This window comes from Phyllobates terribilis, unplaced genomic scaffold (assembly GCF_046119375.1).
Source record: "Phyllobates terribilis strain yellow unplaced genomic scaffold, ASM4611937v1 Scaffold_65__1_contigs__length_7625178, whole genome shotgun sequence".
Taxonomy (NCBI): Eukaryota; Metazoa; Chordata; class Amphibia; order Anura; family Dendrobatidae; genus Phyllobates; species Phyllobates terribilis.
In genome coordinates, this window is record NW_027362825.1 from 510,377 (window position 1) to 582,465 (window position 72,089).

Below are 72,089 nucleotides of genomic sequence, written 5' to 3' on the forward strand. Positions count from 1 at the left end.
TGAGGAGTAATTTATAAAATGGGATCACTTTGGAGTGGTTTCTGCTGTTTTGGTACTTTTGGAACTTCGCAAATGTCACCCGCAAAATATTCTTGCAAAATCTGCGTTCCCAAAACCCAAATAGCGCTCTTATTTTCAAAGGCCTGCTGTGTGACCAAACAGTAGTTTCTGAAGACATATGGGGCATCACCGCATTTTAATGAAATTGTGCAACTTTAGATATTTTCACAAGAAAAACTAAATATATATTGACCTAAATTTACCATTAATATAAAGTACAATGTGTTACAAAATAACACTATCAGAATCAAGGGGATATGTTAAGCATTGCCACATAAAGTGATACATGTCAGATTTAAAAAACTGTGCTTGGTCATCAAGCTCAAAATTGGATGCAACTAGTGTTGAGCGAGCATGCTCGACACTGCTCGGTACTCGCCCGTGCATCACGCTACTCGGGATGTTCGGCGAGCACCGAGCATTTCTGGGTTACTCGGGCTGGAGCTCGGGTCTCTGCCCTGCATGTTTGGCTCTCTATACAGAGCCAATGAACATGCAGGGATTGCCAGCCAGTCACTGTAATGCCGCAGCCTTGTTGTTTGTGGGCATTACAGTGATTGGTTGGCTGCACAGCGTCACCTCGAGTATTTAAAACCGGGCGCCGCCATCTTGGACACAGACGCTCCAGATCAGACAGTGTAGGGACAGCGCTGCTGAGCTAGGGAGAGATTTTTCCTGTGAAATAGTTAGTGTAAAGGTCTGTAAAGGCTGCCAGAACAAACAAACAGTCCTTCTAAGGACTAATATCCATTTCAGATATCAGACAGGCAGGCAGGCAAGCTGTATAGGAGACGCAGTGGTAATACCAGCAAATGCTGCATTACAGTCCTGTGTGCTCCACTTTCTGAAATTGCTGGACTTAGCTGCAGGTCTCGGGGGCCAGTAAAAATCCTTTTTTTTCATCTAAATCCTCTTTTTTTTCCTCCTACACACTGTACAAACACCCGTTTAATTAACCTATTGGTGTCCCCTCCCCCTCCCCCAAAAATAAGTGTGTCTCTGATTTTTCAGACACAAATATATCTGTTGAAAATAGTCTGGTATAGGCCACTGAAACAGAAGTGTGGTTTTGCAGTTCCACGGGTAAAATCTCTGTAGTATCCAGTTTTGGGACTTTGGTATCTAAAAAAAAAACAAGTTGAGTGTGTTGCTCACTGTTCTGCCGCAAATCTATATATTTTAAAAACTGTGGTATACACCAGTAAATTAAAACTGTGGTTTTGCTGTTCCACGTTAAAAAATCTCTATTATCCCGCTTTTCGCATTTTTTGCAGTAAAAAAAAACAGTAGTGTCTCCTGAGTGTTCTGAGACAAGAATATATCTGTTGAAAATAGTCTGGTGTACGCCTGACAAATCCCAGTGTGGTTTTGCAGTTCTACGGGTAAAATCTACGTAGTATCCAGTTTTAGGCCTTTGGTATCTAAAAAAAACAGTTTGAGTGTGTCGCTCACTGTTCAGCCGCAAATCTATATATTTTAAAAGTGTGGTATACACCAGTAAACAATGACTGTGATGTTGCCATTCCACGGTAAAAAATCTCTATTATCCTGCTTTTCACATTTTTTGCAGCAAAAAAAACCAGTAGTGTCTACTGACTGTTCTGACACAAAAATATATCTGTTGAAAATAGTCTGGTGTACGCCTGACAAATCCCAGTGTGGTTTTGCAGTTCTACGGGTAAAATCTCTGTAGTATCCAGTTTTGGGCCTTTGGTATCTAAAAAAAACCAGTTTGAGTGTGTCGCTCACTGTTCAGCCGCAAATCTATATATTTTAAAAAGTGTGGTATACACCAGTAAATTAATACTGTGGTTTTGCTGTTCCACGTTGAAAAAGCTCTATTATCCTGCTTTTCGCATTTTTTGCAGTAAAAAAAAACAGTAGTGTCTCCTGACTGTTCTGACACAAAAATATATCTGATGAAAATATTCTGGTGTACGCCTGACAAATCCCAGTGTGGTTTTGCAGTTCTACGGGTAAAATCTCTGTAGTATCCAGTTTTGGGCCTTTGGTATCTAAAAAAAAACAGTTTGAGTGTGTCGCACATTGTTCAGCCGCAAATCTATATATTTTAAAAAGTGTGGTATACACCAGTAAATTAAAACTGTGGTTTTGCTGTTCCACGGTAAAAAATCTCTATTATCCTTCTTTTCGCATTTTTTGCAGTAAAAAAAACCAGCAGTGTCTCCTGAGTGTTCTGACACAAAAATATATCTGTTGAAAATAGTCTGGTGTACGCCTGACAAATCCCAGTGTGGTTTTGCAGTTCTACGGGTAAAATCTCTGTAGTATCCAGTTTTGGGCCTTTGGTATCTAAAAAAAACAGTTTGAGTGTGTCGCTCACTGTTCAGCCACAAATCTATATATTTTAAAAAGTGTGGTATACACCAGTAAACAATAACTGTGGTTTTGCCATTCCACGGTAAAAAATCTCTATTATCCTGCTTTTCGCATTTTTTGCAGTAAAAAAAAAAACAGTAGTGTCTCCTGAGTGTTTTGACACAAAAATATATCTGTTGTAAAATAGTCAGGTGTACGCCTGACAAATCCCAGTGTGGTTTTGCAGTTCTACGGGTAAAATCTCTGTAGTATCCAGTTTTGGGCCTTTGGTATCTAAAAAAAAACAGTTTGAGTGTGTCGCTCACTGTTCAGCCGCAAATCTATATATTTTAAAAAGTGTGGTATACACCAGTAAATTAATTCTGTGGTTTTGCTGTTCCACGTTGAAAAAGCTCTATTATCCTGCTTTTCGCATTTTTTGCAGTAAAAAAAAACAGCAGTGTCTCCTGAGTGTTCTGACACAAAAATATATCTGTTGAAAATAGTCTGGTGTACGCCTGACAAATCCCAGTGTGGTTTTGCAGTTCTACGGGTAAAATCTCTGTAGTATCCAGTTTTGGGCCTTTGGTATCTAAAAAAAAACAGTTTGAGTGTGTCACTCACTGTTCAGCTGCAAATCTATATATTTTAAAAAGTGTGGTATACACCAGTAAATTAAAACTGTGGTTTTGCCATTTCACGGTAAGAAATCTATATTATCCTGCTTTTCACATTTTTTGCAGTAAAAAAAAACAGTAGTGTCTCCTGAGTGTTCTGACTCAAAAATATATCTGTTGAAAATAGTCTGGTGTATGCCTGACAAATCCCAGTGTGGTTTTGCAGTTCTACGGGTAAAATCTCTGTAGTATCCAGTTTTGGGCCTTTGGTATCTAAAAAAAAAACAGTTTGAGTGTGTCGCTCACTGTTCAGCCGCAAATCTATATATTTTAAAAAGTGTGGTATACACCAGTAAACAATAACTGTGGTTTTGCCATTACACAGTAAAAAATCTCTATTATCCTGCTTTTCGCATTTTTTGCAGTAAAAGAAAACAGTAGCGTCTCCTGACTGTTCTGACACAAAAATATATCTGTTGAAAATAGTCTGGTGTACGCCTGACAAATCCCAGTGTGGTTTGCCATTCCACGGTAAAAAATCTCTCTTATTCAGGCTTTGGTATTTTTTCCATAAGGAGAAACAGTAATAGTTTCTCCATGATTGTTCTGATTGTTTAAAAGAGTCGGGTGTAGGTCAGAGAATTAGAACTGTGGTTTTCCTCTTCCACGGTTCTAATCTACTTTCTATTACTCTTTTTTTATTGATAGTGCGAGTGTAAGCTATTTTATTTCCTTTACAATGGGCAAGGCACGTGGCAAGGTACGTGGAACTGGACATTCTGGTGATGGTGCGTGCAGAGGACAGGGCCGTGGCCAAGGTGAAAATGTGCCACAACCAACAGCCACATCTTCTCGCTCCCACTTCTTGACCGAATTTCTAGGGAAGCACAGTTCTATGGGAAGAGAACGAAAGAATGTATGTTATGCAAGAAGTGATAATAACATGATTTCAAAGCGAGTAGACAAAATGGAGTTTCTCTAGCATGAGTATCAATATGTCCTTTGCATTCCCCCCTAAAAATTATGTTATTATCAACAATAGAGGTGCTATCCCAGGGTCATGCTCTGAGCCTGAGGGATATTGGTCTTCACTCAATTAGTGCCCTTGTTACCAATTGAGGCTGTCGCGGCATGTCTATTCCCCCTTGTTAGTTGATATAATCATAAGCTCAGATCTGAGGTTGGTCGGGGCAAGCGGGTAAAGTTCATCATTCCCTTGTCATCCATGTCCTCAATGCTGGTTACATCTGGGAGGTCCGTGTATAGTCCGTGTATAGTAGCATGGATGTTGGTTGGCAGCGCCCTCCTTGCTCTCTGATGACTGTCAGGCTTTCCTCATGTAAAATGGAATACAATAAAAGACTAGTTTTAGTAAAACATATTAAAAAGCAAGCAACAATATGCAACACTCTTTGGTCTTTAGTCCAGCACTAAAGTATGTTGATTAGCCACTATGATAAGCTGATTCTGCACCGCAACAGTAGTATTAATTACTTCCAATACACTCTAAATCTGGTCATCTAAGTAATTAGTAACCTCCACTAATTTGTCTCACATTTGTATTACCATAGGGTAGAGGAAGACAATACTGGCTATCTTATTGGGTATACGTATACTCATTTGTACTAAATGAGGTCTTCCTGATGGGCGTGGGGTGTTGTCTTTGGCACGTTTATAGATGGTATGAAGAGGGATGGTTCTCAACTCTACTTTACTATGGGGAATAAGATAAGTGGCTGAAGTTAGCCGGGCCAATGTGCAAGTCCCCCCTACTCCGACTGGGAGCCATTTATACGCATTATTCCCACAGACCCAATATGTGGCTGATGGTAAATCCCATAAAGCAGAGTGCTGTAATACTAATTTATGTACCAAATCAATAAAAATGGTGTTATTTGAAAACATACATCATGAAGGCATTTGTCCCAGGGGGTTACAATATCAATATCCAACATTTGGATTGCCACATGTTGGATTACTAGGCTTATATTCAGAAAATTCATTACAAGGGACGTTACCAGATATTTTATAACATGTCATTGGTGCCTTTTATAAACAGATTTGTATGTACCCATATCCAACAGTCACTGATCTGCTTGTTTTCTAATTGTCTTAATTCTTGTACCAAAATCTGATGGTGAGTAATGAACTTATTATTAAAGGGGTCAGTACTCTGTTGTAGGCTTTTCCAGGTATTGACTAGTTTAACCATACATATTATCATAAAACATCTCAGCTGTTGGGATTGTCAGGAGCACTTGGTATGGTCCGTCATACAATGGTTCTAGTCCATGTTTCCGAACATGCCTCTTCACATACACATAATCTCCAGGCCTGAGGGTAAGAAAACCTTCTGCATCAGCTGGATCTGGAATAGAAGATGATACTAACGCATGGGTGTTAGTTAAGGCTTTGGTAAGCTGAATCACATATTGCACAACATAATCTGTTTCTTCTGATAATTGTTGTGGGGTAAATCTAGCTATGGCTGGTTGTGACCCAAACAGTATCTCATAGGGTGACAGTTTGTGTTTCCCTATGGGTGTGGTGCATATGTGATATAGTGCAATGGGAAGGAGCTCAGGCCACTGGGCTGTAGACTCCTGCATCATTTTGGTTCACTGCCCTTTTAGTGTGCCATTCAATCTCTCCACCTTGCCACTTGACTGTGGATGGTAAGGAGTATGTATCGTCACTGTTGATCCGATCATGGTGAATATTTCTTGATATACGCATGAGGGAAAGGCTGGTCCTTGATCACTTTTGATAACTTCTGGGACTCCATACCGGCAAACAACTTCAGAGACCAGCTTCTTGGCGGTAGTCTTGGCAGTCATGTTTGGAACGGCGAATGCTTCTGGCCAACTGGAAAACATATCCACTACCACTAAGCAGTCCATGGGGCCAGTAGGCTGCAACGGCTGGATACAGGAGTCGAGGCAAACAGTACAGTTGTTTCTTCTTCCATAGCCCATCTATCATCTTAGCACCCGCCTCCTTCCACGACTGGCATTCTTATTTTGAGCATAGAGCGTGTGGAGCGACAGCCAACTGTCTTGGTAGTTTCACCGCTTCCATCAATTGTCTGACGCTTTCAGCATTTTTCACAGGAGAACCTGCAGTCAGAGCTTTGAGCTCTGCTTCCTGTGCTGACATACTGGGAGGTAAGACCGCGTCCTCTACCAATGTATCTTCAGTTGTGACAGCATATCCAGTATGAAACCTGCCAGAGGTGTCAGCATATCTGGATCATCCATCCGTATACAACGCAAGTTCTGGGTCATCCAAGGGTACTTCCCCCACTAGAGCAAGTGGAGTTGACTCCGCAGTAATTTGTTCCGGACAATCATGCAGTGGAGCCTCTTTCCCCTCTCCTTCAGGTGCTGGTAGCAGGGTGGCTGGGTTGATGGTGGTGAACCACGGGTGTAACTTCACATTTTCTGGCAAAATCAACGAAAATTGCAGCCACAGGTGTCTCTGTGTAGACAGATGTTTAGGTGGTTGCTGTGTGGCGTGAACCGCTCGTAGACAGCTGGGATTGTTGCAACAGTTCTTGGTGCTCCTTGTTGTTTACATCAGCCAGATTGTCTTCTCTTAATGCATCATACAGGGGCTGCATCAGACGTGAGGCGTCTGGGATCCATTGTCTTCAATGTGTACATAGTCCGAGAAACCGTTGCAGCTCTATGGAATCTTTTGGGAATGGTAGCAGGTAGATGGCCGTCTTCCTTTCTTCTGTGAGATGTCTGGCACCCTGAGTAAGGCAATGGCCTAAGAAGACCAGTTGACAAAGGCAAAACTGAAGCTTCGAGGCTGAGACTTGACAATTCAGATTTGCCAGATGCTTGAGGAGGCTAACACTGGCCCTGATGGACACTTGCTCTGTGTAAATGTAATATGTAAATGCAAACAGAAACTGACAGTCTTTGTGTAGTGGAATGCTAATAAAAAAACAAAACAAAAAAAAAAACAGACAACGTGTACGTGCATCTATTAGATGCTTAAGGATATATGACCATATAGAAAATTAATTTACATAAACACATATATTGCTCTGTCACACACTGATCATGATGATCTTTCTCATACACATTCTGGGATTCTGGGTGTAGTGTGTATTGCGGCCTGTATTTCGGGTGTGCTAAGATGGCTACCACCAGAAGGAAGCATACTACAGGAAGGGTGCACCAAGATGGCCACCGCCAAAGGGACATGTGGTCAGAGGCTGGAGGTGATGCAATGGGTGTAGCAACATGGCCGCTACAGGAAGTGTTGAACTTTGGGCGGACATAGGTATAACAGATGAGGATAGGAGAACTAGGAGTGACTTGGGTAGTGGCAAGGGGTGTGTCTCCTGGACGGGGCACGTGACATGCAACACAAGAATCTGCTGACAATGGATTCTGCTGGCCACAATTAGAACATTTCCACCAATTCATTACTCCGCCATTATCTGAGAGCAGTATCTTTGTAATACACATAACATAGCGTCTTTCCCTTATTGTCTGTATTTTCTTCCTCCATTCACCTTTTTTCCCTCTCTGCTCTATATGAAGCCAAGGCCGTTCTGCTATGCTAGCAGCTGTAACTGGGCGCTTATCTGGCAGCGCGCATATTTCAGTTAACCATTTAAGTTCCTCCACATATCTACATACTTTTTCCTTCGGTCAACAAACTCAGTGCAACCTTTCCTCACAAGTATTCACTACTTTCCAACATTTCAACATTTCATTGGTATCTGATATGTTACTCATAACCGTGGGTAGTGCCCGTAAGATGCAGACCTCCTCTATGTGTGCATCAGAGTTTGGATCTTTTAAAGTAAGGATCATCTGACCATTGTCCTGGAATTGGATTCTGGATTGGAATTTAGACAAGAGGTCTGCTCATAAAAGATTTACCTGGCAGATCGGGAATATGCCATTACTTCTGGAAATAGGCCAATTGGAATAGGTTTGGTGAAAGTGTGTTTGTTAGATCTGCCATCTACACCGATCAATATTAGATTATCGTTAGAAAATTGGACTGGGTCAGTTCAGTGGATTGATTTTAAAATGGAGTTGGCCGCCCCAGTGTCTACCATGAACTTTACCGGAAAGATTCCCTCATTCCCTCCCACTGGGAGAACTACAGATGAACAGAGCTCGGGGGTGATTACGGGCAGCATCACGATGGCAGTCTCTGGTTGGCCTTCCTTTCAGAACGGGCGGTCCTGGGGAACATTTTCTCATGGCAAGTCCCATGGGCCGGGTGTCCTATTTCTGAATACGGGGACTTGCGTGGTGCACTGACCAGCAGGGGTGTGACAGTCTCTTTGGAAGTGTCCTGCTCGGCCACACCTCCAGTACTGAAGGCATGAATTCACTATTGGTCTTCTCTCGGGATACATTACTTGCTGATCAGGTACCACCATGAGGTAATAGTGGGGCTGTAAGGGAGGAGGAGGATACCGGGGGAGCAAGGGGGGATACTGTGCTATGGGTACTGCGGGTGCAGCAATTACCATTGTACTGATTGTGGGGAGATCTTGGAGGTAGGGGAATACTGGAGGAGACCAGATTTCGGGTTTGATTGTGGGTTTGATTAATTGAGCAGCATAATCAACAAGATCCCTGTCGATGGCCAAGAGTCTTATCTCTCTCAATTTAGTTAGATGCATGGCAATACACTGCTTTATTGCTCCGACTATTATTTTGGCCGCAACCTCTTTTGGGCATCCAAAGATACCAGTGGAAATGAATGGCAGGGCTAGGGTTGGGGCCGCATGAAGCTGTGATGCGTATGCCAGGGTGTTTTGGATTGTTTCTTTAAGCAGGTGTTGTGACCTGGGTAAATCCAGGGGATCATATTTTGGTCCAACCGCATGTATAACAAACTGACATGATAGCTTTCCGGCTCTTGTAGCCACCACCTCTCCTTCTCTTAATGGTCCATGGTCACGGATGTAATCATTAGATGCAGCTTGTATTGTAGGTCCCCCAATATGACATATCTGTGCAGCTAGCCCCCACCCATGCTGCAGTTTCGCATTTGCTGCGTTTACAATGATCCCAACCTGCTGTTGTGGTATACTCCCGATGCCTATTCTCAGTATAGTGGAGAAATTTGAAGGACTATTCAGTAAAACAGATGCCACTTCCTGATACTCGTGTCCATGTTCTATTTCCCCAGTTTGGGAGAGGGTGAATAGGGAAGAGTTCAGAGGACCCTGGGTCTCTCTGAATGGAGTATGGACCATGGCAGGGGCAGGTGGGGGTGGTGGTTTATAATACCCCCCATCTTCGTTAAGTAATGGGCAGGTTGGTGCTATAACACCGGGTTTACGTGCTCCACAATTATAGCACGTCTTGCGCCATCCTGAATTAGTGACCGAACACACATTACAGAGCCAACCGTCTGGGTTATATGATGGTGGCTGACTCTCAGTGGGAAGTGCAGGGTATTTAATTTCATAAGGTATAAATTGCTCAGTTTCCGGATTCAGGGGCTGGGGTACTGCTACATTTGTGGGAGATGCTTCTTTAGGGGCTTTAGATTTGGATTGTGGACACATAATTTGGGAAGTGGGGGGGCCTACTTCCTCCTGTACTTTTTCAACATATCCTTCATCACAAATCTCATGTGCCACTTTCCTAAAGTTTTCAGCATCTTCCAACAATCCACAGTCAACTAATTTTCCTCTATTGTGGCGAATTCCTTTGTCCCACAACACAGGCTGAAGCCTCCCCTCCACAGGAAAATGTAACACTTTAAACACTTTTGGCGCGTGCTTAAATGATCTTTTCCCTTCTCTTCCTCCTGTCTCTCTCTCTCCTCCTGGAGAGACAAATTCTTTCTGCTCCACAGAAACATTGATTATTCACTACAACTGACAAAAAGATCCTTAATTTGTGCACAGCAAAGTCTGGCCAGAGCTCTCAGGTGTTCCACTATTAACAACTCACCCCTCCCATTGCGGGAATTCTTTCACAGCACAATGAAAGGAGAAGCGCCTTTTGCATCAGCTTTGCAGCTCTTAGCAACTTAGCAGCGCTCCGGACACTCGATATACATATATCTACTTGCGTGTCCTACCCAATCTTCGATCACCTGCCGCAACTGAAGCTAACAATGTTCAGTCTCTCCTAAGGATTTTTGTCAGAAGCTGAGAAAGATTTACACAATATTCACTTGTCAATCCGAGGTGATACTGATTTGAAGTTAAATAATATCAGGCTCCTAATGGGACTTCACCCCTTATAGTCTCACCTTTGACTACATCCAAAGAGGACATCCGGAGATACTGCAAACAACCACACACCACGTGGAAACCACGCCAAACGGTCAGTGTCACTAGTAATGAACTTGTGCACTTACCATGGCTTTTTGTGGGGGATGATCAGTCCCAATTCCAGTGGGGGAGGCTGAAGGCAGCTCTCTCTTTGTGGACGTCCAGAGGTGGAGGGGCGTCCCTGGTTAGGGATCTGAGTCACGGCACCAACTGTTAAGGGAGGGCAATAACCCTTCACGGTTGACCAAGTGTGTGTCAAATTATTAAATTATTATGTTGATTGCAATCCACAGAAAACCAAACGGAAACAATGTTCTGTATTGGGAGGTTTCAAAGAATCTCTGATCCCGTTTATTTTGCTAAGCATTTTATATTGTTTTGAGTATATCAAATAGCCAATCAACTCTACAGCCATACTACAATACTATAGGCTAACTGATGTGAGTACAATTATTACGGAAACACATATATGGTCATATTATCATTGTTAGTTTGAAGCACTATGGAAATTTTACAAGGTCAAACCTGGCCTAAACAAGTTAGATAACAGTGTCTGACAAAATGTTCTCTTGAGAAAAAGTTAGTGTGAGATAAGTTCTATGCGAAGAGAAAGAAAGAATGTATGTTATGCAAGAAGTGATAATAACATGATTTTAAAGCGAGTAGACAAAATGGAGTTTCTCTAGCTTGAGTATCAATATGTCCTTTACAAAAATAGTCTGGTGAACGCCTGACAAATCCCAGTGTGGTTTTGCAGTTCCACGGGTAAAATCTCTGTAGTATCCAGTTTTGGGCCTTTGGTATCTAAAAAAAAAAACAGTTTGAGTGTGTCACTCACTGTTCAGCCGCAAATCTATATATTTTAAAAAGTCTGGTAAACAATAACTGTGGTTTTGCCATTCCACGGTAAAAAATCTCTATTATTCAGGTTTTGGTATTTTTTCCGTAAGGAAAAACAGTAATAGTTTCTCCCTGATTGTTCTGATTATTTAAAAGAGTCGGGTGTAGGCCAGAGAAATAGAACTGTGGTTTTCCTCTTCCACGGTTCTAATCTACTTTTTATTACCCTTTTTCCATTGATAGTGCAAGTGTAAGCTATTTTATTTCCTTTACAATGGGCAAGGCGCGTGGCAAGGCTCGTGGAACTGGACATTCTGGTGATGGTGCGTGCAGAGGACGGGGCCGTGGCTAAGGTGAAAATGTGCCACAACCAACAGCCACATCTTCTCGCTCCCACTTCTTGACCGAATTACTAGGTAAGCACAGAACAACACCAGTATTGCGAACTGATCAGTGTGAACAGGTTATTAATTGGATAGCAGATAATACTTCCAGTTACCTGGGCACCACCACCTCCGGTCTGTCTTCCACACGGTCAACTCTTAGTAGCTGTGAGTCTCGACCGCATACTCCTCCTCACCCTGATGCTCCTTCCTCCCATCATGCCGAGTGTCGTCAGCCAGCAATTGATCCCACACTTGGACACTCTGAAGAGCTGTACACTGGTCCATTTCCATATTTGTGCCCCTCGCCTGCTACGCTTGAAGTGGTGGAAGAGGAGATCCCATGTAGTGATGCCCAAATATTTGAACAGCCACAGCCACAGGAAGTTGACGCTGGCAATTTGTCACAAGAGGTGGACGATGACGAGACACAATTGCCAGGAAGTGAGGAGGAGCATCGTGGTGAGCAAGTGGAAGTGGAGGAGGTGGTGGATGATCTAGTAACTGACCCAATGTGGCAGGAGGTCATGCAGAGTGAGGCCAGCAGCACACAGGGGGAGGGAGGCAGTGTACCCCAACAGGCAGGAAGAAGCAGTGTGGTGGCCGCAGACAGAAGGCAGGCAGCCGTTCCCTATAACACCAACACGAGGGATGTTGCCAGTACAAGCGGTAGGTCTTCCAGAGTCAGGAATTTTTTTAAAGACTCTGCTGATAACCCCAAAAAGGCCATTTGTACCACCTGCCATGCCAGCATCAGCAGGGGTGACAAAACTACCCGCCTGACCACCACAAGCATGATCAGGCACATGGCAGCAAAGCACCACGACCAGTGTCAGCGGGTGTCACCACTGCTTCTTCCGCTGTTGTGCATGCAATAGAACCCCCTGTTGTGTGTGCAAGGCAATCCCCTGTCCATACTGCATGTAAAGATGCCCCCTCCTCTCAGTCTTCACTTGTTATGACAGTTTCTCAAGAAAAAGCATCAACGTCCACGTCCATGTCCCACCGCAGCATTCAATTGTCCATATCCCAGACCTTTGAACGAAAGCGGAAATTTGCAGCTAATGCCCCACAGGCCACAGTCCTAAATTCGCACATTTCAAGACTGCTTGAATTGGAAATGCTGCCTTTTAGGCTGGTGGAGACGGAATCCTTCCGCAACCTTATGGCGGTGGCCGTCCCTCGGTACTCGGTCCCCAGCCGACACTATTTGGCCCGGTGTGCCATCCCCACACTACACAAGCATGTGTCACAAAACATCTGCGTTGCCCTCAACAACGCAGTTACTGGGAGAGTCCACCTGACAACGGACACGTGGACAAGTGCTTGTGGCCAGGGACGGTACATCTCCCTGACGGCACACTGGGTAAACATAGTGGAAGCCAGGACCCAGTCGGACCTTGGGACGGAACACATCCTCCCCACACCGAGGATTGCGGGCCCTATGTCAGTCAGAGTTGCCCCCACAGTGTACAGCTCCTGCGCATAATCCTCCTCCTCATGTTCAGCCTCCATCTCAGATATCACAACATCAGTTACAAGCTGGAAGCACTGCAGTACTGCCTCCGCCAAGCGGCAACAGGCTGTGCTGAAACTCATAAGCTTAGGTGATAAACCTCACACTGCTTGTGAGTAGTTTTGAGCCACCCCGGTAGTGTTCGAGTTCGGTTCGGTTCGTCGAACACCCGTATGTTCGCCGAACTGTTCGTCGAACTGTTCATCGAACTGTTCATCGAACACCTTCGAACACCGTTAAAACCAATAGCAGGCAAACAAAAACACATAGAAACACATAGAAAACACATAGAAAACACTTCAAAGGTGTCCAAAAGCCGACAAACTGCTCAGATGACACAACTAACAAATGGAAAAGTGACAAGTACATATAGTCATGCGAAAAGAAAAGAGGTGGAGGAGTAAAAGGAGGGGGAGACACAGATATAGGCATGTCATGCCATTCTAAAACCAAAAAAGTGCGAAGCCGACACGGCCAGTCCGTTCCTGCCCATGCCACCTCCGTGTCGCCGGGTTTGTGCCAGAGCTGCGGTGGACCCTGACGGCCAGCCCCCCTCTCCCAATACTGGTGCCTGTCCGCTGGTGGGTCGAGCGAGCCCCCCTGCGGTGGAGGCAGGTCTAATCTTTTTAATTTAAATTGTCTCTCTAATTTGAATGAGTACACTTTAAATCCTTTTACAAGGATCTATTCGAGGGCAAGTCTCATGCCAGCAGCCGTGGTAATTCCAGCTCCAGTAGCGTCCACTAAAGCTGCTGCAGTTAAAAAGCTTTTATAAGGATCGAGCTTGGCGGACCACCGCAAGGTGTCCTACCGCCAGTCCCAGCCCCTGTGCCTTGGGGTGCCTCCCCGATGCTCTTCACTGAGTGTCCCGGGGGCCAGAACCATTTCCTTTGAAAAAATTAAGTGTCCAAGCTACAGGTGGTGTAGCTTGCTTAACAGCTGGGTTAATCCGCTGACTAGCAGACACTGCTACTAGGCACAAAGTATTGCTTGGGCTACATGCAGTTAAAAATTTGTAATTAGATACTCTCATTGGATGCTGAGAAAGCATTCCATAGAGTCTCCTGGCACGCCATATATTATTCTCTTAAAAAGCTTGGGGTAGGGGACCCTGTTATAGCCAAAATCATGGCCCTGTATCGCAATCCGTCAGCTAGGCTGAAGATAAATGGAACATTTTCATCACCTTTCATAATCACCAATGGGACAAGGCAGGGATGTCCTCTGTCCCCTCTCTTATACATCCTAGTGATGGAGCACCTGCTCTCATCAATTCACGATAACCCCAATATTAGGGGGATTGAGGTGGGATGCACCAAGTACAAGTGCTCTGCATTTGCTTATGGTGTCCTAGTATATATCACTCAACCACATATATCCATCACTGCTGTTATGGCTGAAATAGATCACTTTGGTACATGGTCAAATTTTAAAATCAATGCAGCGAAGTCTGAGGCCCTCGATGTCTCCCTCCCCAAATCCATACAGGATTCCATCAATCCAACTTTCCCTTTGCCTGGCCCTCACAGGGTATCAAATACTTAGGGATTCGTATTCATAGAGACCTCTGCCGTCTATTTTATCTTAATTTTGGGCCCTTTATTGAACAACTCCATAGAGATCTTACTTCTTGAACATTGAAGGATTTTTCCTCGTTTGGCAGAATAAATATACTAAAAATGAACGTCCTACCTAAACTCTTATACCTCTTCCAAACCATTCCCATGGCAATTCCCTCAAATTTTTGGAAAAGACTACGCAGTAGCTTTTGCAGATTTATCTGGGCAAGTGGGCGTCCACGCATTCGGGGGGACGTTCTGATCAGACACAAACAAAAGGGGGGCCTTAGCCTTCTGGATTGTAGAAGGTATTACATGGCAGCAGTAAGTAAGAAGTAGAATCCTGGACTTCTTCCATCATTCGGAGGGGAAATTGTGCTTCAAAATAGCTCAATCCATTTGTCCTAAAGCTCTTACCACTCTCCCATGGTGCGCCCATTTAATTGTCCCCTCTCTTGGTCTCATGTCATATATTACTTATGCCACTGCTTTGGCTTTGAGATTCCAAAAAAAAAGCTTATCCTCAATCGACCCCCAGGGCCCCTTGCTCCCGATTTCAGATAATCCAGATTTCCCACCAGGACTATCTGCAAATAGATTTCTCGGTTCCAATAAATCCCATCCGATATTATTTTCTCATGTCATCTCCAATACTTCGCTGCTCCCCCTCAATGACTTGTTACAGGGAAGAGCCACTTCCCCGAAGGCTAATTTTGAATATAGCCAGTTACAACACTTCTATTCAACTGTGAAGAAGCGCACACATCTTCATAGAGATCTCACAAACTTTGAAAAATTGAGCCTATCATTGTCACCCCCTACACACTCCATCTCCCTACTGTATAATCTCCTCATTGCCCAGGTAACTGACAATAGGCCAGGACTGCGGTGCATGGGAAAGGGAACTGGGGAAGTCCTTCTCTGACTCACAATGGGATAAATGTTTATTCCTAAAACATAAAACCTCAAAAGGGTCTAAAGCTCAGGAAACCTCCTTCAAAATTATCTCTAGATGGTACCGGGTACCAGCAGTCCTTCATAGATGGTATCCATTGGTCTCAGATAGATGTTGGAGATGTGGGGAGGGGGAAGGGACAATGTCACACATATGGTGGGCATGTCCTATAATAAATGCATTTTGGGCAAAGGTGGTTCCCATGATTGGGAAAATAACTGGTTTGACTATCCCTAATACGCCAGAAGTCCTCCTTTTCTCAATGTTACCAATAAGTAAATGTAGTTATCAAAGGTCATCAATAGGCTACCTAATACAGGCGGCTAAGAATGTCATTCCACGACACTGGAAAAGCAGAGACCCACCCACTGTGGGCTGATGTTGATAGATACTGTGTGATTTGGAGGGATTGGATTGATTTGCAAAACTCTGACGCCTACCATCTAGCCCCCAACTAAAGTTATCCATGATTTCGGCACAACAATGATCATAATCACACTCTATTGATTGGTGGTCTGCCGTGCTCCGCTCCCTCTCTCTCTATCTTTCATATGGAAAAATACATGATTGATCTGGATATTGATGGAAAACCCTCCCTGTACCCCCCAATGTACTGTCGTTATGCATAGATTTATAGTTATACTACCCATTTTACTATGTATATTGTATTTTCTTGTACTTTTTCAACACAAAAATAAAAAAAATAATTAATTTGAAAAAAAAATTGTAATTAGATCTACAGGCGGTGGCTACTCCGCTGACTAGCAGACACTGAAGCTTTGGAGCAGACCTCTGATTCCCAGGCTACAGTATGAGTAAACAGCTCTTCAGACTCAACCATCTGTGTTACCCCAAGCCATAGTGTATGTAGTTTCTTGCGGTTAAAAGGGGGAGGGAGACCCAACCCACATGGAATTGACGATGGCAACGTCATGTAAAACACAGCAAGGGGACTCCAAAAAGAGTTTCCATTTTTTCCCAAAATTGTGGCACAGACACCACTTAAGTGGCATCAATTGTCCCAGAGTTGCTTAAAATGGTTGGTGAGGTCATTTTCCAAAATCCTCAAGCTTTTAGTCTCCCCAGAATGACACAGGTGGGGCAGATGGTGGTTGTCCCAGGCCGCTAGGCCGCATTGTAGCACAGTGAGCTTCGCACTGCAACTTATGCTTCATATCCATGTGACGGTTCATGCATGAAGTACTCAAACTATGGATTTTCTTCTTTTCTTTTTCTTTTGGATTATTTACATTTATATGCATTGTTTCTATGCAATATGATTTTAACATGGTATGTATGTTTACATTTCTGATTAACTCAGCCTTGAACAGGTGCATAGCAGGACATGACATATATATACCACTTCCTTGCTGTTTTTTTGCAATGCAATGATTAAGAACCTTTAGTTCGAAATGCGTTTGCTGTTCTTCTCCAAGGTGGACTTTTAAAACATTTTTTGTATGACCCAATAAAAAGTGGATTTTAGAAGATTTGTTCAGCCGGATCTTCCTAGTTCCTCATGTTCGTCTTGTAGCACTCCTGGCTCCGTGCTGTTGATCTTCTAGGTGGGTGAGCTGATTTTTTCCTTTCTTTTCTACCATGTGGCGATTGGTCATCCACTTTCGCTGCCCCTTACTCAACGAATTCACAAACATCTCCTGTCGGTTTGGAGTCCCATTATGCCCAACCAAAAACATAGGCCCCACAACTAAAAAAATTTGTTCTTAGGCATCGAAATCGACACCACAGCAAGGTTGTTCCGCCTCCCATGGGAAAAAATACCAAAACATTACACCTGATCTAGGTTTTTTGCGCAGTATGGAAAGTAACACTACAGCAGATGCAAGTATTACTAGGTCTCCTCGTGTTTGCGAGCCGGGTGATGCCAGTCGGAAGGGAATTTTCTCTTCATTTATCGCCCGCAACAAAAGGGGCATCTAAACCGAGTCATACAATCAGAATCAGCAGGCAGCTACGGGCGGACTTAGAGGTGTGGAAAACCTTCTTATAATCATTCAACGGTCACACGTTATTTATGTCAGCAGAACAGTCTAACATTCAACTAAGATTATTCACCGGGGCGGCAGAATCAGGCGGATACGCAGCGATACTAAGTAACCAATGGTGCACAAGCTTATGGCCTCCGTATTGGGCAGAACAAGTGCTGACAAAAAATCAGACAGTCCTGCAACTGTTTCCTATAGTGGTAGCAATAGAAATATGGGATGCGCGCCTGGCTAACAAAAATATACTCTTCATAACAAAAAACACCAGCCTAGCGCACTGCATTAATAATATGGCATCATCGTCTCTCCCAGTGCTAGGCCTACTACGCCCGCTAGCATTCCTGTGCCTAAAACACAATGTATGGGTCTGCGCTAGCCACGATGCTGAGTGGTCTAACGCTGCTGCTAACGCTTTATCAAAATTCAATTGGCAGATTTTCACAGAGCTCCTCCCCAACAATAACCCATCGGGCAACAGTTGCCCAGCCTCCCTATGGGATCTAGTGGAGAATAGTTGATGCCATTAATCAGAGCGTCAGTTGCCCCGTCAATGTGGCAAGCATACAGTAAGGCATGGGAACAGTGGACACGATTAGTAGCAGGCAGACGGGTTGACCAATTTGAACAAGCCAGATTACAAGTCACCATAGAATTTCTCCACCAGCTAATGATGAGGGGCATATCAGGGGCGTCAGCGCAGCGGTGGCTGACCAGAGTAGCATTTCACTTCCAACTACTGAATTGGGGATATGTGACAAAGAGATTCATCATCAGACAATCCATAAAAGGGTGGAAAAAGGGTCAGCCAAGTCAGGAGTGTAGCCGTCCCATCCCGTGTCACTAAAACTGATTTCTCACGTCATATCCCTAACACCATTAACATGATACTCACAATTCGAAGCAACACTACTGTCTACTGTATTTGCAATCACCTTCTTTGGGGCGCTATGCATAAGCGAATTAGTCCCTCAATCCAAAATTAACACCAGTGGAGGCTTATTACACCAGGATGTAGTCATAGCCAATAATGCAATACGTCTACACATACGCCAATTGAAAACCGTTCCAGCGGGCAGGGGCACTTTGGTACTTCTACAACCCACAAATGGTACGCTGAATCTGGTAACAATAGTAAAAACATATATAACCATCAGATCACAAAGTAATTTCTTCATATCACACATTGATGGAACGCCATTATCAAGATAACAGTTCCAAGCTATATTTAATAAATGCATAACATCGGCAGGGAACCACCCCAAAGATTATGGGACACACTCATTCCGCATAGGCGCGGCCACGGAAGCAGCAAGAGCAGGACTGTCAGAAACGGAAGTTCAGAGGATAGGGAGATGGCGATCCACGTGTTTGGCGAGATACATAACACCGGACTTGTTATCCTAACGTTGTTTGTTTCATTTACAAGTGACGCTAAGCCAACAGTGTGGGTGATAGGCCACTCGTATATATATTGTGCAGAAAAAAGGGCGAAAATCTGCCCAGGAGGGAGGAAATTTGAGTTTCATAACACATATTTGAACAGGAGAGGTATTAGAGGCCTGCAATGGCCACATGTACTAATGGAGGTACTAAAGGTAGGGAGAGAGGCAAGAGGTCCGGTCATCTTAGTTATACCGGCCGGGGGAAACGACCTAGGTCATCACAAGAGCGCATAACTAATGGCAATAATGAAACTAGACACTAAGCGCTTCAGAGAATTTTTCACAAAAATAGTCAGAGATTGTGCCGAGCGCGGTATGGCAAGGTGCCCGAGACATCACGGCCATCGAACGGACAAGGCGGCTAATAAATATTTGGATGCCAAAATTTATAAGAGACAGAGGCGGACAACTGGAAGGAGATAAAGTAGGCCTCATACTGCCCGACTGTGTTCACTTAATGGATATTGGACTGGACATATTCCTGTCAGGACTCCAGGACGGAGTGGAACAAGCGTTAAGAGTGATGGATGGGGGTCAGAGTCCTGCATACGAGTATGCAGGATCCTCCGTGGCCTGTAAATAGAAAGGACATGTTGGAGAGTTACACTTGTTGGCCAACTTGCCGTTGTGGAGGCTGGAGACACAGGGCATGCTGCAACAAGCTGAATAATTTTAGAAATAAAATGTCTTTCTAATGTAATGAGTATAAACAGTTAATAAAGCTGTGACCGATCCTCACCCATCCAGTTGTAAGAGTTACATGATTGTATTGTCAATGAAAGGGGGGCGGTAGGGGGCTGAGCATCTGGGTTTGGTTGGGGGTCACCACAGTCTGCCTAGGCTAGATGCAGTTAAAAATCATTATTAGATACACAGGCGGTGCAGCTTGCTTCGCAGCTGGGTTACTATGCTGACTAGCAGACACTGAAGCTTTGGAGCAGACCTCTGAGTAAACAGCTCTTCAGACTCAACCATCTGTGTTACCCCAAGCCAGAGTGTATGTAGTTTCTTACGGTTAAAAAGGGGGGGGGGAACCAACCCACCTGTAATTGTCGATGCCAACATCACGTAAAACTCAGCAAGGGGACTCCAAAAAGAGTCTCCATTTTTTCCCAAAATTGTGGCACAGACACCACTTAAGTGGCAACAATTGTCCCAGAGTTGCTTAAAATGGTTGGTGAGGTGATTTTACCAAATCCTCAAGCTTTTATTCTCCCCAGGATGACACAAGGGTAGAAAAGTCCTTGCGAATCCTTGATTTGTTCATCTTTATCAACGTGAGTCTGTCTACATTGTCAGTGGACAGCCGCGTGCGCTTATCTGTCAGCACACCACCAGCAGCGCTGAACACACGTTCAGAGAGAACAAAAATTATTATTAATTTGAAAGCTGGTGGAGCTTAGTATAGATGGCCTAATAGAATGAGTACCACACACTGCTACTATGCCCAAAATTATTTTCCAGGCAAGATGCAGCTAAAAATTATTAGTAATTTGAAAGCTGGTGGAGCTTAGTATAAATGGCATTACAGAATGAGTACCACACACTGATACAGGCCCAAAATTATTTTCCAGGTTAGATGCAGCTAAAACTTATTATTAATTTCAAAGCTTAAAATGGTTGGTGAGGTGATTTTAACCAACCCTCAATCATTTACTCTCCCCAGGATGACACAGGGGTAGAAAAGTCCTTGCGGATCCATGATTTGTTCATCTTTATGAAAGTGAGTCTGTCTACATTGTCAGTGGACAGCCACGTGCGCATATTTGTTAGCAAACCACCAGCAGCGCTGAACACATATTCAGAGAGAACGCTGGCTGCGGGTCATGACAAGATCTCAAACGCGTGAGTGGCGAGCTCCGGCCATTTATCCAGATTGGAAGCCCAAAAAGAGCAAGGGTCCAGTGACACAGTCAAGGCTTCGATGTTCACTTGGAGATACTCCTGTACCATTGTCTCTAGGCGTTGACTATGTGTCTGACTTCTTGTCTCCTGTGGGCTTGCAAAGGATGGGCTAAAAAAGTGGTGAAAGGATTCCGCAAAATTGCTGTTACCAGCAGATACTGTGTTTCTGTTACGGTTTGAGTGCTGAAGACTCGACAGTCTCACGGTTGGCAAGTTAGAACTGTGAGATTCACTACGTGCACCACTGGTATTTTGTGGAAAAGCACATGTAAGATTCTGCAACAGTCTCTGCTGATACTCCTGCATGCGTGAATCCCTTTCTATGGCAGGAATTATTTTGGCAAATTTGCTTTTGTACCGGGGATCTAAGAGTGTGGCAACCCAGTAGTCAGGATTATTTCGAATTTTGACAATTCGAGGGTCATGTTGCAGGTAGTGCAGCAAGAAGGCACTCATGTGTCTTGCGCATCCAGGAGCACCAAGTCCCTGTTGTGTTGGTGGCGGGGTAAGAATGATGCTTCCTTCCTCTGCCCTCTCCCCCCAACCTCGCACAACAGAAATGTGATCAAGGTCTCCCTCATCTGATGAGTCTTCCATGCCCATCGCCAGTTCGTCCTCCACTTCTTCCTGGGTTCCTGCACCTTCCTCACTAGTTTGGCTGCTACCTTGCGCCCTGGTTAATCCCTCTCCCCCACCATACCATGCCTGCTGCCTTGGTGCTGCCGACCGTCTGGACCTTGCAGATGTTAGCCTTTCCGCATACAACTCCTTCTCCTCTACTTCCTCCACCTCCTCTTGTCCCACCACCTGACTCCGAATTCTGTTTAACATGAGCAGCTAAAAATTATTAGTAATTTGAAAGCTGGTGGAGCTTAGTATAGATGGCCTAATAGAATGAGTACCACACACTGCTACTATGCCCAAAATTATTTTCCAGGTAAGATGCAGCTAAAAATTATTATTAATTTCAAAGCTGGTGGAGCTTGGTATAGATGGCCTAATACAATGAGTACCACACACTGCTACTATGCCCAAAATTATTTTCCGGGCTAGATGCAGCTAAAAATTATTAGTAATTTGAAAGCAGGTGGAGCTTAGTATAGATGGCCTAATAGAATGACTACCACACACTGCTTTTATGCCCAAAATAATTTTCCAGTCAAGGTGCAGCTAAAAATTATTAGTAATTTGAAAGCTGGTGGAGCTTAGTATAGATGGCCTAATAGAATAACTACCACACACTGCTCATATGCCCAAAATTATTTTACAGGCAAGATACAGCTAAAAATTATTATTAATTTCAAAGCTGGTGGAGCTTGGTATAGATGGCCTAAAACAATGAGTACCACACACTGCTACTATGACCAAAATTATTTTCCGGGCTACATGCTGCTAAAAATTATTATTAATTTCAAAGCTGGGGGAGCTTGGTATAGATGGCCTAATACAATGAGTACCACACACTGCTACTAAGCCCAAAATTATTTTCCGGGCTAGATGAAGCTAAAAATTATTAGTGGTTTGAAAGCTGGTGGAGCTTAGTATAGATGGCCTTATACAATGAGTACTACACACTGCTACTATGCCCAAAATTATTTTACAGGCAAGATGCAGCTAAAAATTATTATTAATTTCAAAGCTGGTGCAGCTTAGTATAGATGGCCTAATAGAATGAGTACCACACACTGCTAATATGCCCAAAAGGTTTTACTTGGCTAAGTGCAGTAAAAAAATTGTATTACATACACAGGTGGTGTAGCTTGCAACACAGATAGGCTACTCCACTGACTAACACACACTGCAAGAGGCCCAGAAGGATTTGATTAGCTAGATTTAGCCAAATGCTGTGAAAAACACTTGCACAGCACTTAAACAGACCTGCCTGGCAAAAAAGTGATAGGAACTGATGTAACCTAGCCCTCAAAAGGGCTGCAATTACAACTAGTCACTACTCCCAACCTATCTGTCTATTTAAGAGCACAGACCTGCCTGCTAAAAGTCGTAGGAAATGCTGGAACCTAGCCCTCAAAAGGACTGCAATTAGAACTAGTTCCTACTCCCTAAACCTATCTGTCTATTTAAGAGCAAATTCGCTTGCAATTCACACAGTTACAAAATATAGCACCCACAGCAGCAGCGGTGCCGTCTAACACTCAGCTGCAGCAGTGAGAAAATGGTGGCGATGGGGAAAATGGCTGGGTCTTATAGGGCAAGGACATGTGACATACACAGCCAATGACACATGCCCTTGCTTGTGTGAAAAAAAGCACTGATAGGCTGACAGACTGCAGCTCCCCACTGTAAATGCGGGAAAGAAAAAAAAAATGAAGATCTTCATTATTTCTGCAGAGATCCATCCCATGCCCCTCCCTCCGCACCGCTGTACGCTCAAACTGTGTATTAACATTTATTATCAGCATTACTGTGAAAAAATCCAGTTACGATTTTGGTGCACTAACAGTTATCGAACATAACCTCGAACAGCCTGATTTTTTTCCAAATCGTTCGGGTTCGTCGAACGGCTCGAATACCGCCCAAAACAACTCGAATTTGAGATTGGCAAACAGTTCGATTCGAACACCGCTCATCTCTTCTTGTGAGTTGTGGACAGCTGTGAAAGAGCAGGCAGATCTGTGGCTGAGACCGCTGAACCTACATCCAGGCATGGTCGTGTGTGACAATGGCCGTAACCAGGTGGCGGCTCTGAGGCGAGGCGAGATCACACACGTACCATACCTGGCTCATGTGCTTAACCTCCTCGTTCAGCGGTTTCTTAAATCGTACCCTGAGTTGCCAGATCTGCTCGTCAAAGTACGCCGCCTGTCAGCTCATTTTCACAAATCGACTACAGCTTCCGCCGCCCTTGCTGTGTTGCAGCAGAGTTTGCAGCTTCCGGCACACCGACTGGTGTGTGATGTCCCCACACAATGGAACTCTACCCTCCACATGTTGCAAAGGATTTGTGAGCAGAAGAGAGCAGTTGTGGAGTACCAGCTGCAACAAGGCCGTCGATATTCAGGTCAGACTCCACACATAAGACCTCATGAGTGGACCTGGATGTCTGACATATGTACCATCCTGACAAACTTTGAGGAGGCCACCAAGATGGTGAGTGGCGATGATGCCATCATTAGTGTCAGCATCCCACTTGTCTGTCTTTTGCAACGCTCTCTGCAGAGAATTAAAGAGGAGGCATTGCAGCCAGAGTATGATGAGATGGATCAAGAAGCCATAGTGGGCGATTACACACAGCCCAGCCTCTTCTCATCCCAATGTGCATTGGGGGACAATGAGGGAGAGGAGGAGAGAGAACAGGAGCAGTTATCATGCGCAGTAGACGGTAGTACCTGTACAAGTATCATACTGTCGGTTCAGCGTGGGTGGCCTGAGGACAGGGGGGAGGAGGAGGAGGAGGAGGAGGAGAGCATGGTCAGTCGTCATCTTGGTGAGGACACGGAAATCTTGCCCGTTACCAGTTTGGCATGCATAGCTGACTTTATGTTACGCTGCCTTAACCGTGACCCTCGCGTCGTCAAAATGTTGGGTGACATTTATTACTGGTTGGTGACACTTGTAGACCCCCGCTACAAGGAGAACTTTCACTCTCTTATTCCTGAGGTGGAGAGGTCTACAAAAATGAGCCAGTACCAGAAGGGCCTTGCTGCAGAACTGTTAAAAAAATTCCCATCTGAACACGCTAGCGGCAGAGGTCACAGTTTGTTGACCAACCAAAGCGTACAAGCGAGAGAGAGGCAACTCCAATCCAGCAGAGGCAGTGGAACACTGTCAATGTTCTGGGACAGTTTTCTCAGACCCTCCCTTCGGACAGACCCTGAGGCGCTGGGTACTCTCACATAGAGTGGAAAGTTTCAAAAGATGGTTAAGGAGTACCTTGCCAACCGTACCAGCGTCCTCCGTGATTCCTCTGTGCCTTTTAATTATTGGGAATCCAAGCTGGACACTTGGAATGAACTCGCTCTGTACGTCTTGGAGGTCCTGCCCTGCTGCTAGCGTGTTATCGGAGCGTGTTTTTAGTGCCGCTGGGGGAATTATAACTGATAAGCGCACTCACCTGTCAACTGACAATGCTGACAAGCTGACCCTTATCAAAATGAACAAGGGCTGGATTGGGCCAGACTTCTCATCACCACCAAATGACAACAGAGTAACATAAAGTCAAATCCACTCTGTTATTTCGGGAGGTGTATTCATATGCACCGCTTCACACCCACACATGGGTATAGGCTTCCTCATTTCGGCTGTTTTATGTTCTTCTCCTTATCCTCAGCCTCCACCACCACTATACCACCAGGGTGACCGTGGTCCATGTTGCCATTATTGAAAGTTCCTCCGTCCTTATTTTTGTCAGCTTTTGCTTGAAAGGCATAAGCAAAGAATGTGGGAGACCCACTCCCCAATAATGGGAATAATATTTTTAAGATGCTGTACTGTGTGACTCTTGTAAGGGGCATTAAAACCGTCTTGTTATACGCCTCTGACCTCCACGTCTCTTCTGAGGGGCATTAAAACCGTCTTGTTATACCACTCTGACCTCCACGTCTCTTGTAAAGGGCATTAAAAGCGTCTTGTTAAACCACTCTGACCTCCACGTCTCTTCTGAGGGGCATTAAAACCGTCTTGTTATACCACTCTGACCTCCACGTCTCTTCTGAGGGGCATTAAAAGCATCTTGTTATACTACTCTGACCTCCACGTCTCTTTTAATGGGCATTAAAAGCATCTTGTTATACCACTGTGACCTCCACATCTCTTGTAAGGGGCATTAAAAGCGTCTTGCTATACCACTCTGACCTCCACGTCTCTTGTAAGGGGCATTAAAAGCATCTTGTTATACCACTCTGACCTCCACGTCTTTTCTGAGGGGCATTAAAACCGTCTTGTTATACCACTCTGACCTCCACGTCTCTTCTGAGGGGCATTAAAAGCGTCTTGTTATACCACTCTGACCTCCACGTCTCTTCTGAGGGGCATTAAAACCATCTTGTTATACCACTCTGACCTCCACGTCTCTTGTAAGGGGCATTAAAAGCGTCTTGTTATACCACTCTGACCTCCACGTCTCTTGTAATGGGCATTAAAAGCGTCTTGTTATACCACTCTGACCTCCACGTCTCTTGTAAGGGGCATTAAAAGCTTCATGCTATACCACTCTGACCTCCACGTCTCTTGTAATGGGCATTAAAAGTGTCTTGTTATACCACTCTCACCTCCACGTCTCTTGTAAGGGGCATTAAAAGCTTCTTGATATACCACTCTGACCCCCACGTCTCTTCTGAGGGGCATTAAAAGCATCTTGTTATACCACTCTGACCTCCATGTCTCTTCTGAGGGGCATTAAAAGCGTCTTGTTATACCACTCTGACCTCCACGTCTCTTGTAAGGGGCATTAAAACCGTCTTGTTAAGCTACTGGGACCTCCACGAGTCTTCGAACGGGCATTGCATTTCCTCCTAATTTTTTGAAGCTTTTGCTTGGAAGGCATAAGCAAATACTATGGGAGACCCACTCCCCAATAATGGGACTTATGTTTTTAATATGCTGTACTGCATGGCTCTTGTAAGGGGCATTGCAAGTTGCTCCGTCTTAATTTTTGGAAGCTTTTGCTTGGAAGGCATAAGCAAATACTATGGGAGACCCACTCCAGAATAATGGGACTTATGTTTGTAATATGCTGTACTGCATGGCTTTTGTAAGGGGCATTGCAAGTTGCTCCGTCTTAATTTTTGGAATCTTTTGCTTGGAAGGCATAAGCAAATACTATGGGAGACCCACTCCCAAATAATGGGACTTATGTTTGTAATATGCTGTACTGCATGGCTCTTGTAAGGGGCATTGCAAGTTGCTCCGTCCTAATTTTTGGAAGCTTTTGCTTGGAAGGCATAAGCAAAAACTATGTGAGACACACTCCCCAATAATGGGAATAATGTTTGTAATATGCTGTACTACATGGCTCTTGTAAGGTGCATTGCAAGTTGCTCCGTCCTAATTTTTGGTAGCTTTTGCTTGGAAGGCATAAGCAAATACAATGGAAGACCCACTCCCCAATAATGGGACTTATTTTTGTAATATGCTCTACTGCATGGCTCTTGTAAGGGGCATTTCAAGTTGCTCCGTCCTAATTTTTGGAAGCTTTTGCTTGGAAGGCATGAGCAAATACTATGGGAGACCCACTCCCCAATAATGGGAATAATATTTTTAAGATGCTGTACTGTATGGCTCTTGTAAGGGGCATTATAAGTGTCTTGTTAAGCTACTGTGACCTCCACGTCTATTCCAAGGGGCATTCAAACCATCTTGTTAAGCTACTGGGACCTCCACGTCTTTTCCGAGCGGCATTAAAACCCTCTTGTTAAGCTACTGCGACCTCCACCACTTTTCCGAGGGGCATTAAAACCGTCTTGTTAAGCTTCTGTGACCTCCACGTCTCTTCCAAGGGGCATTCAAACCATCTTGTTAAGATACTGGGACCTCCACGTCTTTTCCGAGGGGCATTAAAACCGTCTTGTTAAGCTACTGTGACCTCCACGTCTCTTCAAAGGGGCATTAAAATCATCTTATTAAGCCACTCTGAACTCCACAGCTCTTCCAAGGGCCATTGAAATGTTGTTTTTAATTACCTCTAACGTCCACGACTCTTCCAACGGGCATTGCATTTCCTCCTAATTTTAGTCAGTTTTTGCTTTTCAATGCAAAGGCGAAAACTAAGGGAGACCCACTCCCCAATAATGGGTAGAAGGTTTTTAGTAAGCTGTAATCCACGTCTGTTTCATGGGGCATTGCAGTTCCTCATAATTTTTGGAAAGCCTTCCATTCACTGCTTAGGCCAACAGTGTACAGGACATCCAGTTGCTATAAATGGAAAAAATGGTTTAGTTAGGGCTCTCTGACCTCCATGTCATTTCCAAGGGGCATTGGAGTGTCTCAAAATTTTTTCTAGGCATTGCACTCACTGTATGCCCTATAACTGTATAGCCGAACTGCTCCTTTTGTTACTGAAACATATCCTACAAGACATATGTGGTTGACTGGCCTGATATTGATATGAATGGTCCCTGTTTCTCCTCCTCTTTCTCCTTTGCCACTACCTCATCCATCATTTATCACCTGAAGCTTTGTTTTTAAAGGGAGTCATAGAACTGGAATAGTAGCAGGAAAACATCCAGCAATCCTCAGAGGAGGTAGGATATGCACCAAAACGCTGACCACCTCAGGCCTAGCCGCTACTACATACATGCGCTTGCATTCCAAGAAAACAAAGCAGATGCTAACTTGTGTCATCATCATCATGGTCCTCACCTTGGCACTCTCAACTCCCCTGATGGAGAAGCCAGGGCCCACCGGAGTAGTCTGGTTCTCTGATGGGCTTGTCCAATGCTGCCCTAAAGCTGGCCGGGCTAAGAAAAGTGTGTGGGGGGATGTTCCAAGGAGAAATAATGGCGGCTGGGGACCGTTTATGGACACCCGGCTGCCCCCAGGTGGCTGGGGATCGTGTGTGGACAACCGGCTGCAGGGCGGCTGGGGACCGAGTGTGGACACCCGGGGATAGTTGCAAGTCTGCATCTTCTGATGCGGCAAGGATGACTTCTGATGGGCACACTTTTAGGCAGTGACCTGGGTGTAAGAGATGCTTACAGGGGTCTTCCCCATGCTGTTCCCATGTCTTTTCAGCACTGTATGCATGTGTCACACAGTACATGGCCAGATAAGGTTGTAAAATGTTAAAATTACATTTCCCGGTGAATGCATTTGCCCAAGGTGTGGAGGAGTATTTTTTGGGGGGGGGTTATTTATTTTACCTTATACACAAGTTTTTACAGTGGAAAGGAAGTTCCTTAACATATTTCACAGGAAAGCAGTTTCAGTTTCGTTTTTGAACGTTTTATTGTGAGCCCTTAAAAGTGGCTTACTACCTCTGACCACGTTGTTGAGAGCAGTGACCTGGGCATCAGAAATGCTTCCTGGGGCGATCCCCATGCTGTGCCCATGTCATTTGAGCACTGTCACTATTGTTTTGGGCACTTGTTAGGCTTTTAAAAGACTGCCGGGGGTGTGACACCAAAAATGCTCGGGTCTCCCTTAGACTAACATTGGGCTCATTGCTCGGGTCGAGCACCCGAGTATCACGGCGAGCTCGGCCCAAGCTTCGAGCACCCGAGCATTTTAGTGATCGATCAACACTAGCTGTAACTAATAGGTTACGAATCAATATTAAAATAAAAGAAATCATGGCATATCTCCTTTCATCACAAGTAATGTTCATCTTTCTACTGCTTAGCTTAGAAAGAGTTAAATTACAAAAGCCAGAAGAAGTCAGGAGGGCCGAGTGGTCTAAGGCGCTGCATTCAGGTCACAGTCTCTTCTGGAGGCGTGGGTTCGAATCCCACTTCTGACATTAGAATTTTCTTTCAAGAAATTGTACAGCTTCACTCCTGTTACTTATTAGTTTGAGGTTTGCTCTATTGGTGGCAATCTCAAATCGAAAACTAAAAGTGATGGGGCTTAGCAAAACCAATTCTCAATGTTGGCACTTTGGCAGTATTCCTTGGGGTCCTTGAGGCAAATCTTAAATGTGCTGAATTTGTGCTTTCACAAAAGACTTCTGGGAACATCAAATAGTTTCTTTGTGCATATGTTAGTTGTTGCTTTGGCATCGGAAAAATACTGTGGATAGGAAAATGGGAGGGACTATTTCATCTCTATGTGTTCTCTGTCCCTATTAGGGCAGAGAGTGAACCTCCTAAGGTGCTGTCGTGGAAGATTCCTAGAAACCGAATTACCAGTAAGTCTAATTTCAGATTTTTTTACCTCAGGCATCAATAGACTATATATATACTTAATAAACAAAAGCTAAAAGAGCAGATGAACATAGTTTAACAAGTCTGAAATGCGCATGTGATACTGACATCAAAGTTTCACCACATTTTGGGACAAATGTTTTCACTTTCAACATTAACAATCAGTAGAATATTTTCTCTAAATCTGCATCTCCTATCTTCACTCCAATTGTTTGCACCTAAGAAAAAAATAAAGCTTGATGCAACATTATGCTTACAAATTGTGTTTTATGCTCAATCATCACCTGTCCTACAGAGACACAGTCAGAATTACCCTGGCGAATTGAGTAAATTTGAAAATGTAAAAAAAATGCAGAATTGCTGTTTTTTTCTATTCATTCACAAAGAATTAATGTAAGTTCTTAAAATGTACGCAAAATAGCGGGACTTTCAAATATAGATAATCTTGCAAAAACAAGTCAAAGTAAAAATAAATACATCCAGTTGTGACATCTACAGTGTGTTGAACATTCCTGAATCTAAATGTGTCCTGCCGAAATAGCTCAGTTGGGAGAGTGTTAGACTGAAGATCTAAAGGTTCCTGGTTCAATCCCGGGTTTCGGCAAAAGTTTTTTTCTTCACCCATTAAATTTTAAGCAGAAAATAAACAAAGAATATGGACTGACTGTTTACAGAGAATGTAAAAATCCTAATCATTATAACTATCTACAGGAAATAAAATGATAGAAACTTGAGAACTGAACACTTTTAACTTTTGAGGAAAATAATATTTTTTGTAATTTTTCCTTCAATCTGGACGTCATCACTTTGTTTTATTTTAGTTTGACTTAGCTGTATGAGGATTTAAAGGAAACCTGATAGCTAATACTGGCAGGATGTATCAGACACTAGCTGAATGATTTCAGCCATTTATGTTTGACTATGAATCGCTGTGGCATTACTGAGACAAATATGCTTCAAAAATATGCCAGGAACAAAGCTGTTTGGGGAAAAAAGCCAGGAAGGCAAAAAACACAAGCCCCAACTCAGGACCGTCATCTTTCATTCTAAAAATAGGGGTTTCTACGTTAATGGTAAGACAAAGAATCCACAGATTTGGCATTTCTCTAGCGAGGAGAGCCCACTTAAAATGTATGGGGTGCTTGTCTCCATAAGCGCAAGCTGGGCACTAAACTGGCTTATTTGCAATTCTGGATGTTGCAGAGTGAAAACACCTGTTGAACAATAATAGTAATTGCCGGTGTTGATGAATTCATTGTGAGGAGTAATTTATAAAATGGGATCACTTTGGAGGGGTTTCTGCTGTTTTGGTACTTTTGGAACTCCGCAAATGTCACCCTCAAAATATTCTTGCAAAATCTGCATTCCCAAAACCCAAATAGCGCTCTTACTTTCAAAGCCCTGCTGTGTGACCAAACAGTAGTTTCTGAAGACATATGGGGCATCACCGCATTTCAATGAATTTGTGCAACTTTAGATATTTTCACAAGAAAAACTAAATATATATTGACCTAAATTTACCATTAATATAAAGTACAATGTGTTACAAAATAACACTATCAGAATCACGGGGATTTGTTAAGCATTCCAGTGTTATTGCCACATAAATTGATACATGTCAGATTTAAAAAAACGGTGCTTGGTCATGAAGCTCAAAATTGGCTGTAACTAATAGGTTACAAGTCAATATTAAAATAAAAGAAATCCTGGTATATTTCCTTTTATCACAAGTAATGCTCATCTTTCTACTGCTTAGCTTTGAAAGAGTTAAATTACAAAAGCCAGAAGAAGTCAGGATGGCTGAGCGGTCAAAGGCACTGCGTTCAGGTCGCAGTCTCTCCTGGAGGCGTGGGTTCAAATCCCACTTCTGACATTAGAATTTTCTTTCAAGAAATTGTACAGCTTCACTCATTTTACTGATTAGTTGGGGGTCCGCTCTATTGGTGGCAATCTCAAATCGATAACTAAAAGTGATGGGGCTTAGCAAAACCAATTCTCAACGTTGGCACTTTGGCAATATTTCTTGGGGTCCTTGAGGCAAATCTTAAATGTCCTGAATTTGTGCTTTCACAAAAGACTTCAGGGAAAATCAAATAGTTTCTTTGTGCATATGTTAGTTGTTGCTTTGGCATCGGAAAAATACTGTGGATAGGAAAATGGGAGGGACTATTTCATCTCTATGTGTTCTCTGTCCCTATTAGGGCAGAGAGTGAACCTCCTAAGGTGCTGTCGTGGAAGATTCCTAGAAACCGAATTACCAGTAAGTAGAGATGAGCGTTGTTCTACTCTAACTGTTCGCCAGTCTCAAATTCAAGCTGTTTTGGGCGGTGTTCGAGCCGTTCGACGAACACGAACGATTTGAGAAAAATTCGGCTGTTCGAGGTTATGTTCAATAACTGTTCGTGCACCAAAATCATAACTGGATTTTTTCTCAGTAATGATGAAAATTAATGTTAATACGCAGTTTGAGTGTACAGCGGGGTGGGGGGAGGGGAAGGGGATGGATCTCTGCAGGAACAATGAAGATCTCCATTTTTTTTTCTCTTTCCCGCATTTACAGTGGGGAGGTGCAATCTGTCAGCCTATCAGCAGCGCACACACGGAGCGAAGTGCTTTTTTTCACACAAGCAAGGGCATGTGTCATTGGCAGAGTATGTCACATTTCCTTGCCCTATAAGACCAAGCCATTTTCCCCGTCGTCACCATTTTCTCACTGCTGCAGCTGCGTGTTAGACGGCACCGCTGTTGCTGTGTGCGCTATACCTTGTTAATTTCAAGCCAATTTTCGCACAAATCTACAGATAGCTTGGGAGTAGGGAATAGTTGTGATTGCAGTCCTTTTAAGGACTAGGTTACAGCATTTCCTACGACTTTTATCAGGCAGGTCTGTGCTATTAAATAGATAGATTGTGGGAGTAAAGACTAATTGTAATTGCAGTCCTTTTCAGGACTAGGTTACATCAGTTCCTATCAGTTTTTGCCAGGCAGGTCTGTGCCAGTGCTGTGCAAGTTTTTTTCACAGCATTTGGCTGAATCTAGCAAAGCTAATCCTTTTTGGTCTATTGCAGAGTGTGTTAGTCAGTGGAGTAGCCTATCTGTGTTGCAAGATATACCACCTGTGTATAGAATACCAATTTTTTACTGCACCTAGTGAAGTAAAATCTTTTGCGCATAGCATCATTCTATTAGTCCATCTATACTGACCTCCATCAGGTTGCAAATTGAATATAATTTTTTTCTGCATCTAGCTCTGAAAAAATATTTGGGCTTCTAGCAGTGTGTGGGACTTGTTCTATTAGTCCATCTATACTGACCTCCATCAGGTTGCAAACTGAATATAGTTTTTTTCTGCATCTAGCTCTGAAAAAATATTTGGCCTTCTAGCAGTGTGTGGGACTTTCTCTATTAATGCATCTATACTGACCTCCATCAGGTTGCAAATTAAAAATAATTTATAACTGCATCTAGCTCTGAAAAAATATTTGGCCTTCTAGCAGTGTGTGGGACTTTCTCTATTAGTCCATCTATACTGACCTCCATCAGGTTGCAAATTAAAAATAATTTTTAGTCTGCATCTAGCTCTGAAAAAATATTTGGACTTCTAGCAGTGTGTGGGACTTTCTCTATTAGTCCATCTATACTGACCTCCATCAGGTTGCAAACTGAATAAAAATTTTTTCTGCATCTACCTCTGAAAAAATATTGGGCTTCTAGCTGTGTGTGGGACTTGTTCTATTAATCCATCTCTACAGACCTCCATCAGGTTGCAAACTGAATATAATTTTTTTCTGCATCTACCTCTGAAAAAATATTTGGGCTTTAAGCTGTGTGTGGGACTTGTTCTATTAGTCCATCTATACTGACCTCCATCAGGTTGCAAACTGAATATAATTTTTTTTCTGCATCTAGCTCTGAAAAAATATTTGGCCTTCTAGCAGTGTGTGGGACTTTCTCTATTAGTCCATCTATACTGACCTCCATCAGGTTGCAAATTAAAAATAATTTATAACTGCATCTAGCTCTGAAAAAATATTTGGCCTTCTAGCAGTGTGTGGGACTTTCTCTATTAGTCCATCTATACTGACCTCCATCAGGTTGCAAATTAAAAATAATTTTTAGTCTGCATCTAGCTCTGAGAAAATATTTGGCCTTCTAGCAGTGTGTGGGACTTTCTCTATTAGTCCATCTATACTGACCTCCATCAGGTTGCAAACTGAATATAATTTTTTTCTGCATCTACCTCTGAAAAAATATTTGGGCTTCTAGCTGTGTGTGGGACTTGTTCTATTAATCCATCTCTACAGACCTCCATCAGGTTGCAAACTGAATATAATTTTTTTCTGCATCTACCTCTGAAAAAATATTTGGGCTTCTAGCTGTGTGTGGGACTTGTTCTATTAGTCCATCTATACTGACCTCCATCAGGTTGCAAACTGAATATAATTTTTTTTCTGCATCTAGCTCTGAAAAAATATTTGGCATTCTAGCAGTGTGTGGGACTTTCTCTATTAGTCCATCTATACTGACCTCCATCAGGCTGCAAATTAAAAATAATTTTTATTTGCAACTAGCTCTGAAAAAATATTTGGCCTTCTAGCAGTGTGTGGGACTTTATTAGTCCATCTATACTGACCTCCATCAGGTTGCAAATTAAAAATATTTTTTTGTCTGCATCTATCTCTGAAAAAATATTTGGCCTTCTAGCAGTGTGTGGGAGTTTCTCTAATAGTCCATCTATACTGACCTCCATCAGGTTGCAAATTCAAAATAATTTTTTGTCTGCATCTAGCTCTGAAAAAATATTTGGCCTTCTAGCAGTGTGTGGGACTTTCTCTATTAGTCCATCTATACTGACCTCCATCAGGTTACAAATTAAAAATAATTTTTTGTCTGCATCTAGCTCTGAAAAAATATTTGGCCTTCTAGCAGTGTGTGGGACTTTCTCTATTAGTCCATCTATACTGACCTCCATCAGGTTGCAAACTGAATATATTTTTTTTCTGCATCTACCTCTGAAAAAATATTGGGCTTCTAGCTGTGTGTGGTACTTGTTCTATTAATCCATCTATACAGACCTCCATCAGGTTGCAAACTGAATATACATTTTTTCTGCATCTACCTCTGAAAAAATATTTGGGCTTCTAGCTGTGTGTGGGACTTGTTCTATTAGTCCACCTATACTGACCTCCATCAGGTTGCAAACTGAATATAATTTTTTTCTGCATCTAGCTCTGAAAAAATATTTGGCCTTCTAGCAGTGTGTGATACTTTCTCTATTAGTCCATCTATACTGACCTCCATCAGGTTGCAAATTAAAAATAATTTTTTGTCTGCATCTAGCTCTGAAAAAATATTTGGCCTTCTAGCAGTGTGTGGGACTTTCTCTATTAGTCCATCTATACTGACCTCCATCAGGTTGCAAATTCAAAATAATTTTTTGTCTGCATCTAGCTCTGAAAAAATATTTGGCCTTCTAGCAGTGTGTGGGACTTTCTCTATTAGTCCATCTATACTGACCTCGATCAGGTTGCAAATTCAAAATTATTTTTTGTCTGCATCTAGCTCTGAAAAAATATTGGGCTTCTAGCTGTGTGTGGGACTTGTTCTATTAGTCCATCTATACTGACCTCCATCAGGTTGCAAACTGAATATAATTTTATTCTGCATCTAGCTCTGAAAAAATATTTGGCCTTCTAGCAGTGTGTGGGACTTTCTCTATTAGTCCATCTATACTGACCTCCATCAGGCTGCAAATTAAAAATAATTTTTATTTGCAACTAGCTCTGAAAAAATATTTGGCCTTCTAGCAGTGTGTGGGACTTTCTCTATTAGTCCATCTATACTGACCTCCATCAGGTTGCAAATTAAAAATAATTTTTTGTCTGCATCTAGCTCTGAAAAAATATTTGGCCTTCTAGCAGTGTGTGGGACTTTCTCTATTAGTACATCTATACTGACCTCGATCAGGTTGCAAATTCAAAATTATTTTTTGTCTGCATCTAGCTCTGAAAAAATATTTGGCCTTCTAGCAGTGTGTGGGACTTTCTCTATTAGTCCATCTATACTGACCTCCATCAGGCTGCAAATTAAAAATAATTTTTTTCTGCATCTACCTCTGAAAAAATATTTGGGCTGCTAGCTGTGTGTAGGACTTGTTCTATTAGTCCATCTATACTGACCTCCATCAGGTTGCAAATTAAAACGAATTTTTATCTGCATCTACAGTACCTCTGAAAAAATATTTGGGCTTCTACCTGTGTGTGGGACTTGTTGTATTAGTCCATCTATACTGACCTCCATTAGGTTGCAAACTGAATATATTTTTTTCCTGCATCTACCTCTGAAAAAATATTGGGCTTCTAGCTGTGTGTGGGTCTTGTTCTATTAATCCATCTATACTGACCTCCATCAGGTTGCAAACTGAATATAATTTTTTTCTGCATCTAGCTCTGAAAAAATATTTGGCCTTCTAGTAGTGTGTCGGACTTTCTCTATTAGTCCATCTATACTGACCTCCATCAGGTTGCAAACTGAATATAATTTTTTTCTGCATCTAGCTCTGAAAAAATATTTGGCCTTCTAGTAGTGTGTCGGACTTTCTCTATTAGTCCATCTATACTGACCTCCATCAGGTTGCAAATTAAAACTAATTTTTATCTGCATCTACAGTACCTCTGAAAAAATATTTGGGCTTCTAGCTGTGTGTGGGACTTGTTGTATTAGTCCATCTATACTGACCTCCATCAGGTTGCAAACTGAATATATTTTTTTCTGCATCTACCTCTGAAAAAATATTGGGCTTCCAGCTGTGTGTGGGACTTGTTGTATTAGTCCATCTATACTGACCTCCATCAGGTTGCAAACTGAATATATTTTTTTCTGCATCTACCTCTGAAAAAATATTGGGCTTCTAGCTGTGTGTGGGTCTTGTTCTATTAATCCATCTATACTGACCTCCATCAGGTTGCAAACTGAATATAATTTTTTTCTGCATCTAGCTCTGAAAAAATATTTGGCCTTCTAGTAGTGTGTCGGACTTTCTCTATTAGTCCATCTATACTGACCTCCATCAGGTTGCAAACTGAATATATTTATTTCTGCATCTACCTCTGAAAAAATATTGGGCTTCTAGCTGTGTGTGGGACTTGTTGTATTATTCCATCTATACTGACCTCCATCAGGTTGCAAACTGAATATATTTTTTTCTGCATCTACCTCTGAAAAAATATTGGGCTTCTAGCTTTGTGTGGGTCTTGTTCTATTAATCCATCTATACTGACCTCCATCAGGTTGCAAACTGAATATATTTTTTTCTGCATCTACCTCTGAAAAAATATTGGGCTTCTAGCTGTGTGTGGGTCTTGTTCTATTAATCCATCTATACTGACCTCCATCAGGTTGCAAACTGAATATAATTTTTTTCTGTATCTAGCTCTGAAAAAATATTTGGCCTTCTAGCAGTGTGTCGGACTTTCTCTATTAGTCCATCTATACTGACCTCCATCAGGTTGCAAACTGAATATATTTTTTTCTGCATCTACCTCTGAAAAAATATTTGGCCTTCTAGTAGTGTGTCGGACTTTCTCTATTAGTCCATCTATACTGACCTCCATCAGGTTGCAAATTAAAACTAATTTTTATCTGCATCTACAGTACCTCTGAAAAAATATTTGGGCTTCTAGCTGTGTGTGGGACTTGTTGTATTAGTCCATCTATACTGACCTCCATCAGGTTGCAAACTGAATATATTTTTTTCTGCATCTACCTCTGAAAAAATATTGGGCTTCTAGCTGTGTGTGGGTCTTGTTCTATTAATCCATCTATACTGACCTCCATCAGGTTGCAAACTGAATATCATTTTTTTCTGCATCTAGCTCTGAAAAAATATTTGGCCTTCTAGTAGTGTGTCGGACTTTCTCTATTAGTCCATCTATACTGACCTCCATCAGGTTGCAAACAGAATATATTTTTTTCTGCATCTATCTCTGAAAAAATATTTGGCCTTCTAGTAGTGTGTCGGACTTTCTCTATTAGTCCATCTATACTGACCTCCATCAGGTTGCAAATTAAAACTAATTTTTATCTGCATCTACAGTACCTCTGAAAAAATATTTGGGCTTCTAGCTGTGTGTGGGACTTGTTGTATTAGTCCATCTATACTGACCTCCATCAGGTTGCAAACTGAATATATTTTTTTCTGCATCTACCTCTGAAAAAATATTGGGCTTCTAGCTGTGTGTGGGTCTTGTTCTATTAATCCATCTATACTGACCTCCATCAGGTTGCAAACTGAATATAATATTTTTCTGCATCGAGCTCTGAAAAAATATTTGGCCTTCCAGTAGTGTGTCGGACTTTCTCTATTAGTCCATCTATACTGACCTCCATCAGGTTGCAAACTGAATATATTTTTTTCTGCATCTACCTCTGAAAAAATATTTGGCCTTCTAGTAGTGTGTCGGACTTTCTCTATTAGTCCATCTATACTGACCTCCATCAGGTTGCAAATTAAAACTAATTTTTATCTGCATCTACAGTACCTCTGAAAAAATATTTGGGCTTCTAGCTGTTTGTGGGACTTGTTGTATTAGTCCATCTATACTGACCTCCATCAGGTTGCAAACTGAATATATTTTTTTCCTGCATCTACCTCTGAAAAAATATTGGGCTTCTAGCTGTGTGTGGGTCTTGTTCTATTAATCCATCTATACTGACCTCCATCAGGTTGCAAACTGAATATAATTTTTTTCTGCATCTAGCTCTGAAAAAATATTTGGCCTTCTAGTAGTGTGTCGGACTTTCTCTATTAGTCCATCTATACTGACCTCCATCAGGTTGCAAACTGAATATAATTTTTTGTCTGCATCTAGCTCTGAAAAAATATTTGGCCTTCTAGTAGTGTGTCGGACTTTCTCTATTAGTCCATCTATACTGACCTCCATCAGGTTGCAAATTAAAACTAATTTTTATCTGCATCTGCAGTACCTCTGAAAAAATATTTGGGCTTCTAGCTTTGTGTGGGACTTGTTGTTTTAGTCCATCTATACTGACCTCCATCAGGTTGCAAATTCAAAATAATTTTTTTCTGCATCTAACCCAGCCAATAGTTTTGGCCTAATACCACAGTTTGGCCACTCAGCTCTGCTCGGTTACCATCCATTGTTTTTTTGTGCAAACAACTCCAGAGTTGTGAATTAGTTAACCACCAATATGAGTGGAAAAAGGCCTGCTGCTGGTGGAAAGGGGAATAGGCGTGTTGGGAAGGGGAAAAAAGGTTGTGTCCGTGGGTAGGTGTTAAAGCAACAGTAACATCTGCAGAAGAAAGACCATCTTCCAGCCAAACTAAAATGTCTACTTCTTTTAGCGGACAATGTGATAAGATCCCTTTCTTACGGCCACGCCAATCGCTACAAATTCCAGATGAGGCACAAAAACAGCAGGTGCTTCAACGGATATCAAGTGCTCCTTTAAGTGGGCTCTCCTCCACATCAACTTCAATATCACAAATACTCCAGTCCTCAAAGGTGTCACCCAAATCGCACTTGCTTCCTCACAGCTCCCAAATCTCCAGCTGCCCGTCTGAGTATGAGGTAGAACAGATGGTTGAGTCTGCAGAGCTGTTTACTCATACTATAGCCTGGGAATCAGAGGTCGACTCCAGCGCTTCTGTGAATCCAGACGAGGAAATGATCTGCACTGATGCCCAGAATCTTTATGAGTCGGATCCAGGACCAGACGCAGAAGGTTCTGACCATAATGTAGACCCTCATTCCCAAACTGTAACTCCTGTTGGTGGAGACAATGAGGAAGACGATGATAAGACTCAAATACCTGATTGGAGCGACAACTTTAGTTTTTTGTCAGGGCAGGAACAGGTTGGCTCTGAGGACGACGGGTGTGATAACGCACAGGGTGATGATGATGAGGTCGGAGATCCCACTTACTGTCAACCCACAGTCAGCCAAGAGATGAGGTCAGCAGAGGAGGTGGAGGAAGATGCTAGTGACGACGAGGTCAGGTTGCGCCTTCCTGGACAGAGACGTAGTACTGGAAGCACGTCAACAACTGCATCCTCAAACACAACTCTGCCTCTCACCACAAGTCGTGGTGGCTCTTCAGGTCGCATGGGTGCTAAGCCTTGCATAGCCTGGGCATTTTTTCAGATCGATAAAGATGACCCAACTCGTGTTATCTGTAACATTTGTCAGCAAAAGCTAAGTAGAGGCCAAAAAATACATAGTTTGAGTACTTCATGCATGAACCGGCACATGGACATGAAGCATAAGTTGCAGTGGGAAGCTCAGTGTGCTACAATGCGGCCTAGCCGGCCGGGCCAACCACCGTCTGCCATATCTTGTGCATCCGCGGCCTCTTCATCCTCTGTGACTGGGGGGACAGCAGTCACACCTGTTTTGGGGCGCAGACCTGCCACCTCTTTACCCGCAACAGCCAGCGTGATTGGCAGGTCATCATTTTCTTTGGAGGTGGTAACACCAGCTGGTGTTGAGCGCTGTCCGACATCGATAGCACCACCTTTGGATCAAGGCAACCTAACATGTCCGCCTGCATCTTCCTCACAGACCGGCAGTTTGCCGGGGACACCCTTATCAACCCCGTCTAAGCACAATAGCCAGCCCTCGGTCCCTCAGATGTGGACAAGTAAAAGACCATTTCCTCCTAGCCATGAGAAAGCTAAGAGGTTGAATTTCACCATCTGCAAGCTCTTTGCTACAGAAATGCTGCCTTTCCGCCTGGTGGACACAGAGGATTTTCGAGACCTTATGTCCGTCGCAGTGCCCCAGTACCAGATGCCCAGTCGGCAATACTTCTCAAAGAAAGGTGTGCCTGCGCTCCACCAGCATGTCGCACATAACATCACCGCTTCTTTGAGAAACTCTGTGTGTGACAGGGTGCATTTCACCACAGACACTTGGACGAGTAGGCATGGACAGGGGCGTTACATGTCGCTGACTGGGCACTGGGTAACTATGGTGACAGCAGGACAAGGGGCTGCTGTCCAAGTCTTGCCGTCCCCACGAGTTGTGCGTCAATCCTCTTTATGTCAAAGTTCCTCCACTGCTTCTGCCTCCTCAACCTCCTCTCGGTCTTCCACCTGCACCCAAAGCCTGTCTGGTCATGCCACAAGCTTTCTAACTGCGCAGAAGGGATCCTGCACACCTCCTTACTATGCTGGCAGTAGGGCTCAACGTCATCAGGCGGTTTTTACATTGAAATGTCTGGGAAATGTGAGTCACACAGCTGAGGAGTTGTGGTCAGCTCTGGAGAACCAATTTCATGAATGGTTGTCTCCACTGGACCTGAAACCAGGGAAGGCCGTGTGCGACAATGCTGTAAACCTGGGTGCGGCCCTTCGCCGGGGCAATGTCACACACGTGCCTTGTATGGCTCACGTGTTGAACCTGGTTGTCCAGCAATTTTTAGCCCACTATCCCAGACTAGATGGCCTTCTGCAGAGGGCACGGTCGCTGTGTGCTCACTTCCGCCGTTCGCATCCCGCAGCTCAGCGACTTACATCTCTACAGAAGTCGTTGGGCCTGCCACTTCACCGGCTAAAATGCGATGTGCCTACCCAGTGGAATTCAACTCTGCACATGTTGCAGCGACTGTGGCAGCACCGACAAGCCCTGGTGCAATACGTTCTGACGTATAGCCTGGGCCAACGAGATTCAGGGGTGGGGCAAATCACGCTGGAGGAGTGGTCTCAGATCAGGGACCTATGCACCCTTCTGCACAGTTTTGAAATGGCGACGAAGATGTTTAGTGCTGACGATGCCATTATCAGCATGACTATTCCGGTGATTTACATGCTGGAGCACATGTTAAACAGAATTTGGAGTCAGGTGGAGGCACAAGAGGAGGTGGAGGAAGTAGAGGAGGAGGAGTTGTATGCGGAAGGGCTAACATCTGCAAGGTCCAGACGGTCGGCAGCACCAAGGCGGCAGGCATGTGAGGGTGGGGGAGATGGTTTTACCAGGGCGCATGGTAGCAGCCAAACTAGTGAGGAAGGTGCAGGAGCCCAGGAAGAAGTGGAGGACGAACTGATGGAAGACTCATCAGATGAGGGAGACCTTGATCACATTTATGTTGTGCGAGGTTGGGGGGAGAGGACAGAGGAAGGAAGCATGATTGTTACCTCGCCACCAACACAGCAGGGACTTGGTGCTCCTGGATGCGCAACACACATGAGTGCCTTCTTGCTGCACTACCTGCAACATGACCCTCGAATTGTGAGAATTAGAAATAATCCTGACTACTGGGTTGCCACACTGTTAGATCCCCGGTACAAAAGTAAATTTGCAGAAATTATTCCTGCCATAGAAAGGGATGCACGCATGCAGGAGTATCAGCAGTGACTGTTGCAGAATCTTACATGTGCTTTTCCACAAAATACGAGTGGTGCACGTAGTGAATCTCACAGTTCCAACTTGCCAACCGTGGGACCGTCAAGTGTTCAGCACTCAAACCGTAACAGAACCACAGTATCTGCTGGTAACATCAATTTTGCGGAATCATTTCACCACTTTTTTAGCCCATCTTTTGCAAGGCCACAGGAGACAAGAAGTCTGACACATAGTCAACGCCTAGAGACGATGGTACAGGAGTATCTCCAAGTAAACATTGAAGCCACGACTGTGTCACTGGACCCTTGCTCTTTTTGGGCTTCCAATCTGGATAAATGGCCGGAGCTAGCCACTTACGCCTTGGAGATCTTGTCATGCCCCGCAGCCAGCGTTCTGTCTGAACGTGTGTTCAGCGCTGCTGGTGGTGTGCTGACAGATAAGCGCACGCGGCTCTCCACTGATAATGTAGACAGACTCACGTTCATAAAGATGAACAAATCATGGATCCGAAACGTCTTTTCTACCCCTGTGTCATCCTGGGGAGAGTAAAAGCTTGATGATTGGTAAAAATCACCCTACCAACCGTTTTAAGCTTTCAAATTACTAATCATGTTTATCTGTATCTTGACTGGAAAATAATTTGGGCTTTGTAGCAGTGTGCAGCACTGATCCTATTAGGCCATCTATACTAAAGCTTCACCAGATTTAAAATTAAAAATAATTTTTAGCTGCATCTAGCCCGGAAAATAATTTTGGGGCTCCGAGATGCGCAAGGCACATAAGTGCCTTCTTGCTGCACTACCTGCAGCATGACCCTCATATTGTCAGAATTCGAAGTAATCATGACTACTGGGTTGCCACACTCTTAGATCCCCCAAACTTTTCGATCAACCTTTTCATTTTAATAAAGACCAAAAAAATGGTCATTTTTGAAATTATAAGCATTAGCAGGTTGTTAGAAACTGAAATCAAACAGTTTTCAACTCAAAACTTTATTCTAGGTGATGTTACATTTTCACATAGGACCCCTTGTTCGAAAGGAGCTTCTGAACTCTCTCGTCCATTGAATTTGTCAGGTTTTGGATGGTTTCTGCTTCAATTGTTTTGCATGAGGACAGAATACCCTCCCAGAGCTGTTGCTTAGTTGTGAACTGCCTCCCGCCATCATAGACACTCCTTTTAATGATGCTCCAAAGGTTCTGAATGGGGTAGAGGTCAGGGGAGCATGGGGGTCACACCATAAGTTTGTCCCCTTTTATGCCCATATCAGCCAGAGATGCAGATGTTTTATGTGCAGCAAGAGATGGTGCATTATCATGCAGAAAAATGATCTTGCTGTGAAATACACGGTTCTTCTTCTTGAACCATGGCAGGAAGTGCTGTTTGAGAAAATCCAGATACATTATGGAGTTCATCTTTAGCGCCTTCAGGGATCCTAAAGGGGCCGACAATCTCTCTCCCCATGATTCCAGCCCAAAACATTACTCCACCTCCTCCTTGTTGGCGCTGTAGCCGTGTTTGCGTGGGGTGTCCATCAACCAGCCATCCTCCACTCCATCCATCTGGACCATCGAGCGCTGCACGGCACTCATCCATGAACAAAACAGTTTTGAAATCAGTCTTCATGTAATGTTTGGCCCACTGGAGCCGTTTCTGCTTGTGTGAAGTGGATAGAGGAGGTCGACAGGATGGCGCATGCACAGCTGCAAACCTCTGAAGGACCCTGCATCTTGTTGTTCGGGGGACGTTGGAGGCACAAGCAGCTTCAAAAACTTGTCTGCTGCTATGACAAGGCTTTTTTGCCGCTGCTCTTTCAACCTGACGTAATTGCCTGTAGGAAAGAGTCCTCAATTTTCCCTTATCAGCACGCACACGTGTGTACTGTGAATCAGCTACATACTTCTTGATTGCCAAGACACTTCATCCTGATCATCGCACAATGTTGATTGTAGTCATGCCTTGACCTAAACACTCCACAATTTGTTGCTTCTCAGCAGCCGACACATCCTTTTTCTTTCCCATTTTGGCAGAAAATGTAGGCTGCTTAATAATGTGAGAGAGCCTTCTTAAGTAGTCTTGCCTTTCATTGGACACACCTGCCAAACTAATTAGCACAGGTGTCTGCAATTGCTTACAGTGATATAAAGAGCCCTGACACACATCACCATCAATGAGTTTAACTGACAAACAAACAAATTCTTCCCTTATCACTCCTAAACACTTTTTGCATAATAATTTGGAACGCAGTGTACATGTGCTTTTCCACAAAACACCAGTGGTTCACGTAGTGAATCTTACAGTTCTAACTTGCCAACCGTGGTCTGTATGGAGTTGTTCAATAAAGGGCCCAAAATTAAGATAACATAGATGGGAGAGGTCTCTATGAATAGGAATTCCTAAGTATTTGATACCCTGTGAGGGCCAGGCAAAGGGAAAGTTGGACTGGATGGAATCCTATATGGATTTGGGGAGGACGACATCGAGGGCCTCAGACTTCGCTGCATTGATTTTAAAATTTTACCATGTAACAAAGTGATCTATTTCAGCCATAACAGCATGGATGGATATATGTGATTGAGTGATATATACTAGGACATCATCAGCAAATAGAGAGCACTTGTACTCGGTGCCTCCCACCTCAGTCCACCTAATATTGGGGTTATGGCGAATTGATGAGAGCAGGTGCTCCGTCACTAGGATGTATAAGAGAGGGGACAGAGGACATCACTGCCTTGTCCCATTGGTGATTGTGAAAGGTGATGAAAATGTTCTGACGCACCCCCTGGGCCTTGGGACACCCGGAGCCGGACCCTTTTTGGTGGATGCTGGTGGTTGTAGTCTTCGTGGCGGCGACCCAGTTCCGTGGCTCAGGGCGGTCAAACCAGTGGCGGAACTATTTATGTGGTTTTGATGTTTAAATGTCCGACTACGCCACCCGTGGATTGCGGTCAGAGTGAACCGCCGCTACAGGGCAGACCGCTGAGGCTGGTGTTGTGGGTGCAGCAGAGCGTAGCATAACTCCCCACGGGAGGAGTATAGCCTCAGGGCAGTGTATGCGGAGGATGGGGGTGATGGTGAAGGGCAGCAGCAGTAACGACACGGAGTCAGTGATGCAGTTCAGGGCCTTTACTCACAGTTCTTATTATCCAGACCACGTCTGCAGGTAACGGCTGCCCACGTTGTACTGTGCTCACCAGGTGAGGGGCTCAGACAACTCCCAGATAACTTTGGAGTACTTCACAGGACCCCCTTTGTGTGTCCTTTGTCTGGCCTTTCTTACCAACACTTCTGTCCGGCTGCCTCGGGCCTCCTCTTGGTAAACTTGGCGCCAGTTTCCCTGACCCTATGTGGTGCCTTCCTAGCGGGTGTAGCGAGGGGCTGCGCCACATAAAATGTCAGAGCCTCCGGTTTCTAGCTGAGGGTCGTTTCCTGCCTCCACTAGTTCGGGGACCGGTCTCCCCCTTTGGCCTGACCCCTCCACGCAGGTGGATTCGGGCGTGCGGTGGCGACTCGCCCATCCGCACCCCTGGGATCCCTTCATTCCTCGTTCCTGGAGCCTTCTCCGCTCCTCTTCCTTCCTTCTCCCTCTTCCAGGCCTGGGCCTCTGTTACTAGGCCCACCTCTGGAGCAGAGCTCATGCAGAGCCCCTGCTCCCTGCCACTTCTGCTCAGACTTCTCTGCACTGAACTAAGATGGTGCCCACCTTTTATACTCCCTTCTCAATGCACCCAGGAACTGCTTCCTCCCTGCTCCTGCACTACAGGGTTCCCCTTCCTCAGTGTTCCCTCCCCCCACTCCAGCCAGGGACAGGGACTGTCGTGCCCATCTCAGGGGCATATTGGTCGCCCTGCCCCACGGCAATGTGGTGTAATGCATGCAGGTGTCGGGTCCTGATCCACACTCCATCCTTACCTGAGAGTGAGATATCACACCTCTGGGTGAGGTGCAATACGTCTGTAGCAACCGAGCCCTCAGGGTGCTACAGTTCCATTTATCTTCAGCCTAGGTGACGTATTGCGATACAGGGCCGTGATTTTGGCTATAAAAGGGTCCCCTAGACCCCTACCCAAAGATTTTTAAGAGAATCATATATGGCGTGCCAGGAGACTCTATGGAATGCTTTCTCAGCATCCAACGAGAGTATCTAATTACAAATTTTTAACTGCATCTAGCCCAGGAAATACTTTGTGCCTAGTAGCAGTGTCTGCTAGTCAGCGGATTATCCCGGCTGTTAAGCAAGCTGCACCACCTGTAGTTTAGACACTTAATTTTTTCAAAGGAAATGCTTCGGGACCATGGGATACTTGGTGAAGAGCATCAGGAGGCACCCCAAGGCATAGGGGCTGGGACTGGCAGTAGGATGCATTGCGGTGGACAGCCGAGCTCGATCCTTATAAAAGCTTTTTAACTGCAGCAGCTTTAGTGGATGCTACTGGAGCTGGAATTACCGCGGCTGCTGGCATGAGACTTGCCCTCCAATAGATCATTGTAAATGGATTTAAAGTGTATTCATTCAAATTAGAGAGACAATTTAAATTAAAAAGCTTAGAGCTGCCTTCACCACAGGGGGGCTCGCTCGACCCACCAGCGGACAGGCACCAGTATTGGGAGAGGGGGGCTGGCCGTCAGGGTTCACCGCGGCTCTGGCACAAACCCGGCGACACGGAGGTGGCACGGGCAGGAGCGGACTGGCCGTGTCGGCTTCTCACTTTTTGGATTTTAGAAGGGCATGACATGCCTATATCTGTGTCTCCCCCTCCTTTTACTCCTCCACCTCTTTTATTTTCGCATGACTATATGTACTTGTCACTTTTCCATGTGTTAGTTATGTCTTCTGAGCAGTTTGTCAGCTTTTGGACACCTTTGAAGGTGTTTTCTATGTGTTTCTATGTGTTTTTGTTTGCCTGCCATTGGTTTTAACGGTGTTCGAAGGTGTTCGACGAACAGTTCGACGAACAGTTCGGCGAACACACGGGTGTTCGACGAACCGAACCGAACTCGAACACTACGGGGGTGGCTCAACACTAGTCCTTGAGGCAAATCTTAAATGTCCTGAATTTGTGCTTTCACAAAAGACTTCTGGGAACATCAAATAGTTTCTTTGTGCATATGTTAGTTGTTGCTTTGGCATCGGAAAAATACTGTGGATAGGAAAATGAGAGGGACTATTTCATCTCTATGTGTTCTCTGTCCCTATTAGGGCAGAGAGTGAACCTCCTAAGGTGTTGTCGAGGAAGATTCCTAGAAACCGAATTACCAGTAAGTCTAATTTCAGATTTTTCTACCTCAGCAATCAATGGACTATAAATATACTTAAGAAACAAAAGCTAAAAGAGCAGATGAACATAGTTTAACAAGTCTGAAATGCACATGTGATACTGACATCAAAGTTTCACCACATTTTGGGACAAATGTTTTCACTTTCAACATTAACAATCAGTAGAATATTTTCTCTAAATTTGCATCTCCTTTCTTCACTCCAATTGTTTCCACCTAAGAAAAAATAAAGCTTGATGCAACATTATGCTTACAAATTGTGTTTTATGCTCAATCATCACCTGTCCTACAGAGACACAGTCAGAATTACCCTGGCGAATTGAGTAAATTTGAAAATGTAAAAAAAATGCACAATTGCTGTTTTTATCTATTCATTCACAAAGAATTAATGTAAGTTCTTAAATATGTACGCAAAATAGCGGGACTTTCAAATATAGATAATCTTGCAAAAACAAATCAAAGTAACAATAAATACATCCAGTTGTGACTTCTACATTGTGTTGAACACTCCTGAATCTAAATGTGTCCTTTCGAAATAGCTCAGTTGGGAAAGCGTTAAATTGGAGATCTAAAGGTCCCGGGTTTGTGCAAAAGTTTTCTTCTTCACCCATTAAATTTTAAGCAGAAAATAAACAAAGCATATGGACTGACTGTTTACAGAGAATGTAAAAGTCCTAATCATTATAACTATCTACAGGAAATAAAATGATAGAAACTTGAGAACTGAACACTTTTAACTTTTGAGGAAAATAATATTTTTTGTAATTTTTCCTTCATTCTGGACATCATCACTTTGTTTTATTTTAGTTTAACTTAGCTGTATGAGGATTTATAGGAAACCTGATAGCTAATACGGGCAGCATGTGTCAGACACTAGCTGAATGATTTCAGCCATTTATGTTTGACTATGAATCGCTGTGGCATTACTGAGACAAATATGCTTAAAAAATATGCCAGGAACAAAACTATTTGGGGAAAAAGCCAGGAAGGCAAAAAACACAAGCCCCAACTCAGGACCGTCATCTTTCATTCTAAAAAAAGGGGTTTCCACGTTAATGGTAAGACAAAGAATCCACAGATTTGGCATTTCTCTAGCGAGGAGAGCCCACTTAAAATGTATGGGGTGCTTGTCTCCATAAGCGCAAGCTGGGCAATAAGCTGCCTTATTTGCAATTCTGGATGTTGCAGAGTGAAAACACCTGTTGGACAAAAATAGTAATTGCCGGTGTTGATGAATTCATTGTGAGGAGTAATTTATAAAATGGGATCACTTTGGAGGGGTTTTTGCTGTTTTGGTACTTTTTGAACTCCGCAAATGTCACCCTCAAAATATTCTTGCAAAATCTCCATTCCCAAAACCCAAATAGCGCTCTTACTTTCAAAGCCCTGTTGTGTGACCAAACAGTAGTTTCTGAAGACATGTGGGGCATCACCGTATTTCAATGAAATTGTGCAACTTTAGATATTTTCACAAGATAAACTAAATACATATTGACCTAAATTTACCATTAATATAAAGTACAATGTGTTACAAAATAACAATATCAGAATCACGGGGATATGTTAAGCATTCCAGTGTTATTGCCACATAAAGTGATACATGTCAGATTGAAAAAACGATGCTTGGTCATGAAGCTCTAAATTGGCTGTAACTAATAGGTTACAAATCAATATTAAACTAAAAGAAATCATGGTATATTTCATTTCATCACAAGTGATGCCCATCTGTCTACTGCTTAGCTTAGAAAGAGTTAAATTACAAAAGCCGGAAGAAGTCAGGATGGCCGATTGGTGTAAAGTGCTCTGTTAAGGTCACAGTCCCTCCTGGAGGTGTGGGTTTGAATCTCACTTCTGACATTAGCATTTTCTTTCAAGAAATTGTACAGCTTCACTCCTGTTACTGATCAGTTGGGGTTCCGCTCCATTGGTGGCAATCTCAAATCGAAAACTAAAAGCGATGGGACTTAGCAAAACCAATTCTCAACGTTGGCACTTTGGCAGTATTCCTGGGGGTCCTTGAGGAAAATATTAAATGTCCTGAATTTGTGCTTTCACAAAAGACTTCTGGGAACATCAAATAGTTTCATTGTGCATATGTTAGTTGTTGCTTTGGCATCGGAAAAATACTGTGGATAGGAAAATGGGAGGAAATATTTCATCTCTATGTGTTCTCTGTCCCTATTAGGGCAGAGAGTGAACTTCCTAAGGTGCTGTCGTGGAAGATTCCTAGAAACCGAATTACCAGTAAGTCTAATTTCAGATTTTTCTACCTCAGGCATCAATAGACTATAAATATACTTAATAAACAAAAGCTAAAAGAGCAGATGAACATAGTTTAACAAGTCTGAAATGCGCATGTGATACTGACATAAAAGTTTCACCACATTTTGGGACAAATGTTTTCACTTTCAACATTAACAATCAGTAGAATATTTTCTCTAAATTTGCATCTCTTTTCTTCACTCCAATTGTTTGCACCTAAGAAGAAAATAAAGCTTGATGCAACATTATGCTTACAAATAGTGTTTTATGCTCAATCATCACCTGTCCTACAAAGACACATTCAGAATTACCCTGGCGAATTGAGTAAATTTGAAAATGTAAAAAAAATGCAGAATTGCTGTTTTTTCTATTCATACACAGAGAATTTATGTAAGTTCTTAAATATGTACGCAAAATAGCGGGACTTTCAAATATAGATAATCTTGCAAAAGCAAGTCAAAGTAAAAATAAATACATCCAGTTGTGACATCTACAGTGTGTTGAACATTCCTGAAACTACATGTGTCCTGCCGAAATAGGTCAGTTGGGAGAGCGTTAGACTGAAGATCTAAAGGTCCCAGGGTCAATCCTGAGTTTTGGCAAAAGTTTTTTTCTTCACCCATTAAATTTTCTGCAGAAAATAAACAAAGCATATGGACTGACTGTTTACAGAGAATGTAAAAGTCCTAATCATTATAACTATCTACAGGAAATAAAATGATAGAAACTTGAGAACTGAACACTTTTAACTTTTGAGGAAAATAATATTTTTTTGTAATTTTTCCTTCATTCTGGACGTCATCACTTTGTTTTATTTTAGTTTGACTTAGCTGTATGAGGATTTAAAGGAAACCTGATAGCTAATACGGGCAGCATGTATCAGACACTAGCTGAATGATTTCAGCCATTTATGTTTGACTATGAATCGCTGTGGCATTACTGAGACAAATATGCTTCAAAAATATGCCAGGAACAAAGCTGTTTGGGGAAAAAGCCAGGAAGGCAAAAAACACAAGCCCCAACTCAGGACCATCATCTTTCATTCTAAAAATATCGGTTTCCACGGTAATGGTAAGACAAAGAATCCACAGATTTGGCATTTCTCTAGCGAGGAGAGCCCACTTAAAATGTATGGGATGCTTGTCTCCATAAGCGCAAGCTGGGCACTAAACTGGCTTATTTGCAATTCTAGATGTTGCAGAGTGAAAACACCTGTTGGACAAAAATAGTAATTGCCGGTGTTGATGAATTCATTGTGAGGAGTAATTTATAAAATGGGATCACTTTGGAGGGGTTTCTGCTGTTTTGGTGCTTTTGGAACTCCACAAATGTCACCCTCAAAATATTCTTGCAAAATCTGCATTCCCAAAACCCAAATAGCGCTCTTACTTTCAAAGCCCTGCTGTGTGACCAAACAGTAGTTTCTGAAGACATATCCGCATCACCACATTTCAATGAAATTGTACAACTTTAGATATTTTCACAAGAAAAACTAAATATATATTGACCTAAATTTACCATTAATATAAAGTACAATGTATTACAAAATAACACTATCAGAATCAAGGGGATATGTTAAGCATTCCAGTGTTATTGCCACATAAAGTGATACATGTCAGATTTAAAAAACGGTGCTTGGTCATGAAGCTCAAAATTGGCTGTAACTAATAGGTTACAAATCAATATTGAAATAAAATAAATCATGGTATATTTCCTTTCATCACAAGTAATGCTCATCTTTCTACTGCTTAGCTTAGAAAGAGTTAAATTAAAACAGCCAGAAGAAGTCAGGATGGCCGAGCGGTCTAAGGCGTTGCGTTTAGGTCACAGTCTCTCCTGAAGCTGTGGGTTCGAATCCCACTTCTGACCTTAGTATTTTCTTTCAAGAAATTGTACAGCTTCATTCCTGTTACTGATCAGTTGTGGTTCCGCTCTATTGGTGGCAATATCAAATCGAAAACTAAAAGTGATGGGGCTTAGCAAAACCAATTCTCAATGTTTGCACTTTGGCAGTATTCTTGGGGGTCCTTGACGCAAATCTTAAATGTCCTGAATTTGTGCTTTCACTAAAGACTTCTGGGAACATCAAATAGTTTCTTTGTGCATATGTTAGTTGTTGCTTTGGCATCGGAAATATACTGTGGATAGGAAAATGGGAGGAAATATTTCATCTCTATGTGTTCTCTGTCCCTATTAGGGCAGAGAATGAACCTCCTAAAGTGCTGTCATGGAAGATTCCTAGAAACCGAATTACCAGTAAGTCTAATTTCAGATTTTTTTACCTCAGGCATCAATAGACTATAAATATACTTAATAAACAAAAGCTAAAAGAGCAGATGAACATAGTTTAACAAGTCTGAAATGAGCATGTGATACTGACATAAAAGTTTCACCACATTTTGGGACAAATGTTTTCACTTTCAACATTAACAATCAGTAGAATATTTTCTCTAAATTTGCATCTCTTTTCTTCACTTAAAATTGTTTGCACCTAAGAAGAAAATAAAGCTTGATGCAACATTATGCTTACAAATTGTGTTTTATGCTCAATCATCACCTGTCCTACAAAGACACATTCAGAATTACCCCGGCGAATTGAGTAAATTTGAAAATGTAAAAAAAATGCAGAATTGCTGTTTTTTCTATTCATTCACAGAGAATTTATGTAAGTTCTTAAATATGTACGCAAAATAGCGGGACTTTCAAATATAGATAATCTTGCAAAAACAAGTCAAAGTAAAAATAAATACATCCAGTTGTGACATCTACAGTGTGTTGAACATTCCTGAATCTAATTGTGTCCTGCCGAAATAGGTCAGTTGGGATAGCGTTAGACTGAAGATCTAAAGGTCTCAGGGTCAATCTTGGGTTTTGGCAAAAGTTTTTTTCTTCACCCATTAAATTTTAAGCAGAAAATAAACAAAGTATATGGACTGACTGTTTACAGAGAATGTAAAAGTCCTAATCATTATAACTATCTACAGGAAATAAAATGATAGAAACTTGAGAACTGAACACTTTTAACTTTTGAGGAAAATAATATTTTTTTGTAATTTTTCCTTCATTCTGGATGTCATCACTTTGTTTTATTTTAGTTTGACTTAGCTGTATGAGGATTTAAATGAAACCTGATAGCTAATACGGGCAGCATGTATCAGACACTAGCTGATTGATTTCAGCCATTTATGTTTGACTATGAATCGCTGTGGCATTACTGAGACAAATATGCTTCAAAAACATGCCAGGAACAAAGCTGTTTGGGGAAAAAGTCAGGAAGGCAAAAAACACAAGCCGCAACTCAGGACCGTCATCTTTCATTCTAAAAATAGGGGTTTCCATGGTAATGGTAAGACAAAGAATCCACAGATTTGGCATTTCTCTAGCAAGGAGAGCCCACTTAAAATGTATGGGGTGCTTGTCTCCATAAGCGCAAGCTGGGCACTAAACTGGCTTATTTGCAATTCTAGATGTTGCAGAGTGAAAACACCTGTTGGACAAAAATAGTAATTGCCGGTGTTGATGAATTCATTGTGAGGAGTAATTTATAAAATGGGATCACTTTGGAGGGGTTTCTGCTGTTTTGGTACTTTTGGAACTCCGCAAATGTCACCCTCAAAATATTCTTGCAAAATCTGCATTCCCAAAACCCAAATAGCGCTCTTACTTTCAAAAAGCCCTGCTGTGTGACCAAACAGTAGTTTCTGAAGACATATGGGCATCACCACATTTCAATGAAATTGTACAACTTTAGATATTTTCACAAGAAAAACTAAATATATATTGACCTAAATTTACCATTAATATAAAGTACAATGTGTTACAAAATAACACTATCAGAATCACGGGGATATGTTAAGCATTCCAGTGTTATTGCCACATAAAGTGATACATGTCAGATTTAAAAAACGGTGCTTGGTCATGAAGCTCAAAATTGGTTGTAACTAATAGGTTACAAATCAATATTAAAATAAAATAAATCATGGTATATTTCCTTTCATCACAAGTAATGCTCATCTTTCTACTGCTTAGCTTAGAAAGAGTTAAATTAAAAAAGCCAGAAGAAGTCAGGATGGCCGAGCAGTCTAAGGCGCTGCGTTTAGGTCGCAGTCTCTCCTGGAGGTGTGGGTTCGAATCCTACTTCTGACATTAACATTTTCTTTCAAGAAATTGTACAGCTTCACTCCTGTTACTGATTAGTTGGGGGTCCGCTCCATTGGTGGCAATCTCAAATCAAAAACTAAAAGTGATGGGGCTTAGCAAAACCAATTCTCAACGTTGGCACTATGGCAGTATTCCTGGGGGTCCTTGAGGCAAATCTTAAATGTCCTGAATTTGTGCTTTCACTAAAGACTTCTGGGAACATCAAATAGTTTCATTGTGCATATGTTAGTTGTTGTTTTGGCACCAGAAAAATACTGTGGATAGGAAAATGGGAGGGACTATTTCATCTCTATGTGTTCTCTGTCCCTTTTAGGGCAGAGAGTGAACCTCCTATGGTGCTGTCGTGGAAGATTCCTAGAAACCGAATTACCAGTAAGTCTAATTTCAGATTTTTTTACCTCAGGCATCAATAGACTATAAATATACTTAATAAACAAAAGCTAAAAGAGCAGATGAACATAGTTTAACAAGTCTGAAATGCGCATGTGATACTGACATCAAAGTTTCACCACATTTTGGGACAAATGTTTTCACTTTCAACATTAGCAATCAGTAGAATATTTTCTCTAAATTTGTATCTCCTTTCTTCACTTCAATTGTTTGCACCTAAGAAAAAAATAAGGCTTGATGCAACATTATGCTTACAAATTGTGTTTTATGCTCAATCATCACCTGTCCTACAGAGACACAGTCAGAATTACCCTGGCGAATTGAGTAAATTTGAAAATGTAAAAAAATGCAGAATTGCTGTTTTTTTCTATTCATTCACAAAGAATTAATGTAAGTTCTTAAATATGTGCGCAAAATAGCTGGACTTTCAAATATAGATAATCTTGCAAAAACAAATCAAAGTAAAAATAAATACATCCAGTTGTGACATCTACAGTGTGTTGAACATTCCTGAATCTAATTGTGTCCTGCCGAATAGCTCAGTTGGGAGAGCGTTAGACTGAAGATCTAAAGGTACATGGTTCAATCCTGGGTTTCTGCAAAAGTTTTTTTCTTCACCCATTAAATTTTAAGCAGAAAATAAACAAAGCATATGGACTGACTGTTTACAGAGAATGTAAAAGTCCTAATCATTATAACTATCTACAGGAAATAAAATGATAGAAACTTGAGAACTGAACACTTTTAACTTTTGAGGAAAATAATATTTTTTGTAATTTTTCCTTCATTCCGGACGTCATCACTTTGTTTTATTTTAGTTTGACTTAGCTGTATGAGGGTTTAAAGGAAACCTGATAGCTAATACGGGCAGCATGTATCAGACACTAGCTGAATGATTTCAGCCATTTATGTTTGACTATGAATCGCTGTGGCTTTTCTGAGACAAATATGCTTCAAAAATATGGCAGGAACAAAGCTGTTTGGGGAAAAAGCCAGGATAGCAAAAAACACAAGCCCTAACTCAGGACCGTCATCTTTCCTTCTAAAAAATAGGGGTTTCCACGTTAATGGTAAGACAAAGAATCCACAGATTTGGCATTTCTCTTGCGAGGAGAGCCCACTTAAAATGCATGGGGTGCTTGTCTCCATAAGCGCAAGCTGGGCACTAAACTGGCTTATTTGCAATTCTGGATGTTGCAGAGTGAAAACACCTGTTGGACAAAAATAGTAATTGCCGGTGTTGATGAATTCATTATGAGGAGTAATTTATAAAATGGGATCACTTTGGAGGGGTTTCTGCTGTTTTGGTACTTTTGGAACTCCGCAAACGTCACCCTCAAAATATTCTTGCAAAATCTGCATTCCCAAAACACAAACAGCGCTCTTACTTTCAAAGCCCTGCTGTGTGACCAAACAGTAGTTTCTGAAGACATATGGGGCATCACCGCATTTCAATGAAATTGTGCAACTTTAGATATTTTCACAAGAAAAACTAAATATATATTGACCTAAATTTACCATTAATATAAAGTACAATGTGTTACAAAATATCACTATCAGAATCACGGGGATATGTTAAGCATTCAAGTGTTATTGCCACATAAAGTGATACATGTCAGATTTAAAAAAAGGTTATGAAGCTCAAAATTGGCTGTAACTAATAGTTTACGAATCAATATTAAAATAAAAGAAATCATGGTATATTTCCTTTCATCACAAGTAATGCTCATCTTTCTACTGCTTGGCTTAGAAAGAGTTAAATTACAAAAGCCAGAAGAAGTCAGGATTAGAGATGAGCGGTGTTGGAATCGAACTGTTCGCCAATCTCAAATTCGAGCTGTTTTGAGCGGTTTTCGATCCATTCGGTGAACACGAACGATTTGAAAAAATTCAGCTTTTCGAGGTAATGTTCGGTAACTGTTCGTGCACCAAAATCATAACTGGATTTTTTCACTGTAATGCTGATAATCAATGATAATATGTATTTTGAGTGTACAGCGGGGCGGGGGGAGGGGCAGGGGATGGATCTCTGCAAAAATAATGAAGATCTCCATTTTTTTTCTCTTTCCCACATTTACAGTGGGGCGGTGCAATCTGTCAGCCTATCAGCAGCGCACACACAGAGCGAACTGCTTTTTTTCACACAAGCAAGGGCATGTGTCATTGGCTGTGTATGTCACATGTCCTTGCCCTATAAGACCCAGCCATTTTCCCCGTCGCCACCATTTTCGCACTGCTGCAGCTGCATGTTAGACGGCACGGCTGTTGCTGTGTGCGCTATACTTTCAGTGTTAATTTCAATCCAATTTTCTCAGAAATATACAGATAGCTTGGGAGTAGGGAATAGTTCTTATTGCAGTCCTTTTGAGGACTAGGTTACAGCATTTCCTATGACTTTTAACAGGCAGGTCTGTGCTCTTAAATAGACAGCTTGGGAGTAGGGACTAGTTTTAATTGCAGTCCTTTTGAGGACTAGGTTACAGCATTTCCTACGACATTTTGCCAGGCAGGTCTGTGCCAGTGCTGTGCTAGTGTTTTCACAGCATTTGGCTAAATCTAGCTAAGCAAATCCTTTTTGGCCTCTTGCAGTGTGTGTTAGTCTGTGGAGTAGCGTATCTGTGTTGCAAGCTACACCACCTGTGTATAGAATACAATTTTTTTTACTGCACCTAGCCAAGTAAAACCTTTTGGGCATAGCATCATTCTATTAGGCCATCTGTACTAAGCTCCACCAGCTTGCAAATTAGAAATAATTTTTATCTGCATCTTGCTCGGAGAATAATTTTGGGCCTGTAGCAGTGTGTGGGACTTATTGTATTAGTCCATCTATACTATGTTCCACCAGCTTGCAAATTAGAAATAATTTTTATCTGCATCTAGCTCGGAAAATAATTTTGGGCCTGTAGCAGTGTGTGGGACTTATGGTATTAGTCCATCTATACTAAGCTCCACCAGCTTGCAATTTAGAAATAATTTTTATCTGCATCTAGCTCTGAAAATAATTTTGGGCCTGTAGCAGTGTGTGGGACTTATTCTATTAGTCCATCTATACTAACCTCCACCAGCTTGCAAATTAGAAATAATTTTTATCTGCATCTAGCTCGGAAAATAATTTGGGGCTTGTAGCAGTGTGTGGGACTTATTCTATCAGTCTATCTATACTAAGCTCCACCAGCTTGCAAATTAGAAATAATTTTTAGCTGCATCTAGCTCGGAAAATAATTTTGGGCTTGTATCAGTGTGTGGGACTTATTCTATTAGTCCATCTATACTAAACACCACCACCATTGTATGTAATTAAATTGTTTTACTGCATCTAACCCAGCCAATCCTTTTGGGCTAATACCACAGTTTGGCCACTCAGCTCTGCTCGGTTCCCATCCATCGTTTTTTGTGCAAACAACTCCAGAGTTGTCAATTAGTTAACCACCAAAATGAGTGGAAAAAGGCCTGCTGCTGGTGGAAAGGGGAATAGGCATTTTGGGAAGGGAAAAAAAGGTTGTGTCCGTGGGGTAGGTGTTAAAGCAACAGTAACATCTGCAGAAGAAAGACGATCTTCCAGCCAAACTAAGATGTCTACTTCTTTTAGAGGACAATGTGATACGATCCCTTTCTTACGGCCACGCCAATCGCTACAAATTCCAGATGAGGCACAAAATGAGCAGGTGCTTCAACGGCTATCAAGTGCTCCTTTAAGTGGGCTCTCCTCCACCTCAACTTCAACATCTCAAATACTTCAGTCCTCAGAGGTGTCACCCCAATCGCACTTGCTTCCTCACAGCTCCCAAGTCTCCAGCTGAACGTCTGAGTTTGGGGTAGATCAGATGGTTGAATCTGCAGAGCTGTTTACTAGTGTTGAGCCACCCCCGTAGTGTTCGAGTTTGTTTCGTCGAACATCCATATGTTCTATGAACTGTTCGTCGAACTGTTCGTCGAACACCGTTTAAACCAATGGCAGGTAATCAAAAACACATAGGAACGCATAGAAAACACATAGAAAACACTTCAAAGGTGTCCAAAAGCTGACAAACTGCTCAGAAGATACAACTAACACATAGAAAAGTGACAAGTACATATAGTCATTCGAAAAGAAAAGAGGTGGAGGAGTAAAAGGAGGGGGAAACACAGATATAGGCATGTCATGCCCTTCTAAAACCAAAAAAGTGCGAAGCCGACATGGCCAGTCCGTTCCTTCCCGTGCGACCTCCGTGTCGCCGGGTTTGTGCCAGAGCTGCGTTGGACCCTGACGGCCAGTCCACCTCTCCCAATACTGGTGCCTGTCCGCTGGTGGTTCGAGCGAGCCCCCCTGCGGTGGAGGAAGGTCTAAGCTTTTTAATTTAAATTGTCTCTCTAATTTGAATGGGTACACTTTAAATCCTTTTACAAGGATCTATTGGAGGGCAAGTCTGATGCCAGCAGCTGCGTGAATTCCAGCTCCAGTAGCGTCCACTTAAGCTGCTGCAGTTAAAAAGCTTTTATAAGGATTGAGCTTGGCGGTCCACCACAAGGCGTCCTACCGCAAGTCCCAGCCCCTGTGCCTTGGGGTGCCTCCTGATGCTCTTCACTGAGTGTCCCAGGGGCCCGAAGCATTTCCTTTGAAAAAATTAAGTGTTCAAACTACAGGTGGTGTAGCTTGCTTAACAGCTGGGATAATCCGCTGACTAGCATACACTGCTACTAGGCACAAAGTATTTCCTGGGCTAGATGCAGTTAAAAATTTGTAATTAGATACTCTCGTTGGATGCTGAGAAAGCATTCCATAGAGTCTCCTAGCATGCCATATATTATTCTCTTAAAAAGCTTGGGGTAGGGGTCTAGGGGACCATTTTAAAGCCAAAATCAGGGTCCTGTATTGCAATACGTCACCTAGGCTGAAGATAAATGGAATATTTTCATCACCTTTCATAATCACCAATGGGACAAGGCAGGGATGTCCTCTGTCCCCTCTCTTATACATCCTAGTCACGGAGCACCTGCTCTCATCAATTCGCCATAACCCCAATATTAGGTGGATTGAGGTGGGAGGCACCGAGTACAAGTGCTCTGCATTTGCTGATGATGTCCTAGTATATATCACTGAATCACATATATCCATCCCTGCTGTTATGGCTGAAATAGATCACTTTGTTACATGGTCAAATTTTAAAATCAATGCAGCGAAGTCTGAGGCCCTCGATGTTTTCCTCCCCAAATCCATACAGGATTCCATCCAGTCCAACTTTCCCTTTGCCTGGCCCTCACAGGGTATCAAATACTTTGGAATTCGTATTCATGGAGACCTCTCCGGTCTATGTTATCTTAATTTTGGGCCCTTTATTGAACAACTCCATACAGACCACGTTTGGCAAGTTAGAACTGTAAGATTCACTATGTGAACCACTGTTGTTTTGTGGAAAAGCACATGTACACTGTTTTCCAAATTATTATGCAAAAAGTGTTTATGAGTGATAAGGTAAGAATTTTTTGTTTGTCAGTTAAACTCATTGATGGTGATGTGTGTCAGGGCTCTTTATATCACTGTAAGCAATTGCAGACACCTGTGCTAATTAATTTGGCAGGTGTGTCCAATGAAAGGCAAGACTACTTAAGAAGGCTGTCCCACATTATTAAGCAGCCTACATTTTCTGCCAAAAAGGGAAAGACAAAGGATGTGTCGGCTGCTGAGAAGCAACAAATTGTGGAGTGTATAGGTCAAGGCATGACTACAATCAACATTGCTTCATCGTGATCATCGCACAATCAAGAAGTATGTAGCTGATTCACAGTACACACGTGTGCGTGCTGATAAGGGAAAATTGAGGACTCTTTCCGACAGGCAATTACGTCAGGTTAAAAGAGCAGCGTCAAAAAAGCCTTGTCATAGCAGCAGACAAGTTTTTGAAGCTGCTGGTGCCTCCAACGTCCCCCGAACAACAAGATGCAGGGTCCTTCAGAGGTTTGCAGCTGTGCGCAAGCCATTCTGTCGACCTCCTCTATCCACTGTAGAGAAGCAGAAACGGCTCCAGTGGGCCAAACAATACATGAAGACTGACTTAAAAACTGTTTTGTTCACCGATGAGTGCCGTGCAACGCTCGATGGTCCAGATGGATGGAGTGGAGGATGGCTGGTTGATGGACACCCCATGCAAACACGGCTACAGCGCCAACAAGGAGGATGTGGAGTAATGTTTTGGGCTGGAATCATGAGGAGAGAGATTGTCAGCCCCTTTAGAATACCTGAAGGGGTAAAGATGAACTCCATAATGTATGTGGAGTTTCTCAAACAGCACTTCCTGCCATGGTTCAAGAAGAAGAACCGTTTATTCCGCAGCAAGATCATTTTCATGCATGATAATGCACCGTCTCATGCTGCACATAACACATCTGCATCTCTGGCTGATATGGGCATAAAAGGGTACAAACTTATTGTGTGACCCCCATGCTCCCCTGACCTCAACCCCATTGAGAACCTCTGGAGCATCATCAAAAGGAGTGTCTATGATGGCGGGAGGCAGTTCACATCTAAGCAAGAGCTCTGGGAGGGTATTCTGTCCTCATGCAAAACAGTTGAAGCAGAATCCATCCAAAACCTGACAAATTCACTGGATGAGAGAGTTCAGAAGCTCCTTTCGAAGAAGTGGTCCTATGTGCAAATGTAACATCACCTAGAATAAAGTTTTGAGTTGAAAACTGTTTAATTTCAGTTCCTAATAACCTGCTAATGCTTATAATTTCAAAAATGACAATTTTTTGTTCTTTATTAAAATGAAAAGGTTGATCGTGTGGCAACCCAGTAGTCAGGATTACTTCGAATTCTGACAATTTGAGGGTCATGTTGCAGGTAGTGCAGCAAGAAGGCACTCATGTGTCTTGCGCATCTAGGAGCCCCAAAATTATTTTCTTGGCTAGATACAGCTAAAAATTATTATTAATTTGCAATCTGGTGGAGCTTAGTATAGATAGCCTAATAGAATCAATACTGCAAACTGCTACAAGGCCCAAATTATTTTCCAGCCAAGATACAGATAAACATGATTAGTAATTTTAAATCTGGTAGAGTTTAGTATAGATGGTCTAATAGAATCAGTACTACAAACTGCTACAAGGCCCAAATTGTTTTCCAGACAAGATACAGATAAACATGATTAGTAAATTCAAAGCTTAAAATGGTTGGTGAGGTGATTTTAACAAATCATCAAGCTTTTACTCTCCCCAGGATGACACAGGGGTAGAAAAGTCCTTTCGGATCCATGATTTGTTCATCTTTATGAACGTGAGTCTGTCTACATTATCAGTGGAGAGCCGCGTGCGCTTATCTGTCAGCACACCACCAGCAGCGCTGAACACACATTCAGACAAAATGCTGGCTGCGGGGCATGACAAGATTTCCAAGACGTAAGTGGCGAGCTCCGGCCATTTATCCAGATTGGAAGTCCAAAAAGAGCTAGGGTCCAGTGACACAGTCATGGCTTCAATGTTTACTTGGAGATGCTCCTGTACCATCGTCTCTAGGCGTTGACTATGTGTCAGACTTCTTGTCTCCTGTGGCCTTGCAAAGGATGGGCTAAAAAAGTGGTGAAATGATTCCGCAAAATTGATGTTATCAGCAGATACTGTGTTTCTGTTACGTTTTAAGTGCTGAACACTCGACAGTCCCATGGTTGGCAAGTTAGAACTGTGAGATTCACTACGTGCACCGTTGGTGTTTTGTGGAAAAGCACATGTAAAATTCTGCAACAGTCTCTGCTGATACTCCTGCATTCGTGCATCCATTTCTAGGGCAGGAATAAGATCTGCAAATTTACTTTTGTACTGGGGATCTAAGAGTGTGGCAACCCAGTAGTCAGGATTATTTCGAATTCTGACAATTCGAGGGTCATGTTACAGGTAATGCAGCAAGAAGACACTCATGTGTCTTGTGCATCCAGGAGCACCAAGTCCCTGTTGTGTTGGTGGCGAGGTAACAATCATGCTTCCTTCCTCTGCCCTCTCCCCCCAACCTCGCACAACAGAAATGTGATCAAGGTCTCCCTCATCTGATGAGTCTTCCAACAGTTCGTCCTCCTCTTCTTCCTGGGCTCCTGCACCTTCCTCACTAGTTTGGCTGCTACCATGCGCCCTGGTAATACCTTCTCCCCCACCCTCACATGCCTGCTGCCTTGGTGTTGCCGACCGTCTGGACCTTGCAGATGTTAGCCCTTCCGCATACAACTCCTCCTCCTCTACTTCCTCCACCTCCTCTTATGCCACCACCTGTCTCCGAATTCTGTTTAACATGTGCTCCAGCATGTAAATCACAGGAATAGTCATACTGATAATGGCATCGTCAGCATTAAACATCTTCGTCGCCATTTCAAAACTGTGAAGAAGGGTGCATAGGTCCCTGATCTGAGACCACTCCTCCAGCGCGATTTGCCCCTCCTCTGGATCTCGTTGGCCCAGGCTATACATCAGAACATATTGCTCCAGGGCTTGTCGGTGCTGCCACAGTCGCTGCAAAATGTTCAGAGTTGAATTCCACCGGGTAGGCACATCGAATTTTAGCTGGTGAAGTGACAGGCCCAACGACTTCTGTAGGGATGTAAGTCGCTGAGCTGCGGGATGCGAACGGCGGAAGTGAGCACACAGCGACCGTGCCCTCTGCAGAAGGCCATCTAGTCTGGGATAATGGGCTAAAAATTGCTGGACAACCAGGTTCAACACGTGAGCCATACAAGGCACGTGTGTGACATTGCCCCGGCGAAGGGCCGCAGCGAGGTTTGCAGCATTGTCGCACACGGCCTTCCCTGGTTTAAGGGCCAGTGGAGACAACCATTCATGAAACTGGTTCTCCAGAGCTGACCACAACTCCTCAGCTGTGTGACTCACATTTCCCAGACATTTCAAAGTAAAAACCGCCTGATGACGTTGAGCTCTGCTGCCTGCATAGCAAGGAGGTGTGCAGGATCCCTTCTGCGCAGTTAGAAAGCATGTGGAATGACGAGACAGGCTTTGGGTGCAGCTTGAGGACCGAGAGGAGGTTGAGGAGGCAGAAGCACTGGAGGAACTTCGAGATAAAAAGGATTGACTGTAGCATACCTGGCGGCGTTCTTGCATGGTGTTCCATCTCTCATCATGCAAGATCGCAAATTTCATCTCCCGCCCAGCTTCCTGGTCTGGCTTCTTTCCTTGTGCTCTGCTCTGCTCTACTTTGGCTGCATAGGGCGACGCCCGCTGAGCTTCCTGTTTCTTGAAGCTGCTGCGGACACGCCCCTGTTGCATCTTCAGCCTATTGCTGTCCATCTTTGGGTATTTATTCCACCTTCTTCCTCAAGATGGTGCCTGAGCATTGTGTCCTGTCAGTTGGCTTTTTGTCTCTGACGTGCCAGGTCCTATCCTGTTTTCCTGCCTGTTTTCCAGTTCTGTGTCTGAACTGTGGTCTGTTCTTGTGAACACGCTTCCAGCCTGTTCTTTCGCCTTCTAGGGGCCGTATTCCTAGATCTGCCTGTCTGTGCCTTGCGGTATCTGTTCCTCTCTGAACAGTGTCCTGTTTGTGTTCCAGCCTTGCTGTATTTGTTCCCGTTCCTCTGTTCCCAGTTGTCTGTGCCTCGTTTCTACTTTAGCCTTTTCTCCCTTTTCCCTCTATGTCTGTTTTCTGCGTCTTTCTGCAGAGTCTGAACTTGCTCCTAAATTCCTTCTCGTCGTCTCTGTACCTCTGTTGTGAATTTAGTGTACGCTCGCTACTTCTTTGTAAGAACTTTGTGTGCTTCTGGTTCTGCCTTTCCTTCTCCGTCTGTTCTTTGTGAACAGAGTCCTATCCCCTTGCCTTGTCTCGTTCGCCGCTCCGGCGGTTCTAGCCGCTCTGCGGTTTCCGCTCTGCTTCTGCCTCGCCTACCGCTCTGCGGTTTCCGCTCTGCTCCTGCCTTGTTTACCGCTCTGCGGTTTCCGCTCTGCTCCTGCTTAGCTTGACGCTCTTGCGGTTTCTGCTCTGCTCCTGCCTTGTTTGCCGCTCTTGCGGTTTCTGCTCTGCTCCTGCCTTGTTTGCCGCTCTGCGGCTTCCGCTCTGCTCCTGCCTTCTTAGCCGCTCTGCGGTTTCCGCTCTGCTCCTGCCTTGTTTACCGCTCTGCAGTTTCCGCTCTGCTCCTGCCTTGTTTACCGCTCTGCGGTTTCCGCTCTGCTCCTGCCTTGTTTGCCGATCTGCGGTTTCCGCTCTGCTGCGGCCTTCTTAGCCGCTCTGCGGTTTCCGCTCTGCTCCTGCCTTGTTTACCGCTCTGCGGTTTCTGCTCTGCTCCTGCTTAGCTTGACGCTCTTGCGGTTTCTGCTCTGCTCCTGCCTTGTTTGCCGCTCTTGCGGTTTCTGCTCTGCTCCTGCCTTGTTTGCCGCTCTGCGGTTTCCGCTCTGCTCCTGCCTTCTTAGCCGCTCTGCGGTTTCCGCTCTGCTCCTGCCTTGTTTACCGCTCTGCAGTTTCCGCTCTGCTCCTGCCTTGTTTACCGATCTGCGGTTTCCGCTCTGCTGCGGCCTTCTTAGCCGCTCTGCGGTTTCCGCTCTGCTCCTGCCTTTTTTACCGCTCTGCGGTTTCCGCTCTGCTCCTGCCTTGTTTGCCGCTCTGCGGTTTCCGCTCTGCTGCGGCCTTCTTAGCCGCTCTGCGGTTTCCGCTCTGCTCCTGCCTTGTTTACCGCTCTTGCGGTTTCCACTCTGCTCTTGCCTTGCTTGCCGCTCCTGCGGTTTCTGCTCTGCATCTGCTCGCTGCTCCGGCAGTCCTGTCCTGCTCTGCTTCTGCTCGCTGCTCCGGCAGCCCCGTCCTGCTCTGCATCTACTCGCTGCTCTGGCAGTCCTGTCCTGCTCTGCTTCTGCTCGCTGCTCCGGCAGCCCCGTCCTGCTCTGCATCTGCTCGCTGCTATGGCAGTCCTGTCCTGCTCTGCTTGTGCTCGCTGCTCCGGCAGTCCCGTCCTGCTCTGCTCTTGCCCACCGCTTCGGGCGTTCCCTCTCTGCTGTGTTTGGCTATCGCATCTGCGGTTCTGTTTCTGTGACCCAGTCTGTACTGGATCTTGTCCTCTCTGTGCTCCAGCCCGTCCTTTCGGCCAGTACCTCCCTGCCTGCATATTCGCCTGTATCCACCCGTCTGCATACCTGCCGTGTTCGCTTATATCCACCAGTCTGTGCCAGCCTAACCTGCCTGTTCCAGTAATCCCTGTGTGGGTCAACCCCCGTGTCCGGAGTTTGACCTGGAGTAGCACCTGGTCCCTCTGCCCGGTTTCTCCCTGGTGCACTGGCGTCGTATGCCGTCGTGCCATCTTGGTCGGATCGGCCAGATACTTAGTCACGCCCCTCCAGGCACTCTCCGGTTCATGGTCTAGTGGAACCACTTCTCCCGCACACGCCAGTCAGTCTGGGCGTGTGCATAACAGCATGCTCAGGCCATGCTTCCCGTTGAGCCCCACGGCCTTCGCTCTCTGAGGCGTTTTCCAGCTAAATACGTGCATTAAAAATAAATAAATAAATTTTTTTTTTTTCTCTAGCTGAGTTCCAGGCGAATTACGCACCCGTCCAGATGGAGGTTTCTGCACCCGTTCCTGCGGATCCGCCCCAGTACTATGGGGATCCAAAACTAAGTCGTACATTTGTGGAGCAATGCATGCTACACTTCAAGTTCTACTCTCTTTCTTTTCCTTCTGATTGGTCTAAAGTGGCATTTATAATTGACTACCTAGCGGGTGATGCCTTGAAGTGGGTCACCCCCCTATGGGAAGCTTGGGATCCTATCGTCCTTGACCTGCAGGCCTTCCTGGTGGCTTTCCTAATGGTCTTCGATGACCCCAATTCTGGAGTCCCTGCTGAAGCTGCACCTGCTCCCGCGGATCCACCACAGTACTACGGGGATCCAAAACAATGCCGTGCGTTTGTGTGGCAATGCTTGCTGCAGTTCCGGTTCTATGCCAATGCTTATTCTTCCGATCGGGTTAAGGTGGGATTTATAATGTCCAACCTAGCGGGTGATGCCTTGGAATGGATCAACCCCCTATGGGAAGCACAGGATCCTATCGTTCTTGACCTACAGGCCTTCCTGGTGGCCTTCCTTTTGGCTTTCGATGATCCTAACCCTGAAGCCCCTGCTGAAGCTTCACTTCCCTGTATCCCGGAGCAGCCCCGACGGGTAATGTGCATAGGTAGCGCACAAGTTCTCCTGCCCGAAAAGACTGTTGCTTGCCCAGAATCCACTCAGGATGACTACACTCTCCGGAATACTTCTCCCAACCTCAAGAGGCAGTCCAGACGTGCTAGACGTAGAGGCAAGCCGTCACGCCAGAGTCTGTCCTCCCAGAGACCTCCTGACCCCTACCTTGAAGTCCCTACTGAAGCTTCATCTCCCTGTATCCCGGAGAAGCCCCAGCGGGTGATGTGCGTGGGTGGTGCACCAGTTCTCCTGCCAGAAGAGACTGCTACCCATCCAGAGTCCACACAGGAGAGCTTCCTGCACCTGGCATCAGATACTACACCCACTTTAACCAGTGTGCATGTCCAAGGATGCTCCGAAGCTGTGATTACCTCCAAGTCTGTACACCTCTACTACCTGGCGGAGGACCCCGTGTTGCCTCCTGAATCCTCCGGGATACCACTCGATGACAATTGGAGAGAGACTTCCCTACACCCGGTACCCGATACTTCGTCTGCTCAGTCCTGTGGGCCTGACAATGGGTGCCTCAAAGTGGTAGTTACTCCCGAGTCTCTACACCCCTCTGACCAGGCGGAGGACCTCCAGTTGTCTCCAGAACCCTTCGGGGTGCTACCTGGTAGCGAAAGGACAGAGACTCTCCTATTCTCTGTACCTGATACCTCGCTCGCTTCGTCCAGTGAGTCCAACTTAGTGTACTCCGAAGCAGATGTTACCCCCGAGTCTCTACACCCCTCCGACCAGGCGGAGGACCTCCAGCCGTCTCCAGAACTCTTCGGGGTGCTACCTGATAGCGAATGGACAGAGACTCTCCTTTTCTCGGTACCTGATACCTCGCCCGCTTCTTCCAGTGAGTCCGACCTAGTGTACTCCGAAGCAGAGGTTACCCCCGAGTTTCTACACCCCTCCGACCAGGCGGAGGACCTCCAGTCGTCTCCTGAACCCTTCGGGGTGCTACCTGATAACGAATGGACAGAGACTCTCCTTTACTCGGTACCTGATACCTCGCCCGCTTCTTCCAGTGAGTCTGACCTAGTGTACTCCAAAGCAGAGGTTACCCTCGAGTCTCGGTACCCCTCCAACCTGGCGGAGGACCCTCAGTTGTTTCCTGAATCCTCCGGGGTACCACCACATAACAAAGAGGCAGTGACTTCTCTACACCTTGTACCTGATACTTTGCCCATTTCATCCTGTGAGCTTGACAAGATGTACCCCGAAGCAGAGGCTACCCCCGAGTCTCTGCACCCCTCCAACCCGGCGGAGGACCTCCAGTTGTCTCCTGAACTTTTTGGGGTGCTGCCTAAAAATAAATGTAGAGAGACTTTTTTGTGTGCTGTTTCTGGTACTTCACCCGTTTCATCTGTTGCTGAAGATGGCTGGATGGGAAGTCGCATCCTAGCCATCCAGATTATGAGACCAGTTTTGTCTCCTCCTGTGGACAATAGAAGTAATCTCCTTGAAGAGAGGGATTGGCCCACAAATTCCCTGCAGAAGATCCTTGCAGGCCTGAAGAAGAGGGGGCGTAAGGGGGGGGGGGTACTGTAGCATACCTGGCGGCGTTCTTGCATGGTGTTCCATCTCTCATCATGCAAGATCGCAAACTTCATCTCCCGCCAGCTTCCTGGTCTGGCTTCTTTCCTTGTGCTCTGCTCTGCTCTACTTTGGCTGCATAGGGCGACGCCCGCTGAACTTCCTGTTTCTTGTAGCTGCTGCGGACACGCCCCTGTTGCATCTTCAGCCTATTGCTGTCCATCTTTGGGTATTTATTCCACCTTCTTCCTCAAGATGGTGCCTGAGCATTGTATCCTGTCAGTTGGCTTTTTGTCTCTGACGTGCCAGGTCCTATCCTGTTTTCCTGCCTGTTTTCCAGTTCTGTGTCTGAACTGTGGTCTATTCTTGTGAACACGCTTCCAGCCTGTTCTTTCGCCTTCTAGGGGCCGTATTCCTAGATCTGCCTGTCTGTGCCTTGCGGTATCTGTTCCTGTCTGAACAGTGTCCTGTTTGTGTTCCAGCCTTGCTGTATTTGTTCCCGTTCCTCTGTTCCCAGTTGTCTGTGCCTCGTTTCTACTTTAGCCTTTTCTCCCTTTTCCCTCTATGTCTGTTTTCTGCGTCTTTCTGCAGAGTCTGAACTTGCTCCTAAATTCCTTCTCATCGTCTCTGTACCTCTGTTGTGAATTTAGTGTACGCTCGCTACTTCTTTGTAAGTACTTTGTGTGCTTCTGGTTCTGCCTTTCCTTCTCCGTCTGTTCTTTGTGAACAGAGTCCTATCCCCTTGCCTTGTCTCGTTCGCCGCTCCGGCGGTTCTAGCCGCTCTCCGGTTTCCGCTCTGCTTCTGTATCGCCTACCGCTCTGCGGTTTCCGCTCTGCTCCTGCCTTGTTTACCGCTCTGCGGTTTCCACTCTGCTCCTGCTTAGCTTGCCGCTCTTGCGGTTTCTGCTCTGCTCCTGCCTTGTTTGCCGCTCTTGCGGTTTCTGCTCTGCTCCTGACTTGTTTGCCGCTCTGTGGTTTCCGCTCTGCTCCTGCCTTCTTAGCCGCTCTGCGGTTTCCGCTCTGCTCCTGCCTTGTTTACCGCTCTGCGCTTTCCGCTCTGCTCCTGCCTTGTTTACCGCTCTGCGGTTTCCGCTCTGCTCCTGCCTTGTTTGCCGCTCTGCGGTTTCCGCTCTGCTGCGGCCTTCTTAGCCGCTCTGCGGTTTCCGCTCTGCTCCTGCCTTGTTTATCGCTCTGCGGTTTCTGCTCTGCTCCTGCCTTGTTTACCGCTCTGCGGTTTCCGCTCTGCTTCGGCCTTCTTAGCCGCTCTGTGGTTTCCGCTCTGCTCCTGCCTTGTTTACCGCTCTTGCGGTTTCCACTCTGCTCTTGCCTTGCTTGCCGCTCCTGCGGTTTCTGCTCTGCATCTGCTCGCTGCTCCGGCAGTCCTGTCCTGCTCTGCTTCTGCTCGCTGCTCCGGCAGCCCCGTCCTGCTCTGCATCTGCTCGCTGCTCCGGCAGTCCTGTCCTGCTCTGCTTCTGCTCGCTGCTCCGGCAGCCCCGTCCTGCTCTGCATCTGCTCGCTGCTCCGGCAGTCCTGTCCTGCTCTGCTTGTGCTCGCTGCTCCGGCAGTCCCGTCCTGCTCTGATCTTGCCCACCGCTTCGGGCGTTCCCTCTCTGCTGTGTTTGGCTACCGCATCTGCGGTTCTGTTTCTGTGACCCAGTCTGTACTGGATCTTGTCCTCTCTGTGCTCCAGCCCGTCCTTTCGGCCAGTACGTCCCTGCCTGCATATTCGCCTGTATCCACCCATCTGCATACCTGCCGTGTTCACTTATATCCACCAGTCTGTGCCAGCCTAACCTGCCTGTTCCAGTAATCCCTGTGTGGGTCAACCCCCATGTCCGGAGTTTGACCTGGAGTAGCACCTGGTCCCTCTGCCCGGTTTCTCCCTGGTGCACTGGCATCATATGCCGTCGTGCCATCTTGGTCGGATTGGCTAGATACTTAGTCATGCCCCTCCAGGCACTCTATGGTTCATGGTCCAGTGGAACCACTTCTCCCGCACACGCCAGTCAGTCCGGGCGTGTGCATAACATTGATGCACAACTCGTGGGGACAGCAAGACTTGGACAGCAGCCCCTTGTCCTGCTGTCACCATAGTTACCCAGTGCCCAGTCAGCGACATGTAACGCCCCTGTCCATGCCTACTCGTCCAAGTGTTTGTGGTGAAATGCACCCTGTCACACACAGAGTTTCTCAAAGAAGCGGTGATGTTGTGTGCGACATGCTGGTGGAACGCAGGCACACCTTTCTTTGAGAATTAGTGCCAACTGGGCATCTGGTACTGGGGCACTGCGATGGCCATAAGGTCTGGAAAATCCTTTGTGTCCACCAGGTGGAAAGGCAGCATTTCTGTAGCCAAGAGCTTGCAGATGGTGAAATTCAACCTCTTAGCTTTCTCATGGCTTGGAGGAAATGGTCTTTTACTTGTCCACATCTGAGGGACCGAGGGCTGGCTGTTGTGCTTAGACGGAGTTGAGAAGGGTGTCCCCGGCAAACTGCCGGTCTGTGAGGAAGATGCAGGCGGACATGTTAGGTTGCCTTGATCCAAAGGTGGTGCTATCGATGTCGGACAGTGCTGAACACCAGCTGGTGTTTCCACCTCCAAAGAAAATGATGACCTGCCAATCACGCTGGCTGTTGCGGGTAAAGCGGTGGCAGGTCTGCGTCCCAAAACAGGTGTGACTGCTGTCCCCCCAGTCACAGAGGATGAAGAGTCCGCGGATGCACAAGAAGTGGCAGACGGTGGTTGGTCTGGCCGGCTAGGCCGCATTGTAGCACAGTGATCTTCCCACTGCAACTTATGCTTCATATCCAAGTGCCGGTTCATGCATGAAGTACTCAAACTATGTATTTTTTGGCCTCTACTTAGCTTTTGCTGACAAATGTTACAGATAACACGAGTTGGGTCATCCTTATCGATTTGAAAAAATGCCCAGGCCATGCAAGGCTTAGCACCCATGCGACCTGAAGTGCCACCATGACTTGTGGTCAGAGGCAGAGTTATGTTTGAGGATGCAGTTGTTGACGTGCTTCCAGTACTACGTCTCTGTCCAGGAAGGCGCAAACTGACCTCGTCGTCACTAGCATCCTCCTCCACCTCCTCTGCTGACCTCATCGACTGGCTGACTGTGGGTTGACAGTAAGTGGGATCTCCAACCTCGTCATCATCACCCTGTGTGTTATCACACCCGCCGTCCTCAGAGCCAACCTCTTCCTGCCCTGACAAAAAACTCAAGTTGTTGCTCCAATCAGGTATTTGAGTCTCATCATCGTCTTCCTCATTGTCTCCACCAACAGGAGTTACAGTTTGGGAACGAGGGTCTACATTATTGTCAGAACCTTCTGCGTCTGTTCCTGGATCTGACTCATAAAGATTCTGGGCATCAGTGCAGATAATTTCCTCGTCTGGATTCACAGAAGCTCTGGAGCCTACCTCTGATTCCCAGGCTATAGTATGAGTAAACAGCTCTGCAGACTCAACCATCTGTTCTACCCCATACTCAGACGAGCAGCTGGAGACTTGGGAGATGTGAGGAAGCAAATGCGATTGGGGTGACACCTCTGAGGACTGGAGTATTTGTGATGTTGAAGTTGAGGTGGAGGAGAGCCTACTTAAAGGAGCACTTGATATCCGTTGAAGCACCTGCTGTTTTTGTGCCTCATCTGGAATTTGTAGCGATGGGCTTCGCCGTAAGAAAGGGATCGTATCACATTGTCCGCTAAAAGAAGTAGACATCTTAGTTTGGCTGGAAGATGGCCTTTCTTCTGCACATGTTAAAGTTGCTTTAACACCTACCCCATGGACACAACCTTTCTTACCCTTCCCAACACGCCTATTCCCCTTTCCACCAGCAGCAGGCCTTTTTCCACTCATTTTTGTGGTTAACTAATTGACAACTCTGGAGTTGTTTGCAGAATAAACAATGGATGGGAACTGAACAGAGCTGAGTGGCCAAACTGTGGTATTAGCCCAAAAGTATTGGCTGGGTTAGATGCAGTAAAACAATTTTATTACATACACAGGTGGTGGAGGTTAGTATAGATGGGCTAATAGACCAAGTCCCACACACTGCTACAAGCCCAAATATTTTTTCAGAGCTAGATGCAGATAAAAATTATTTTTAATTTACAACCTGGTGGAGGTTAGTATAGATGGACTAATAGACCAAGTCCCACACACTGCTACAAGCCCAACATTTTTTCAGAGCTAGATGCAGATAAAATTTATTTTTAATTTGCAACCTGGTGGAGGTTAGTATAGATGGACTAATAAAACAAGTCCCACACACTGC

At 44.2% G+C, this 72,089-nt stretch overlaps 3 non-coding genes across 3 annotated transcripts; all 3 read left to right on the top strand.

Moving 5' to 3' along the window:
* The first annotated feature begins 30,219 nt into the window (after positions 1–30,219).
* On the top strand, positions 30,220–30,292 carry TRNAF-GAA (transfer RNA phenylalanine (anticodon GAA)). Its single transcript has one exon. It is a non-coding gene; the product is annotated as a tRNA-Phe (tRNA).
* A 1,186-nt stretch (positions 30,293–31,478) lies between these two features.
* Positions 31,479–31,561, top strand: TRNAL-CAG (transfer RNA leucine (anticodon CAG)). Its single transcript has one exon. It is a non-coding gene; the product is annotated as a tRNA-Leu (tRNA).
* Positions 31,562–53,652: 22,091 nt separating this feature from the next.
* Positions 53,653–53,735, top strand: TRNAL-UAG (transfer RNA leucine (anticodon UAG)). The gene has a single exon. It is a non-coding gene; the product is annotated as a tRNA-Leu (tRNA).
* The last annotated feature ends 18,354 nt before the right edge of the window (positions 53,736–72,089 follow it).